Source organism: Diadema antillarum, unplaced genomic scaffold (genome assembly GCF_040938485.1).
Source record: "Diadema antillarum isolate AM-2024a unplaced genomic scaffold, OU_Dant_1.0 scf00000114, whole genome shotgun sequence".
NCBI classification, from domain to species: Eukaryota; Metazoa; Echinodermata; class Echinoidea; order Diadematoida; family Diadematidae; genus Diadema; species Diadema antillarum.
In genome coordinates, this window is record NW_027271003.1 from 3,244,069 (window position 1) to 3,305,016 (window position 60,948).

General features: G+C 37.1%; 1 protein-coding gene across 1 annotated transcript; it reads left to right on the top strand.

Moving 5' to 3' along the window:
- Nucleotides 1–24,530: 24,530 nt before the first annotated feature.
- LOC139719747 (kynurenine/alpha-aminoadipate aminotransferase, mitochondrial-like) lies at nucleotides 24,531–60,700 on the top strand. The gene is made up of 12 exons (XM_071631137.1): nucleotides 24,531–24,597; nucleotides 25,623–25,722; nucleotides 45,279–45,347; nucleotides 46,284–46,416; nucleotides 47,413–47,487; nucleotides 48,139–48,251; nucleotides 49,073–49,232; nucleotides 49,908–49,990; nucleotides 50,433–50,529; nucleotides 50,843–50,969; nucleotides 59,448–59,656; nucleotides 60,641–60,700. The coding sequence occupies exons 1-12, from the start codon at nucleotides 24,531–24,533 to the stop codon at nucleotides 60,698–60,700; spliced, it is 1,293 nt and encodes a 430-aa protein (XP_071487238.1).
- Nucleotides 60,701–60,948: the final 248 nt, after the last annotated feature.

Here is a 60,948-nt window from a genome sequence, read left to right on the forward strand (position 1 = left end):
GCTGTGCGATGAATGGGACAAAAAACAGGAAGTAAACCACCAGAGTAAGAGCAATGAAGGGATTATTGGATTAAATTGGAATTAAGCATGCCCCATTAACACATTCTGTCCATAATCAATGCCAACTTTCAAAGCAGTAGCGCTATCCTTTCAAAAGTTATTAGAGTTGAAAGTGAAGAGTGTGTACAAGGTTTTTCAGAAATGAAAAAGGGACTCTAAAGACACATCTAATCACACTATTCTACCCAAAATGTTCGAGATAAACTGCTAAAAAACACATCTTCCCGCCCGTTTTATGATACCAAATTTTAGCATAATGTAAAAGAAGACCTGCTCTTTCAGAAACTATGAAAAGGTCAAGATCTGCTAGGTTGACCCATTTCACTTATTTTCAGTCCTCACGCAAAATCAGTGTGTGCGACTTTGTGTTCGTTTTGAGGTGCACGGTCACATTTAGTCTTGCGTTGTACCTGCAATTTCTTTATCTTCGCGAATTGGACTGAGCTGTGGTGTAAACCAAAATCACGCTTTCCGCGTATCCGTATTATAACTTCCGGGTAAAAGGTCAGAAAAACTGCACGTCATGCTAAAAAAAACAATAACAAGACACTACGTAAAATGACCACCCCTCGGTGGAAAAGTGAAACGCTGCGGCTTGAATATGAATGAGTGCGCCAACTGGCGTTGAGCGGGTAAACTTTCCAGGTGAGCTGTACTTTCCCGATATGTTTGTGTAAGACCTAGACAGGCGAAGACAAGAAAGATGGAATTTTCTGTGAAGAATAATAAGTACATATAAGATCTGGTGCAGTGCATTAAACTGCACCAATAGTTACACCAAACCATCAACAGGTTTATCATTATTTTGATCTCAAAAAGATCCAGGAATGTTAGATATGTGTTTCATCAGATTTATCACTGCATTCAAACGTAAGGATGACGTTAGGGTGCCCCGACAAGTAACAAATACGGAGCCGCCTTTTTGTCTTTAGATTTAGGAAAAACATGCAATAGTACTAATCGTCATCAGTATTCATTATTGTCTATTGGGAAAACAATGAAGAGATTTTGCATGTTAACATTTTTTTTTTCAAATGATTTTGTCTAATCTATTATGTTTAAATTGTCCGGACGCCCAACAACAGGGCAATAATGTGTCAACTAGAAAGGTGGATGTATTTCCGATCATATCAATATCTTAGACTTTATCGTGATGTTTGCCATCTGATTCTCCTCAGTTAGGCATCGAATTACACTGAAATTACCAAAGTTTGACTTCCATTCTATTACACTTTTTTACACTTTATTGTTAGAAGAGATTGAGTCATGCAAATTGTGAATTTTGAGTAACAAAGCTGTGCATTCGGAATCCTCTTCTTCTGATTAAGTGTGCGCCCTTCTATATTAAACCTGAAGATTCTTGCAGACAGAATCTATGACCCGTTTGGAATAATCTTATTTCAACATCTGTCTTAAGCAACCTACTGATCTAACGTTAGACCTGGCATGTCACTAATTTATTCTTATACCTCGACTATATTACGATTGTAACAAATTGGTTCTTAGACAGCAATAACACTACATGATTATGCTGTCTGGCCATCTGTTTTAAGTGTTGTGTGGAATAAACAATGTAACAAAGGGACAGGTATAAATGTGGAAAAGTAAGACATATTTGAGGCTCGCCTAGGACTAGTTATGTCTAAACTAGGTTTACCCGGGCCTTTAACTTTATTAATAATTGAGTATCTGAATATAAGAACGACCCAAGTCCATGGAAGGCCATTTCGAGTAAACTTAAAAAAACCCTTCATATCTTATTTGTCCAATAATGTTCTATTTAACTGTGATGGGAAGGCAACATTGTATATACAAATTAGAACATATATTATCATGACAATTAATATTTACATTAATTGTGGAGAGGCCATTTTGTGTGATGGACTTGGGTCGTTCTTTGAATCATATGGACTTGGGTCGTTCTTTGAATCATATACATGATATTCTGCTGTAGAGATGAGAGAAGAATGATAGAGGGTGCTATAATATGAATGTAAGAATGACCCAAGTCCTTCATTGTTACATTAAGGTAAGATTTAACTCATTTATTTCAGGCACTTCCGGGGGTAATTAGGATTTATCATTTATACACAAAATGAGTCCATGCATAAGCCAAAATTTCCCATGTCAAACTGAATTTGGCCAAAAATTGGACTTGGGTCGTTCTTATATTCAGGTCTTCAATTGTTAGCTGTAAATGCTGTCATTGTCTATAGACCATCATCCATGCAAATGTTTCACGTATAGTCGCTTGAGTGTATATTCTAGAGAAAATGTTCTTTGTCATCTAAGGATGTGCACAGTTTTTATTTAAATTAATTCTACTATTCTTGGCATTTATAAGTCAAACAAAATAATTTATTGTTTGACTTATGTGACTCCTAAAATAGGTGATTGTTTGTACATAATATCATCAATTTCCTCCAATGTATAATTATGTAAAGTCTATAATTATGGTGTCTATTATTTCCTTCGTGTCGTTCATTACTGATCATTAATTTTCATTAATTTAATTTGTGGAGTCTTATGATAGGGAAGAACATTCAACAATATCCTCTAACGATTGTATAATTGTTAATCTACCTGTAGCTAACTTCAAATCCTCAAAACTATCAGAAGTTTTCGTAAACAATAGATCGAAAGTGACCGAAATATCTTGAAGTTTTCTTCAAAAAAAGAAACACCTCACATTTTCAGTGCCATTATTATAACATTATAATATATATATATATATATATATATATATATATATTACATTAGTTTTTATTCCAATAAACTAGTTAATATAGGGTTTCCCCGGTCAATTTCATACTTCTGTCATTCAAGTTACGAGCATTCGATTTCACGCATTCCACGCTCGCAGCACTGATGCCTCAGTCACATGGACATCCAGGATCACCCTGTACCCAACCCCAGATCTGATCCGGGGTGATCCGGGGAGAGATCCGTGTTGACGCCTTGGACATTCTTGGCCACCCGTATAATGTCCTTGTAGATCAGGGGACATCCAGGAGGCCAACACGGCAACTTTTGGAGGTCAAAAAACATCCGGCGTCATCCAAGGATTGCTGTTATGGCAGAGCAACCAGGGGTGGTCCGTGTGGCTTCCGTGTAGCTGCCGTGTTGATCCGTGTAGAGACCGTGTTTGTCCGTGTAGACGCCGCGCTTTTCCGGCCTTATCCGTGTAGCTGCAGTGTTGACACCGTGTGTACAGTCATACCAACGCTCGTCGACACTCCATCGAGGTCGAAAATATCACGGACCTCATCGGATCTCCCTGGAATTCCCCGGATCCACCCGGATCTACCTGGATTTCCCCAGATCAACGTGTAGATCCTTGAGCATCCGTGTTTATATGTGACTGAGGCATAAATCAGCAATCAATTTCAAAATCCGGTCATTCGAATTCACTACCGGGTCATTCAAAATCACTATCGGAGCATTCAAATTCACTTTCGGAGCATTCATATTCACTATCAGATCATTCAAATTTAAAGGCCCCGTCATACTGCAGCGAATGCCCAACGAATGCCCAACGAATGCCCAACGAATGTCCAACAAATTTGAAAATTTGAAGATATGTTCACATCCGTTGGTAATACTAGAATAGTTCGTAACATGCTTGGCGTTCTTTGTAATCATTAGCTATTCGTAGGGATTCGCAGAGATACGCTGGAGCCGATTTTTTTTTAACATGTCCAAAATCTCTAGCGTATCTCTGCGAATCCCTAGGAATAGCTAATGAATACAAAGAACGTCAAAAATTTTACGAAGTATTGTACTATTAGCAACGGATGCAAACTGTCTTCACATTTTCGACTTCATTGGGCATTCGCTTGGCATTCGTTGGGCATTCGCTGTATTAGTGTTACGGGGCCTTAAGACAGGAGCAAGCATCTCAGCAATGAGCATTTTCAAATTCATGTCAAGCTGGCGACGGAATCTCTTCGGCCATTCAAAGTTGTGAATAGACCACCATGTTCCAAATAACTGCATTCAATCAAAAGAGGTCCTGAATTCAATTTTTTTTTTCATTTAGCTTTGAATATATTGGGATTTATGATGGATATTTACTTTGCATTAAACGTCCACCTGTTCATTGAAAAAAAAAAAAGAACTCTGGCTCCATGAAAAGGAATATACAGTCACATGTCCCTTGGTTAGGACATAAAATGGAGGTGGCATGTGTGAAACAGTCACAACTAATGCATGTAAAAGATCCCACTTCATTTATTCATCGCAAAGAGCAGGGTGTGTTTAATCTGTGAAGTGGCCCACCTCACGTTCAACTGAACCCATGGAAGACCAGCTACTGCAGTTGAATGTCGGCTCTCCAGCCATTTTCTTAGATGGAAAATGAAGCAAACAAACAAACAAACAAACAAACAAACAAACGAATAAACAGACATCAGGCACTGTTAAGGCCTACAGACGAGCATAAAAAGGAAGGTTGGTTGAGACCTCGGGGGAAAAATTGGACTGAAACTGATAATATGAACATTGCATACGTCTTGTTTGTTTTTTAATTGCTATCTTATTGATTTACTTTTGCTTGACCCTATGGGATCATTGTGTGTCAGTTTGTCTTTAAAAAATATATATGATGCATTGTCATTCTTGGTTAGTGTTGGGGAGTTGTCAGCATGCAGTATCATCAGGAAAGATTAGATTGTCGTTGTGTTGCTTGGATGCACTGCTGATTGGCACTTAAAATTCAGAATATTTTATTGAGATGAAAAACAAAGAATACATGAACAGAGAACAATGTCGAATCTTTAAATAATCATAATTACACTTTATGCAAGTCTTCATTGTTTGTGTATGCCCTTTCTCCTTTCTTAAAAAAGTCTACTTAAAAAAAGTTATTCCTCGTTAAATTCATTTTACGAAGTAGGGACTTGATCGCCTAAAAATGAAATTGAACGCGCCAAACAAGCTCATCTTGACTATCAAATGACTATCGCACGAATTTGAATGCACGAGTAGGAAATGCAATTTGGAAAAGTTGGAAAATTGGGAAGTGAACGCCCTAGCGTGAATTTGATTTAACGAAAAATGAAATTGATCCCTCGGATTCTGAATTTGAATGGCAGAATATTTTCGCGTGCGTGCGCTGTGGGAAATTGAATGCAGAATAATGAATTTGATTGACAAAAGTGTGAAATTTACTTGAAAAAAAAAGCACACGCGAAATTTTGAAAGTGCTGATTTTCAGAAATTCCGAACTAATACCGGTCTGACTCTTGTTCGATCTTACCCGCTCACCGCTAGCGGGCGGCAGCCACTTCCGTTTCACCAGCGGCCGTGTAAAATCGGAAGAGTTTACATATTATTACGTAGTATAGCATCTTTGCTTAAATCCTCTCTGTCATCACCCCACAGTTTATGCTGTCTGGAGTTAAGAGCTAATTTGGTGAGTAAAACACTAGTAATGTAACATTTCCACACTCGAATATTGCGGAAATTAACGTTGCTGTTTTTGTATGGCTGTCCGGACCTGTTTTGTGGTCATTTTGTCAACATTTTGTGGCGAAGGGATAAGGTATAAAGTTAAATATAACCACGTACTATATCGCACACACTGGCTCTGTGTCTGTGCCAATTATCTTGGGTATACACCTGCCCGGTTCGTTCATGATTCCAGTGACTCAACGCAACGTTACGTGTGCAGGCCCATTTTCTTTGATAATTGTTTCTTTGTTTATGCTTTTTTTTCTTCTCATCACAGTTATGCCTTATCGACAAAGACATAACATATTGCTAACGTAAAAAGAAAGAAATATCACCTACCTTTCATCCTGAGGTCTGTTGTAGACAATCCATTTGCGACTAAGATTTTTTATGTAATTCGGCGATCAGTCAAAGGATTTCTTCCCCCTTTTATCAGCAAAAATGAAAATAAAAGCAGCCAAAAGAAACATACAGGGTATTGAGAAATAGCGTCAAGCAGGTATACTTCTAATGAATCACGACAACATTCTATAGCATTTATCTATTTTTTATTTAATTTATTATCTAATCCTATTTGATAAAAGGTGTGAGACGTAACACCAAAAATGTATTGACAAAGAATGTCATATTCATGACAGTAATTATCCCGGCTCCATCACAATACATGTAATAAGGCTGTAGCAGTTTTTCCCTATCCATAAATAAGGAGAACTTGATAGTATTCTGGTGCAACATAGTTGTGCACAATATACATAGGCCTGCATAACATACCATGACGGGTATTGGGTAAAGGAGGAAATTGACCTTCCAGTAAAAGAAAAGAACTCTAAAATTCAACTAAATTGGTGAATTTGCAATTACATTTTGTCCTATACCTCTCTCAGGCTCTCTGTTACTCTGCCTTATTTTTCCTTATTGGGAGACGTTTGGCAGCTGAACTGCTGTACTCTGTACTCTAAATGTTGTAAAATTTTATATTTGTGTTGTGGCTAGATGTAATTCATTCATCGATTGAGAAAAGAAAGGTGAAATGTAATAACCTTTATATTTATTGATTTGAGGAATATAGGAATTCAGCTTTGCCCTAGACATTGTTAAACGATATACACTCAGCAAGAAAAAAAGAAAGAAAGTAAATACTTTTGCAAGTTTATCTTTCACATATAATTTTTGGCGACATGTTAGAGGGCGTATTTGTTCTGGTTGAGGTGAGGATTTAGCTTTTAACGGTTTGCGAGATATTCAGAAATCATTCTATGAGATGTCAAAGAGCATGCCATTTTAAGGGGTATCAAAAGTTTATTTGATGAAAATCGGTTTTGAAATGGCTGAGATATCCAAAAACAAGGTGAAACAAGGAGAGCCTAATAAAAGGCGTGGCCTGTCGCCTTTTATTATCATAACCTTTTTTAGTATTATCTCAGCCATTTGAAAATCAATTTTCATCAAACAAACGTAGAATCCTTTTTGAAATAACTTGCTCTTTCATATTTCATACGAGGTTTCTCATTATCTTACTTAGGAATGTTCAAAACATGAATCCCCACCTCAACCAGTATTGCACAGTCCCTTTATCGTACTATATATCATGTGAAAAGTAATTTGATTGGCTATCAACTTGGCAAGTCAATAAAAAGAGAAACAGTTTTGATTTTCTCTTCCAAGGCACAAAAGTGAAAATTGCAAAAATGATCAAGTTGTCATTCATGCGTAAAAGCTCTTTCATGTAACAATGAGAAACAAGACAAAGTTAACACAATAAAGAACATAATATTCAATTGCAAAAATATACCTAAGATCTCTATAATATTTTGGAAGCTCAAACGATCAATTAAGGCTAAAAGTATTGGAGAAAAATGAAGAGCATTTTGTCAAATCCAAATTCAAATGAAATGAGAGAAAAAACATCATTAAGAGATATGGTAGGGTTTTGAATGGATTTCTCAAATTAGGAAAATAGTAAATTATATGTTGTTCTTCACTTTGTCCTAAAGAATTCTTAAATTACTAAACTAAATGAATGAAATGAAAATATTCTGTTCATTAAATCATCTTTGTGCCCTTACTCCCTATGTCATTTGAAGTTTGAGTTGAAAGAAAATTCAGATTTTCCGCCCTCTAGTTTCCCACTTTGATTTTGTTTGAGGTTATAAAGAGATAAAGAGAACGTAAACTCAGTTTTGCTATTTCATTCATGTCTCTCATTGTGTTAAACTGGTCTTTTGTTATCATTGTTATCTTAAAAGGCATTTGCTAATGAAAGACACTATGTAAATTTTTTGCAATTTTCACTTTTGTGCCTTGGAGGACAAAAACAAATGTGTTCACTCATACGTTAAGTTTCCCTTTATATTGACTTACTAGGTTGATAGCCAATTAAATTACCTTTAATATGGTATATAACAAATTGATTTTCATCAAAATGTTCTATGAAAATTTTGAACTCGAAAATGTGCTTACTTTCTATTTTTCCTGAGTGTATACTAACTTCCTGCATGTCCTAACACCAAAGACCACAGTGACTGCGCTGTAGTTTGACTATCATCCCGATAACACAATGCATGCCTTGGTTCGTGTTCTGTTGTGCACCCATTGCTCACATTACATTGAAGTATATTCTCATTATGCATAGCGGGATATGATACGCAGAAATCTGATATTATGAATGTGCATCGTAGTGCAGAAAGACTGTACGTGTTTATCGCCGCAGACATACACGCAAATCCTTGCCATGTGAAATATATGTTTCTGTGTAGGGGATTCCGAGCCCATGATACTGTGGATACTTGAACTTTGCCCAGTGATTAGTGACAAAAAGAAAAAAAATAATGATATCGCTATCTATTATTAGAAGGGGACTTTCATTTCTCATCGTTTGGGCCTGTATAGAGACGATAAAAAGCACGCTGTTGATAACGTGCGACATTACGCATACCCTCTGTTTGCTGAGTTTGTTGTGAAAGAGAAAAAAAATTGACATTCAAAGGCAAATCTAGAATGGCAAGTGCTAAATGTACAGTGTGTTTGATAAACTGCTGAAAGAAAAAAAAAACACGAATGTACAGCAATCAAATGTGGTACTTGGTGGTAGAATCATGTGTATTGTGTTGTGTTATTCCCCGCGACCCCATCATGCCCATGGTTAGTTGCTAGTCTTCGGTTAATCCAATTTCTTCCCTAAACAAAGATAGACGGTATTATTACTCCTATTATTTTGAATTTGCATTATTATCAATATGAACAGTATTATTGCAAAATAGTCTAAGCGCCATTTTTAAACATTTCAAAGTAAGTCCATCATCATATAGAGCAAAATTAAACGTTTCCAGTAATACCTCACTTGATTATAACATAAGTGATCTTCTATAGTTATGATTACAAATTAATATCATGTATTTTCTTATTGTTTTCTATGTTTCTTTAGCAGCTTTAATGACAAAGATCTCAACTAACTCTTCATATACATATACATATACATATACATATACATATGCACATACAATATACATCGGTAATTCTCTAAAAAAATATCCCACTGGTTAGATGCCCCTTCTATTAGTTTCTTCATGTCATTGCTTACAAAGTACAAGACCTACAGTAATTGTACTCTTGAGTACTCATATTCAGGTAAGTATTTTCTTTTTTTTTAAGGCAAACAAAATTTGCTACTATCAAATATCGGACATTTTTTCACAAAAGAAAGTGTGAAATCATTACATTTTTGTCATTTACATTTCAAGAGAAAAATGTACATGTATAATTAAGAAACTGAACAAAAATATATTCTTTGTCATGTATCTCTCAGCTGTGATTGCTTCAAGAGTGTTATGATGAGTACCAAATAAAACATCACTTGGACATTAAAAAAAAATACATTTTTGGGCAACATTGTGTGACAGTTTAGTTTGAAACATTTACAACTTATAGGTGGATAAAAATCTATTGTAATGGCTAAATAATTATAAAAGACAAAAATTTTTGAATACTGTCAACGAAAATGAAGCATCAAGTTCCTTGTGTAAGATTTGCTTACATGAGGGAACTTAATTTAACTGAGGGTGTAATCCATAATAAGCACAAACGTTGAACTACGTTGTATGTGTTGTTATTTTGGTGGCAGGCACATAGTTTTAAAGATTTTGAGAGAAAATTAGGTGAAAAAACAACAAACATGAAAAATATGACCAACAGTATTTTTCAAAGATGGCTTTGGTGTCCCGCGAAATATCATACACCGGTGCACATTGATTGTTTTGTGTGTGTGTGTGTGTGTGTGTGTGTGTGAGTGTGCGTGTGTGTGTGTGTGTTAAGTCAATACTGATTGCACATCAAGGAACTCCAAGTTAAATGATAAGAGTAACTATCATCAAGAGGCCTTGTCTTATAATCTATTTTAGTACAAAATGGTATTTGTAACTGGTCAATTGCTGAAAAGAGATAGTAAGCCCATTAATTACCACGTACAGTGAACTGCAAATCCCTACACAAGAATTTGACACATGACATTAACACGTTGGTAACGTTGATGTGCATACCGATCTTACTATCCTCCTGAAATGTTTAAAACAGCAGAAACACTTAATTTCATGTATGATCTCGAAGACTTGGCATTCACATTCAGATATTGAAAACTCATTGAAGGTTTTGTATTTCATTGTTGCTAGGAAGAATCAGTTAAGATAAGTATTACAGCTGTGGCCTTCTACGAAGCGTAAATCTTTTTTTTTTTTTAATTTGGAGTTGACAGACCGTCAACAATGTACTATATAAACATCTCAATATCATACTTCCATAAATTCTCATGGTACGTGCATCTGAAGAATTGTTGGGTCTACTCGCTGGTTTTCGGGGTATAAAACAACTCATCTTAAGTATTTGTTGTACTCTATATTTGAATATGATAACATATTGCACATAAAATTTGTATAGTACCACAGAGCATAGAAAGTTTGAAATTGAGGTACAATTACGGTATACGAGATTGACGTGCATATAAAGTGATAAACGTGACTAGTGATACACTGAACCATAACATGTAATGTCGTGGAGCCACTTGTATTTCGAGAAATGGCAATTTGGAAGGCTCACAAGAGAATAAAAGTCATTTTATAATGAAAAACATTCAGATTGAGTTTCAAGAAATCTGTATTAAAAAAAAATCAAAACGTGTACACGTAAAGTATACTCTGAACAATTTACAGCACCGTAATCTTCCTCAATGTGGGGCAGTGCCTACCCTCGAGGTTTAAAAAGTGTGTGATTTAATGCTTATATATATATATATATATATATATATATATATATATACATATATACATATATATTGCAGTTCATGAAAGTAATGGGTTCAATTCGTACCACACCAATTCCAAAAATTCCATGATTCCAGTTTGCGTTTTGATATCCGTGTAGGCTGGTTCACGAACCATTATGTATAGAAAATATTTTTTAAGTTGTTTTGTCACACTCTAGGGACCTCTGCAGTCTGACTCTATAATCATTCTTTGACTGTTTTGTTTAAATGTAGGTGTAGGTACTGTAAATGCTTCCCCAGCATTCATGTTTGCTGTTAGGTAGTATGTATCCTTCTGGAATATATCATATAAACATGTTTTCATTTTTTTTTTCCTACCGAATACTTAAGAAAACATATAAGGTCGCTTTATGACTTTTGTATTGTCATTTACACCAGATATGGGTATTCTGCCTACTCAGTCTATCACTGTTGATTATAGCTTGCTGTTGATGCTTTTTTTTAATCTCACTTGCTAATTGTGTTTTCTTCTGCTTTCCAGTGAAAAAAAAAAAAACAACTGGAGCAATGGGCGGATGGGATCTAGACGTAAATGATGCTGAAGTATCTATGGAAGTAAGTTTTGATGGTTTCCAGATAATGTGACAATTAAAATTTTTCTTTCTGAAATATGCGAGCAACATTCAAGCACAGATCAACTATTTTTATAAAAAACAAACAAATAAACAAAACAAACCCCTACCCAACTCCCCAATGCACGACTTGACCTATCCTGGGCCCACATTTTCCATCTATTCCTACATTTTTTTTAAATAACTATAGTTTCAGTATCGTATCAAATTAAAGTTTAGATTTTTCCGTCATTCACGCTCTGCTTGTGACTGCTTTCCTTTACGTTTCCTGGCAGTATTTTGACGTATCATAGAGTGTGCCATTTTATATTTTGCTACGTGTTTCATTTTGCATGATCAAGATCACCATGTCAATGGAAAACAGTTATCATTGGCGGACTTTCACCAAAGATTCGAATTACGTGCGTGCCTTCTGTATGTAAATAGATATTGTAACCGTAAAAAGAAAAAAAAAAAACCTCACACACAAACAAACCGAATGAAATTAAGAAACAACTGCAGTACAATCGTGAATATCTCATGAATTACAACCGCACAAATTGTGTTATTCTCGGTTTGGCTAATACCATCTTATTCGTGTTCTTTTTTACAAAACATTCAACTCCAGGAGGATCAAAATGAGGCGAAAATTGGTCCCTCAGAAGGAGAGGTATGTACAGTAACTACATTGGTAGGTTTGATGATCAATGACTGTGGACGTGCATTAATGGCTGATTCTTCTATCTTATATAAAAATTTTTGAACGTAAGATTTATCGAAAAAAAAAATGGCTCTGCTGAATATGTCACCCTGCACTACCATCAACAAGTTGAATATGGTAAATATCCAAAATAAATTTTGTAAAATATCAAATATCATTTTTGTCATCAACATAACCGAAAGCACGATGAGTTCTTACTTTCGTAGATAAGAAATAAACAAAGGACTCGCCTATAAAATGGTAGAGTAGTTTGTTACGTTAGTTTAACAAAAAAATCATATGAAAACAAAGGGAACGATCCGATACCTGATTATGAGTTGACATGAAAACTCTAGCACTTCGTTGGGCTGGACACATTAATTAATTATTCATTGACTAGTACTGAAAAGTAATTCCTGTCCAAGCACAACCTGTATCAATGTTAAAATAAATTTAAGTTTTTACTGAGACGGTACGATCATTTAAACGTAAATTTATAAAGATTTAATCAACTTATTAGCAAATTACCTATAAAAAGCATTCAACTTTTCTTCTTATTTCTGCTTTATAACGACTAACAAACGTGTTACATAATATAGGAAACGCGTTTCCCCTAAAACACACAACTATTTCTTCAGCTCTTAATAGGGAAACGTGTTTACAAATTTCTGTCTTTTTTCTCAAGTAATTGCATTTTGTGTAAGTACATTTTGCTACTCTCATTATCTATCAGTGAATTGATTTTGTTTCAACTGGAAGTGAATGTTTGAGATGGACCAAATTACATTGCTTTCCACTTTCGTATATGTTTAAGTTGAGGTGAACTAGTGTTGAATAGGTTGTGACTGTAATCTCAAGATGATAAGTTTTCATTTTCGACCTCATACCTTTCATGTGAGATAGTTTTATCGAAGCCGTATCAAAAGTATCCATTTTCACGAAGTAAATGACCAGATTTTTGTCGTTTTTACTGCAGTCTCAATATATCAACTCAGGAGGTGAACAGACCCAAGGATACAAACAGACAAACACGAAGACCATTAACAGGTGTGTTCTCTCATTTAACATTTTGCTTTGACTTCCTAATCATATACAAAATAGCAAAATCTCTAAAAACGGTTTGCGTTGTCTGACCCAGAATGATTTAAGGAAGATTGTATTATACTATCAAAGGACTTGAGAAGACTGAAATTAAATTTTACATAATAATCTCAGAATGACTTAGACAATCTTCCAAACTGATAGCGTGATACCATTCAAATTGTTGTGTTTTGCCTGATTAGTATCATTCGCTTCATAATAAGTGTGAATGATGCAATTAAAAATTTTGATAATTTTTACTTATCAAAATAGATGCACTCTTTCCTTTGGGTCAGCGATCTCCATTCAATAGCTTGAAATGTGTGTGTTAATTGTTAATGATGGATTTCTAGCTGTTATCACGTCCTTAAACTAACAATGACTGATAGATAAATGTATTGAGCTGAGTACAGTAATGTCATAATTTGTGTCACTTTGTTGACATGGTATTTCACAGGCGTATGCATATCGGCTCCGGACATCCTACCATTGGTCTAGCTATTATATCGCAGAGAGGCCGCACCATTCGCAGAAAGGTACAAAGAGTAAGTAGCATTTGACAAGCAGTTGGCCGGAAATTTTGACACATTATTGATAATAACTAAGCAGGCCCATAAAAGTAAATGAATATTGAACAAACTGTGTTCGATGCTACAATATCCAATCATTGCGATTGTTGATTTTCAACACCTTTGCAATCCGGAAAACAACTCTCATTTCATTGCTTAAAAAAAGAAAAAAAAAAGAATTTTACACAAGGAGCAATCGTGTGCATTTGAGTGTGTGCTTACAACAACTCTGACATGTCTGAAGAATAGACATGAAAACCATGAATACCACCTTTTCAGAACTCTGCTGACTTGTCTTCTGGACTCTTGCTCCAAGGCACATGAATGCTTTATCAATGATTCATGATGGATTGCCCTGGGCATTGCTAGTCTGAATTCATGGTAAAGGGTAAAATGCATGGACATGAAAAGAATAATCATATGTTTCAATATGCTTGTATACACTACATCTCAGGATGAATAAAGACTAGCTGTGATAGAGGAATTTCTCATGAATATGTAATAGAGCATTCAAACCCGTGCCATTGTTCAGGACCATTGTCTTAGTGTTAACCACACACTCCCATACACACCAATAGACCCCTGTGCAAAATTAAAGTTTTGTACAGGTACAGCGGGTTGAAAGTAGAGAAAAATCTGAAATTCAGCTTGAAAGTAAATCTTGAATTTAGTCAAACTGATTTATGCTTTCATATTTGAATTACCTGCAACAAAATTGTACATTATTCAGCTATTGCTCATATCAATGTAGTTTTTTGAACTATGAACGATCAAATTTGGGGAATGTTTTTCGTAACGTCTAGTACAAACAATATCAGTATGTAAAGATCATAATTATGTTATACATGTCAAACATTAATCACATTAAGGCGAAATTTCGTTTGTACAAACCAGAGATAACTATTTACATTGTGTGAGCTTTCGCCTACTGTCTGTAGGCTTCATCAGCTTCATCAATTTGTATTGCCACACGTCACGATTCACCATGTGTTTACGCCCCCGTTGGATGTTGATAGCCAATCTTATCCATCGTGTGAATTTATTGCTGTCTTTCGACACAATTTAATTCTTTTCCAGTCAAGAGTGTGGTTTTCCTGAGTCACGTTATCACTTATGGCTGATTTTTTAGGAGTGAGATCAGCCTCCTTCTTCTTGGCCCTTGTGACATTATGTCTTCCCCAGTGATTCTGCCTTGATGTTCTGACTTCCTGACTCCAAATTTTCTGCCGTCTCCCCAATGTAGACTTTGTCACAATCCTTACAAGGTATTTGATACACTACTCCTGTCGAGTCCTCAGGTGATCTTGGAGTGAACCAAACATCTGGTGGTAGACCTGGCCATTGAATTGGAAATAGGTGGTAGTAAGGATAAAACTCAACAGCTCGATAATGTTGTCTGGAGTCAGGTTAGTTTTCCCTTCAGACTTCTATCTTTCAGATTGATAATGTCAATGGATTGATCGACGGGAGTATTGGTACCAGTGACTCTCCTTGTTCAAAGGTCAGCTCACTGATTTCCTCAGCAAATTCTTTGGAATTCTGGACATGATGGTCTGCCTTCCCAACCAAGGGAGCCAAGATGTCGGCCAACGCTCTTGTTGTGTTGTATCTGATTGAACCTTTGTAGTCAACAATAGGGCGGAGAGGGTAGCCTTCCTTGTGGGTCTTGGGAGTGCAATACAGATGTGGGATGTTTTCTTCCGTGGGATACAGATTTTCATACTGTCTTGGTGAGATCTTCTCTTCTTCCTTTAAGGATTTCAGGATGAAGACGAGTTTCTTTTTTGTACTTAAGTGTTGGGTCTGACGGAAGTTTCTCGTATGTTTTCTGATCTTCTAACATATGACTGACGTTCTCCTTGTAATAATCTACGTTAAGTAATACTGTTACCTTCCCGTTATCCGCCGGCAAAATGACGATATCTTTGTTACTAGACAGGTCCTTCAAAGTTTGTCTTTCTTGACTGGTAATTTTGGAGTTTGGAGGATTGACTTTTTTTTTTCTAGTATTCCGATCAATCGTTACGAAGGAGGCAGGCTTGGATTCAAACATTTTGTTGCTAGCTCCGAAGCGACAACAAACTCTTCAACAGGGAGTTTGTTGGGAGCAACGGCAGAATTCAAACCCTTTCCCAACAGTAATGTTTCACCCGAGGAAAGCTTGTGTTTAGAAATGTTGATACCCACCTTTTAAGTTGAGAGTCAGAGAAGTCGATATCCTGCTTAAACTGGCGCCGATGACTATCAATCAAGCGCTGTAACTTGGGCTGTTGTCTCGCTTTGGACTGGGTAAATTCCTTCTCCTGTGACTTCTCCACAAAAACATGTGTCTTGTTGAAGGAATCCTCCGGCGATACAAATTATCTTCAGCGTACATTCCCACTCTCTCGGACTGTAAGACTGCCGACACCCCATCTATGGTGAGTCAACGCCAGTCTGGTGAAGCCTACATAATACAGACAGTAGGCAAAAGCTCACGCAAATAGTTTTCTCTGGTTGTGTACAAACGAAATTTCGCCTCAATTAGAGAATTACCAATCAGATTAACCTTTTCCAAGATTAAGCACATTCTCTTAGAATTAATTTCTAAGCAAAGGCTGATTCAGAGAAAATACATTTCTATAAAAACTTGAGCATATTAAAGATAAATCATCATCTATATCTTTTAACAGGGCAAGCAAATTTTCCTTAGTAGGCGCATTAGTTATATAGTACAACTACCTTTGATCTTCGTGTATAAGAAGCATGTGATACTGCGTGAGGTACCAATCTATACACACCAAAATCAGTTTCACAGAAAATGCAAGAGTAACAACATAAGCAAAACATAGAGCTAATGGAGAGGCGGGACACTGTGATATATAGGTATGTTGCTGCGAGCTTGCAATACTTTCAAGCATTTTACAGTTTCAAAGAATGTGATGTTGGACTGCTCATTTAAACTCGTAAGTGATGTGAAAGTGTGAAGAAAAAAAAAGACAAGGCCTTAAAGTATTAGTATCTCTAACTGGTGAAGGTAAATCGGTATTTATCTTGATAAATCTCTTAATTTCAGCGAAAACACTATCTGGTGGATCGGAAGAAGAAAACACCCATGACGATGATGCTCCTGCTATGTCTGCCTCTGGGATCTTTAGCTTCTAGCACAGTGACACACCACATTAAATTGGAGCAAGGCTCACAAGGCAGCATTCCATTTAGCATCCCCTGGACTCCTGACGACGACGCGTACTCCTTCTACACAATCGGGCTTGAGGTGGAAGACCAGCCTTTCTGCACGTCCACGGTGTCCCTCGCACAGCTCCACAAAGAAGGGTTTAAATTCCCATCCCAATTTAACCGCTTCAGTGTCTACAACGACAAAGTAGACACCAAATTGCAAATCACTATCACTATATTATATGTCTCTCCCGTAGATGCTGGGAAATACATTCTGACACGTAGATCGCAGGGTACTAGAAATGACTCTAGCACGGTGCTCACAAAAGAAGTTGAGGTGTATCGCCCGCACGGTAAAGCTGAATGTACCACAATAATGAATGGCACAGTAGTTCACTGCCGAGCCGCTATCGGCACAGAAAATGTCACTCTGGTCTGTCACCAAGACGGATTCAAACTCCCCCATCAGACAAACAGCTATAATGACGGATATTTCGTTGATAGCTGGTTTCTGAAAGAAAGAAACAAAAGTACGGTTTACTGTTGTTCTCTTGATGACAGCACTGAGATTGACCTGAACCTGAACACTTGCAGGGACTATCCAAAAACACCCACCACGCAAAACGACATAGTAATAGACGAGCCCGATCAAGATCACCAAGGCGGAAAGTCTGATTCCGGTTTTGTCTATGACAAACCCATGATAGTTAGCATCCTGATTGGGTTGTGTGTGTACATCCTAGTCGTTGGCCTTGGTGAGTGAGTTCATGTGCAAACATTGCTCTGCACGGGGGAGAGTAATTATGTGACTGCACATTACAAAACCAAGTAAAAGTTACACCACACATGGTTAACATGGTTAACATAATCAAATTTTAGACTTTTCTCTTTTCTCACAGATCAATTCTTCGTTTGCGGAATTCTTAAGCTTAGGGTTTTGTTGTTGTTTGTTGTATCATTCTAGAACACTAAATTGATCTTTTTTTTTGAGGGGGGGGGGTTCTTACTTGGGCTTTCTCGGATCACAAATCAACAAAAATCAACATGCATTTGGATTTCAGGGGCCCTTGAAATAATTTTTTTACCTACATGAAGAGTTTCATTGCAAAATGTGCTATATCCTTTATTGTCCATCTGAGAAAGTTGCATTGAAAGCATCTGAAATTTAAAGAAAATAATGAGAAAATCTTTGATGTTGTTATCAGGAGGAGTGGAACAGCGATGATGTCCCAGTTAGCTCCAGCGCCCCCACAAATTCAAAATAGCGGCTAACATCACAATTTAGCTTAATTTTCGCCAGAAAATGGATTTTTTTTGGAACCCATGAGGCCTATACATACATCGTGTTAAGTGTCTGTTAAAACTTTACGATGAATTCACAGGGCATTTTACACTGAATGCAAAAAAAAAAAAAAAAAAAAAACGGAAAAGAAAATTCCAAAGAAAATTATAATTAAAAATTATACTTTCTCCCAGATTTGATTCAGAGCAGTTACCATCATACTTGTACTCTGATGCTAAAACTTTTTGAGATAGTAGAGGTGCCCTACTTCTCCCGCGTCCCAGTTCATCCCACTCTGACTTCCCGACTTTCTTTCCTTAATGGGTAATGGGTTAGGATTGTCCATTAGTATTGATTTGTAAGTTATTTAAGAATGAAAGTGAGGCCTAATTTTTTTTCTTTTCTAATTGTTTCTTTTCTGTCGGAATCTGTCCTAAATGAAATATTCACGTTTTGTGACTTTTTGATGTTTTTATCATTCAAGGTCATAATAACAGTCAAAATATTTAAACTCGAAACATTGTTAAACACTGTCGTTGTAGTAGCAGGATTACTTTATTGACGGAGAATTCCAGACCTGTTAAAAGTTAGTGATAAGACAAATTACAGTTCTATAGGCACAAAACAATAAATTTGATCCAACGAGATTAAAGATGAATAAATTTATAGTGTGGTGAAACTTCGCTTATTTTTACATAAGAGTTCTAGAACAATCAATATGAGTATGAGATTATGATATTATCTTAAATTTACGCTATAATTTGCACACATGAAACGATGATCTTGTAATGTCTAGTTTTGTGTTCAAACGCATTCATGGCAATTGTGATAGCCCTACATTTGAATGATAATCCAACCACCTATAATATTATGTTTTACTCTTACATGGCAGGCGAATATAATTTTCGTGAATTTATTTTGCACGAAAGATGGTAATTGTGAGGTCATAACAACATCATCTAAAGACAAATGCATTCTCACAGTTACTGTTTAAGAAATCTTTTGAAATAAATAGAATAGTTTACTGTAATTCCCTAATACTTATCACATTCTGATATGCATCCTGTTATTGTCCTTTCAAGACTTGACCTTTTCTTTTATAGTTCCAGACAAACTTTAAACAGGCATGGAATTCCCTTTTACGGTTTTGTTTCCTTCACTTTCCACGTATTGGAAATATACTGACAATAGAGCTGATCACCAGTTATTTTGCTAATACAAAAGTCTGGTTTCAAATGATATGATTGATGTGTGAAGAAGCACACACAAAGACTTTAGATTCCATTGCGTTCTCTTATTAGGTAGGAATTAATTAAAAAAAATCATACGATGCGTGTCTGAGATGGATTACCCCTCATGAAATGTAATTGAAGTTGTTACATGAGTAAAGTATGAGAAAGTAATTTTATACCTGATTGTAATTATGTAATAATGATATGACAATGATATTGATGACGTTGGCTCTCTCTACTTTATACCATGATCATGTATTAGATTGAGATTATTAGTGTCAATGGAACAAATTATGGTGAAGGGATGGTTATTAGATTTGGAAAAAAAAAACAACCCTGATTAATGTATAAAGAAAGATGACATGGAGGGAGCTGCAAACCCTGCGTAAAAGAACACAGTGTGTCACAGTAAGAAAAACAATGTGAAACACAATGTGAACATAATATTATTGTGAACACAGTGTGAAATCTCTTCACGTTGTTAAATTCGAGCTACACAACTCTGTAAACACGTTGGGACCGATCAATTGACAGAGTAAAACGAATATGACTAAGTGAATTCTTTGCGAAAAACCACCAGAGTGTAAAATCATCCTCACATTGTTAAATTTGAGTGATTTCACATAGTTGACTATGTGAACACATAGTGAACACAAGTGTTAGACACTGTGTTCTTTCCAGCAGGGAATTTTTCCATAATACTTCACTTTCCTGAAAATGCTTGGTAACATTGCTTCAACCTAGACATTCTCCCTAATGTTAGAGGGATTGAATATTTTGTGTTATGTAGTTGAGGACCATTTCACAACTTCAGTTCTCTTGGGTTGTTCAGAATCTTCAAGTGTATTTTCTTGACACCAAAGTGAAAGAGTCAATGATGTGAGGGTGTATACTGTGTAGAATTTGGCAGACATTACCCTTGTGTGATATACTAATTATAATACATGTGGTCAAGCTCTCACCAATTGTTCCCCTGTCTACTCGGGGATCTTTTTCCTAAACCTAAGAGTCCATTTATCTTAAAATTTTCTATGGTTAACATAGGAACATTGGTATTGAGACAAAATGACGCCATCATACATTTGTATATGTGACCGTGCATCACAAAACGAACAAAAAGTCGCACACACTGATTTTGTGTGAGGACTGAAAATAAGTGAAATGGGTCAACTGAGCCGATCTGCACTTTTTCATATTTTCTGAAAGAACAATTTTTTCTTCTACATTATGCTAAAATTTGGGTTCATTAAACGGGAAGGAAAGTGTGTTTTTTTAGAAGTTTATCTCGAACATTTTTTGTTGTTGCAGAATAGTGTTATTAAGTGTGTCTTCAGAGTCCTCTTTTTATTTCTTAAAAACCTTGTACACACTCTTCACTTTCAACTCCTATAACTTTTGAAAGGATGATGCAACTACTTTGAAATTTGACATCAATTAAGGACAGAATGTCATAATAAGGCATGATCAATTTCAATTTAAAGGACAAGTTCACCTTCATATACATAAGGATTGAGAGAATGCAGCAATATTAGTAGAACACATCAGTGAAAGTTTGAGGAAAATTGGACAATCCGTTCAAAAGTTACAAATATTTTAAGTATCTGCGCAGTCACTGCTGGAAGAGAAGACTACTACAGTGTATGATGTCACATGCGTACAACTATATAAGGAAAATAAAAAGAGAATTTCACAAAACTTTACTCTTTGAATAAAGTGCACATTTCTTCGACTTGCTACTGACATATGTTATGGGCAATGTTATTCCCCCTGCCTTCTGAAAGAGAGAAGTCGAGTGTTCTTTTGTTATGCGAGAAATATGGAAATATGTTGAATTTTCTTTATTCTTTCTTTATACTGTTGTACTCATGTGGCATCACAAGCCATAGTAGTCTTTTCATCCAGCCGTGACTGAGCAGAAACTTCAAAAAGTCATAACTTTTTAACGGATTGTCCAATTTTGCTCAAACTCTCACTGATGTGTTCTACTAATATTGCTGCATTCACTCAACTCACATGTCTATGAAGGTGAACTTGTCCTTTAATCTGGTAATCCCTTCATTGTTGTTAGTCCGGTGGTTTACATCCTGGTTTATTTTTTTTTTGTCCCATTCATCGCACAGCCTGCACGGCCTGGTAAAGGTTAAGCGCTTGAATAGACATTATACTTTAGAGCCTCTTTTCTCAGTTCACACATTTTCTGAGTGTGTGCTTTCTTTACAATATTTAACGTTGTACCAATTGTTTTTCTTGCTATACGTCAAACTCGTTGCTTTACTTTTAGTTTGCTAATAAATTGTAGTCCTATGTCACGGCTAGGAATGATGAGGCTATGACAATTATTTGCTGTACACAAGAAACTCCTAGTAATTTCCACATTTCTTTGTATTGGTAAGCATTTCGACATGGACTTCTTACACGACATTCTAAGTAAGATGGAATGAGAGTACATGTATGATGAAGCTTATAACTTGGGTCTTGGGTCTCACGAACACTGGTTGCATGGGCACCATATAGCCAAGATTTCTAGGCTGTAAAACGGCTGTAAATACCTGCAAAGGCTGTAGTGAATATACGCAAAGTAGTGATTTGATGTATTTCAGTTTCTCTTTCATCCTTTTGCCTAGCTTATTTCTCTATCTTTTTTTTTTTGCCTTTGTCAGCATTTCTAGAGCTTATTTGACTTCAGTTTTTGCTCTTCCATCCTGTCACAGGTCTTTCTTTCTTTCTTTTTGGTCACGTTTTATAATCACACATAACTGAAGATATTATCGATTTCGTGACGTTCAATTATGTCGTCACAGTAAGTGATCTTGTTTTTTTTTTAAGTATAACTTCAGTTTGAAAGACTTGCACAAGAAAAGTAAGAATTTAGTGTGAAAAGTTTTTAAATGATCATTTTTTTTCTTCTAAATGAACATCCGTTATAACTATGTAAAAGGACGATGTCAATAGTACAGTTACTAGTGGGTGATGCTTAATTACTTGCTTATAACTGAGCGAAAGAGAAATTAAGCAATATTTTGGCTGGCTATTTTATGATAGGTTTCATATTCGTAATGTACATAATCATTAGAGCAAGGACAGTAACTTGCTTATGTTTTCTTTTTCCTAGAGGCAATGCTAATCTGCGTAGATATTGAAGCTTCACTTTGTTGTTTGTACCGAGCATATATCTTGAATAAATAACAGCTCATCATACTCACTACTGATTGTAAACTTGTGTGTTATTACAAACAGCGTGTCCTCGTCACCAAGTATTTTATCAACCAGGCGAATCCCGATAACGAAATTCCGTAAAAACAGACAGTAGTATTTGACACATAATCAATACACACTAACAGAGTTGCACACGGTTGCTTTATATACACTGTTGGACACCAATTGATAGACGAGAGAGTCGTCTTGTTAGTGTACCCTGTTTGTATGTATACTTACGTCATTTGACTTATACTTTATTATACTTAACTTTTTTTTCTTCAATTGGTATTGAACCATCCGATGCCCGACGATTTAGTAGAGTTAATACTTAGTTTATCTGTGGACGTACAATGTGAAAATATAAATATGAAGAAGGAGAGAGAGAAAGATAGAGAGAGAGAGAGAGAGAGAGAGAGAGAGATGGGGGAGAGATGAAGGGGAAAGAGGACGTTCTAGTCGTGTATTTCGTTATTTTACAAAGTATATTTCCACATAACTGTATAGATGGTTATTTTTTGTTAATGTGGTCGTGACATCATCAAAATTACTTAAAATTATGAGCCATTTGTAGGAAACTGTACAGTGCTCGCTGCAATCAATTAATTTCTGAATTTAGGGCGGAAATCGAGGGAACAACAATGCAAGTGGCATATTATATATATATATATATATATATATATATATATATATATATATATATATACATATTATACATAAAACGAAGAATCAAGAAATAAACTAGTAATGCATTATTTTGTCAATAGAGAACGAGTTAATTGTACTCAAATTTTCTGTCGCCTCAACCTTCTTCAGGAGTCTTGACGGGAAATAACCTTACGGTACCAAAACACAAATTGAACAATAGTTAAATTTGTGTAATAAACTCATTCTCTATTGACAAAATGATGCATTACTAGTTTATTTCTCGAATCTTCTTTATATTGGAGCCATATATGAATTCTCAACATGTTTGTACATAATACTCATAAGATACAAATTGATAGATACATGCATGCATGCATGAATATAGAAATGAATACATGCATTATATCACAGCATAATACGGCGAAATATGTACAGTCTCGTTTAAGCGATACTAAAGTATTCATGTGGTTCGATAGTTCGTTCTTAATACTGATTTTACACTGGTACGATTTAAGTTGGTCGAGATAAACATCTCCGTTCTCCGTATAATTTCACGCCTATAAATTCGGGAACCTACAGTTTTTACAAGCATCATTGCTTTTATGTAGGGCCCATCATATTTCTGACATTTATTTGTGATATCCTCAGATGATAATGACCATTTATATTTGTGTGTAATGTTTGTTTGTCTTTTTTTTCAAACATAAGATATGGTTGTATATACTTTGTACTTTTGTTTTATTGTCAATCATTTTGTAATCCCATCACTGAGAAAGTAGAAATATGAAATAAACTTGAAACTTGAAACTTGAAACTTAATATATGGACGCACACAAGTTAGAGCTGAATGAATGAATAATCCCAGCACCCACTGACTCCCAGTGGCTAGCAGGGAACACGAGGAAAACATTTTGGAGAATAATGTAGTCATGGGGTAATAAAGCAGTCAATCAATGCATATCACATCAATTAGATAGAAGATACCCTGTATCCTTGCCAGAGAAGCTTTTAATCACATGTGGTCTGTGTGCATACCCCATATCATAATCATAAAAACAGGCAAGCACATTTGTTCACACAGGCGCATCACAACGCAACATGCTGTTCTGACAGCAGGGCATTATCGTATTTCAAAATGTTGAATAGTGAAACCTTACGCTTAGATCTAGTTGGCATCAATTTGTCTGAAAGAGACTGAACTAAATTCAGTTCTGAGCCTGTAGCCTATTGTGCACTCTGCCTTTTCATCGCTATTACCCGTCAGTTGGTGATTTCTGATATACGACAAGATGAACTACGACGATTTCTTAAGCGAGTCGGGAAAATTGCGGCGCAAGTCTCCTTTTGCGAAATACAGTAAGTGAAACCCACAGTCACACTCTGTTTAAAATCATTTGGGTGCTCATAGATATTCTCTCGCTCATGCCTCCAAAGGTTAATAATAGTTACTGTTGTCATGTTTGCATGCGTTTCTGAGGGTGTATGCATTTGTGTGTGAAAACACTCGATGGCCCGAATTCACGAGTGGTGGTACAAATGAAACCAGGGTTTAAACCATAGACAAAAACCATGGAGCGCCAAGTGTCGCACAGAATATTCTATTTTCGTTACGAAATTGGTCCTTTCGTCGACAAAATGACCGTTTCGTTAACGATATTATCATTTCATGGACGAAATGTTCATTTAGTTACAAAATGTTGTCATTTCGTTACAAAATAATTACTTCATCGACAAAATGACTAATTTCGTGACGAAATATTTCATGCGACACTTGGCGCTCCATGGTTTTTGTCCATGGTTTCATTTGTACAACCTTCGTGAATTCGGGCCAGTGTCTTCCCCTATGTGCAAAAATGAAATCATGAAAAGTGGGACAGTAAGTTGTTGATAGTTTTCTGGCCACTGGTTTTCACAAAACCATTCTTGAACAGTCAATATGATTATGCAAATTGGTACGTTGACGACTTCACCTCCTTCACACTTGCCATGTACTGTTTGTATAGTACATATTTCCAGGACTAAGCAACATTTTTCTTTAGTTTCCATCCTCAAAACACATAAGTGTGTATTTGCCAATTTAAAGGTATGCTAATACCATGAATACGGAATATCCTAAAGTCAGTATGCCTAATCTATGCTGGCAACAAGTACAAGAAAGGTGAGCATGCCATAAAAACTATAGGCCTGGAACCTGGTCTCTGGAGGATACAAGAGATTCCTGCAAGGATTCCTTCTAATTGATTTGAATTTTTGTGTTTAACTACTGTCATTCTGACAAAACAACATAATGCTATTGCTGTTCATGATATCGCCGTTGTCATGTTTTTCTATATACAAAGCTCACACAAGTTCTGCTGTCTAATTTATATTCATCTTTACAGGTATGTTCGGTAGAGAGACAACGATCCCACTTATCGACCTTTCGCAAGGCTTGCCAAATCCTGACCTCTTTCACCTCGTGGGCGCAAAGTTTCAACTGAGGTTTGTTTGACGACTTGTTATTGATATACAAAAAACTCGTGGATACTATGTGAATCATGTCATTACCAATAGTTTATTGAGTTAATAACGATGTGCACAGATTCTTTAAAATAATTTAACTTTGAAAATCAGTTTTTTAAAGTGTATTCCAATCCAAACACATATGTCACGCAACGTGAAACTGATCCTCCAGACTCTCATGTTATTTAGATATCAAACATCACTTTTTCCGTATAAATACACTTCCCATTATTTCTCTATCCAAACGAAATTCAACACTTTCTTCTAATCTTCTATCTTTCTATCCTAACAAAATATACAAAGTAACATATATATTCCCTCCTAACTATTATATTTCTGTTAACAACAGTATCTTCCATTTCTGTTCACAACCAATATTCTGTTTCTGTTAACATCAATACTCAATCCGGTTTTACTAAATTGCAAACATATACATGTATTGACTTGCGTCTCATAAACCTTTTTTTTTGAAAAAAAAGGTATAAGAAAATGACGACATTTTATTTGTAAGAGGAAGACTGATTTGTAGGCATTTATTTTGAACCATTTATTACTAATGTATTCCCCCTTTCTGTTATAACATATACCACCCCTCTACACACCCATACATCAACCCACACCACATACATATTCACATCCACATGCATCCATACGCCCTTCCTATGACAGACATTCCACACATCACCTGACATTTTCCCGCTCTTTCAATTATCACCCATTGGTCCCTGTAACACTGAAAACATGCCCAAATCACCCAAGCCTACACATCATTTACATATAGTGAATATTTAGTTTTAATCTTTGTTTCTTTATTTGCATGTTTTGTCATGTTCATTTTGCATAATATTTATGTTACAATCCAGATTTACATGTAAAACCCGTGCCAAATTATGTGAAGAATAAACTGGTTACGAGTTAGTTAGCCAGGGGACTCCTTCCAAGTAACACGTGTGTGCTGCCCTGTCTGCTGTTGGTGTGATGAGTGCTAGAGAGCTAAGCGAACCCTAGCCCTTCAGCAACATCCAAGGCATATCAATTCCACCCGTTGCCAAATGCTATGATATGATACATGTAAACTATTATAGTCATTATGTTGGCCAAAAGTTAGAATGATTTTTACACTTTATGCCCTATTTGTTTTTTTGTTTTTCACCAAAATTGAAGCAAAACAAACTGACACAAATGCTTCACAACATTATGGGATTAATGTTTTGATTTGACTTGATTTGATTTATTGGTTCCTGTATTATCATTGTACATGCGCATACAAGTAGATGTATAGGCCCTACAAATGTGGTTGGTGCCAAGCGTATAAGCTGTTAACCAAGTATTTTTTTTTCCTTCATTGCCTTCACAATGTTCGGTAAAGCGTATCCGCAATATAATGGAAAATTATGTAACTATTAAAGTTTAATGTGCTGAATCTTATTCTTCTGTCTTGAATAGTTCTCTTCCCCCTCTCTTCGACAAAGATGGCTAAAAATTTGAACTCTCAAGTGAGGATATGGGAGACTGCCCAGAGCTACGGGAAAATTGATGGGTAGGAGTTTCGTATGCACATAATAATTTGCGATTGCCTATTTTTATATTTTTTTTGATAAGTTGTGATAAGTGATTTAATTATTTCATATTTTTACTATGTAAACTACGCATTTTATATATCCATAATTTGTATCCTTCTGAATATTTCGACTTCGACTTTCAGGATGGATATTGATGTGCGAGGTAGAACATAATGAAGAAATATTTCATGAATGACATGGATGTCTTATAAACAATGATAACCCGTTCAATACATTATAATAAGATAAAAGGCTAATCAAGAGTGCGTAATGACGTAAGGTTATACTGCACACATTGATACGGGCAGGGATCCAGCGGTTTGTTTGTTTGTTTTTTTTTTTAAGTGAAAACATAGTTTTGGTAAGGGTTTGAGAACCCGTCTGGCACCATTTCATTGGTTGCAATATATCGAGAGAGTCTACCGAGAAACTTACCTGCTTGACGCGATTTAATTGCAGGGATGAGGAGTTGATTCGGAGTATTTCGAGATAAAGAATAAAAGTCGGTAGGTCTAAACCGACTTTTATTCCAGAAGGATCCAGACTAACTCGATCTCAGGCAAAACTTGGCCCTATTTCAGACAATTTACACGCAGTTCGTGATCGCCATACTGAAAAGACAATCAAAGACGCTTAATAAACAGCATAACAACGTCAAAGACAGGGCGTCTCTATATTGGCCTAATACGTTTGAGGACCGCGTGCTGTCCATTTGTTTTATACAGGAGTAGCGCGCACTTCCCTGTCTTTTTAGTTAAGCGTCTTTGGTATCAACTCGGACTCTAACTGTGACCAGCCAGAATGCGAAGCGCTACAGGCCGCTCCCATAGTACAACGCTGTGCAATCCAGAGGAGACAACTCGTCCCGCCGTTAAAGCGAGGCCGAGTTGTCCCCGACATGCCCGAGTCCGAATTTAGCCTGACCCCGATCGGGTGAGTTCTGAGACTGCGACTCCGGCGAACCTTTTTGGTTATTATTTCGCATTTTCGTCGTTAACCATCGAATATCTTGTTATTACAGCGTTATTCCACACATTTCCTAGGCATACGTGCACATTTGCAAGTGAAATTTGACAACTTTTGCAGGCGTACCAGAACTATGTTTTGGCTTTAAAGGAAATACCTGACATTGCAATGATAAGAACAGCGTTTGTGACTGCAGTGTACACAACTCATGTCTCTTAGTGATGCTTAAGAAGTTTGATCAGAGAAATATTATGCTTGGTGTTCTAATGCAAAGTTGCACACTGGCACTGGTCTGATAGTCCCTGACCAGTAAAAATCACTGTCGGACAAGTAACTTTTCAGGAATTTACCAGTGAAAAATGGGAAACTTATATAAGTACCTACTGGACCAATGGATAGGTCACCCAGTATCAGAAATTAGTGTACAGTGAAAATTGGAAAAACTAAGTACCTACTGGACCGATGGATAGGTCAGACCAGTTATAATCAGAAATGGGTTTAATAGTGTGCAGCCCCATCTAATGGTATACAAGCCGCCTACTTTATAGTGTTGTCGCATATACTGTATAACGCCGTAGAGGTATTCCTTATCTTTATGTATATTAAAGTGAAAATCATTCGTTAAAGCCAACATACCCTGAGAGCTACGCTTGAATCAGTGATAATCACTATAATGTACAGTAATCAAAATGTAATTATAATCTATTACAGTCTCTCCATACTTCAGAACTAGAATAACTAATAATATAATGGGAAAATATGATACTTTTAGGAATAACAGTTCCTTTTTTTTATATTTTACTCCAACGAAATTGGCATTTTCAATAGATTAATGTCTAAATATTCTTTTCTGTGAAAGGAAATTATGTTTAGAGAGGGAGCATGTTCAGAATTTGAGGATGGCAGTTTGATATGCAGATGAAAGCTGTTCACCGACTGTTATAATCCCCTTTCCACTATAGATTCAGGTTGACAAAGGTTCCTGTTGTTCTTCGTTCCTCTCTAAAGGGTTAAATCTTTCCGAGAGTGGCTGGAAGAACTCACCATTAAACTTCACAAGCCACCAAACAGGACCAGCCCAGACCCAGACCGAGCACTTCAAGTGATTGTCAACGCAAGGGTCTTGTAGAGATTACATTCGGTGCATTCCTTACATGGCTTTCTATACAATTTCAACACTCAATTTAGCCAAAAATTCTTACGTATTGAGCATGTTGAACAAAAAAAAAGAAAAAAAAAGAATGCAGTATTATAATGCAATCATATAAAGTCTGATTGATATTGATTATCAATTTCGAAACTAAGTAACGGTCATTTTCGTAAAAACAAGCCCATTAATCATGGATGTTTTGACTAAATGAATTTAGCGTCAGTCAATATTGCTCCGGCACAATGTAAGACAATAATCTATATACAAAAACACACAAGTAGAAAATGAGGGCTTTAAACTAGGCAAACACTTTGACTGTATATTGCTTTAACAATAGCTATACAAAACAAATATTACCTTAACTGGAGTTTGGGAATATGGATGTACTTGTAGGAGAAATTATCTGGTTGTGTCACTTTCACCTAACTTTTATTCAAATTTCAGAAGGAAAAATACAATCCTGAATACAAATCATCATCTAGGCCTTATTTATGTCATTGTATGTACCTCTTTCCTAGACAACACGCAAGCCTATCAGCTATCGTTGTGCAATACATGTATTGAGGATTGGACGATATTTCTTCTTAACGCACTCTCTTAAAAACCCTAAATGAATAATAGACATATTAAAATTATCATGATTATAATCATAACACCAATAGAGAAATGTCAAATGCCTGCATGAATCAAACGTTAGGACCATTATTTGCTAATATAAAATCTAGGTGTGGCAGAAAAAAAGTGATCAAAATCAATCACAGTGTTTTTGCAGAAATAATTGTCAAATTTTAAATCATCTGATATACATTTATTTAGTGATGTTTATGTGCCTTTAATGTAATTTTGTTATGTTTTCCATTCTATTATGTATTGTCTCATTACATTTTTTTTCCGTAAAGCATCAGATAACAAATTTTTGCTTCGAACTGAAAAAAGAAGAAATGCTCCCTCGAAGCTAATGATTATTGATTTCATATTCCCTGCTTTAATGACAGACTGCAAACCTGCTTCTCAACGAAGGTCAAAGTTTTTTGGTTCCAGAACGAACTTATAGAACGTTTCTTGAAGCAATATGTTTTATATAATTATACAAAAAGTTTCTTTTGATAAATTCCATTTGTTCATTGTATTCACAATCACAGCAGCAGCTATCGTTGTCATAACTGTTCTAGTATCTTTGTCTTCAATCGATTTTTCGTGCCTTTATTACTAATGCCATCCCTATGAATGAACCTAAAATTACATATTGTATATACGCCTCACTTCAACCAGATTAAGTCTTATTTCTAATTGTGTGACTTCTGGCTTATGTAATGAACTTTGAAACAAATCTGGTTCCTCTGCGTATGCCGTTAATAAGTTGAAGAGCCTTTACGAATTACTTAGCAGAGGAAGTGGAAGTTATCGTACATCACAAATGCGTTCTGATAACGTTGAAAGAACTTCTAGGAACTGAAATACCATCAGTCATTTACAGTCACCACTTCGGAATAACACATAAAAACTTGCAAATATATCTCTCTCTTCTAACTGTCAACATCCGGTCTTGCTGCTTTTAGTACTAATAGTTCTTCTACATATGCGTATAACATAATTAATAACACAACACCATTCATTCCGTTTGAACCTTTGAACATTATGTGTTACAACATCGCAAGCTAGTTTCCACCTAACTCCTTAACTAACGCAATAATGATTTATTTCAGTTGCGGGTGATGCAAGGTGACCAAGTTGGAATAAGAATGGAAGAGGATGAACCCAGTATCACGGACATTGGAGAGGTGCTTTCTCAGTGGAATCTAGAAGATAAAGAAAGCTGGTAATAAACAGACAAGAGGTCATGTGTTGCTGTGTGACGAGGAGCAATATTTGAATAGCCGAGATTCCGTATGATTTCAAGTGTTCATATGAGGCCCTCATTTTAATGAAAAATACCTTTCTGCAAGATAACTTTTCTGAGTAGACACTTTCACAATCATGAGTAAAACTAAGAAAGCTTGCATTTAACTAGGTATAACATGATGTCTTTTATCACCATGGCAGGAAATTAAAAAGAATGTGTGTATGTTATTAAAAACATAAGATATTTATCTTTCTTGAATGGACGAAATGATAAATCTGATGACTGTTATAGTATACGATTTCGTGTATACTAATAAAACAAAGAATACAAGCATAAACAATCGAAGTATTTCATTACCAAATTTTTCTTCAATTTCTACGACAACTTTTTTCTAGATTATTTTCTATTTTCATGTAGATTCGTCCGATGATAGGCATTCCATACAAACTGAAGTAGTGTTGTCTTAAGTCACCCGTAACAAAAACAAATACAAACAAACCAAACACCCCAAGGAATAGGTGACGGACGAGTTCTTACATGAAATTATAAATCTGTTTGTATCCACTTTGCACTTCTTTGCTCTTTCTGAAACAACTATAAGGTGAGATAAAAGAAAAATCTAAAAGAAAGCCTTTTGCGTGTAAGCTAACACGTGAAAAGATTAAATGTGACCGTGCACCTCAAAACGAACAATACACTAAAGTCGCACACACTGATTTTGCGTGAGGACTGAAAATAAGTGAAATGGGTCAACCTAGCCGAACTTGACATTTTCATATTTTCTGAAAGAGCGGGTCTTCTTTTACATTATGCTAAAATTTTGTATCATAAAACGGGCAGGAAAGTGTGTTTCTTAGCAGTTTATCTCGAACATTTTTGGTAGAATAGTGTGATTAGGTGTGTCTTTAGAATCCCTTTTTCATTTCTTAAAAACCTTGTCCACACTCTTCGCTTTCAACTCTAATAACTTTTGAAAAGATAGTGCTACTGCTTTGAAAGTTGGTATTAATTATGGACAGAATGTGTTAATGAGGTATGTTTAATTTCAGTTTAATCTGATAATCCCTTCATTGTTGTTACTCTGGTGGTTTACTTCCTGTTTTTTTTTTTTGTCCCATTCATCGCACAGCCAGCACGGTTTGGTAAAGATTAAGCGCTTGAATAGACACTCTACTTCAGAGCCTCTTTTCTCAGTTCACACTTTTCCTGAGTTTGTGCTTTCTTTCCAATATTTAGGTAGGTTAGGAGAGTCCATCTGATTTGAGTTATACATCATTTTAAAGCTTAAAGCCTACTTTTTCAGAATATGGTCTTAGCTAAAAATTCATGTCTGGCGACTTTTTGTTTGTTTTGAGGTGCAGGGTCACAAATTATAACCCACGTTCGTATTGATAAATGTATTGCCTGTAAAACAGGCCAAAGAGACCGAAGTTCTTCTACGTCGTGCCAAACGGCCATACCCCATCACGGGAAACAGTGTTCGTAGAGAAACTTCTCAAGATATACACCTTGGCACAGTGTGTAGTTTGTTTGTTTGCTTTATTTATCCCGACATTGTAAAATACTATGAGTACAGAATAAATTGTAGCTTTCAAGTGCCATCTGCATTTAGTATAGAAAATAGTTTGGTTTTAAGAAAGCAAATCCTCTCTCTGGCTCCGATATGTCGACGATGCATATAATTATCTTATCATCTCGCCACACAACATAAATGAGCTCAATGGCTACCCTAAAACGTCTCAACAGGCAACACTCTAGCGTGTCTTTTGTAATGACGAAATACATGGGATTATGCTTGAAGCGGCACAAAATTATGCTAAATTGCCATGAAAATATGTCAAATCAAGTCAACCAATCGCCGCCAAGCAAGCAAAAAAACAACAAAACAATAAACCAAACCAAACAAAACAGAACAAAAAAGGAAGGTCCTGACATTATTGTTATAATTATCATTTCTTTTTGCTACGAATTACGGTGCCCAATCGATTGACAAAGAAAAATAAACATAAAAACAAATACAGTTAGATTGGGGTGCCCAATCGTATTTTAGTTCCTAATCGCCTTGTGGTGCCATTTGCATTGTGCTGCCCAATCGTCCTCCCATTTTTGCTACAATTTGTGGTGCCCGATAAACTGACAAGCAAACAAAAAAAAACAACAAAAAAACAAAACGAAAAACAGAACAAATAAATGAAGATTAAAAAAAAAATGAAAGGGCCTACATTTCTTTTTCATACAAATTATGGTGCCCAACCAGCTGACAATCCAAGGTCTCTAATTCTATGCTCCCAACTAAACTGAGGCCCTCAATCGGCAAAACCAACGAACGTCTGAAAAAAAAAGTCCTCAAAACTTTTTATTGTCAATTCGGTCAAAAAAAGCTCATAAACTAAAGGACCAACCAAATAGGGGGACCATCTGTCATAACACACCTGGAGATTTCCTTTCTGTGGCAATTATGCTATAATCATGCTAAAAACAGTCAAATTATGCCTATAATTAATGCTATAGGTGATGAAACGTCTAAAAATAACACTGTGCCAGAAAGCATAATTATGCCAACTCTGGCAACATAGCAATGTTCGACCTGCTTCTCTTGGCCACCCACTGCAGTGGTGATCAGTGTGAAAAGTAGGATTTTGCTTCATTGCCATGAAATTATGTTACATTATATCAACCTATTGTGGTGCCCAATTGAATAGCTGACACTACAAACAAAACAACGCACACAAACAAGAGCAAAAAACAAAAAGACACAAAACAAAAACAAAAACATTTCAAAACCATTCAAAACAAAACAAACCAAAAACAAACAAACAAACAGACACACAAACAAACAAACAGACAAGCAGAAACCAAAGGTCTCAACAACTTGCTTTGCTGTAATTTTCGACGAAGCACACAAACAAACGAAAAAAGGTACGACAAGACACAAACACATACAACAAGTAATTTCCTTTTTTAACATGTACAAGAATTATGCTAAATAAGGGACAAATTATACCTGGCATAATGTTAGATGTTGATTCTTCAAAAAATGTGTACGAAAGCATGATTATGCCAACTCTGAGAACATCTTTGCAACCACTCTTAATGACATGAGGTCAATAAACATTCTCTTTTATGCACAATATGAAATGATACGTACATCCTGTATTCTTTACCTGATCGAATAGAAAATGATGATGACGATGGTCATAATGATAATATTAACAAATATAATAATGCTAACAAAAATGATAATAATTGCAATAATGATAATATTAAGAATCTGCAAGGACATTTAAAAACGCAGCAGTGTTGCCGCAAAGAGAATGGAAGCGCACGCAGTGCAGTGCGTGCGTTTCGATAACGGCCCAAACCATTAATGGGAGAGAAGGGCAACACGATTGAATCTATCCAGCCGAATCGATCTCATTCTTTTCCAATTGTTACGGATCACAGTTGAAAACCGCAAGTAGCCTGAATAAAAGAGTCAGGCAGCGAGATTCTTTGGATGTAGAAATATGAATTTAGACATCACATGATTCGTTTACGGAGATTTCCAAATATCTGGGTAAGGCCATGTCGTCTTCCGAATGCGTGGTATCCCCACGCTATACCAGGTTCGTGCACACGACCGCAATTGAAAGAAACAATGGGATACGTGCAAGGCTCAGGTGTTAAAACCGTTTTCTGAAAATAAGAAAAGAGGAACGAGGGTAGCTATGGTGAGGTTTGTCATATCACAGACGAGCAGTGTCGTTGAATATAGGAGATACATTGTACACTGTCATCAAATACAAGTTGTATTTTGTAATTTCAAGGAAATAGTATTAACGCCGTTTAATGTCACGCATTGCGAAATGACTGGCGTATTATTTGACATCATTAAAAAGTCTATGCATTTAGAATTAGATCGTCTCCCCGTTAAGAGTCTTTTTCCAAATTCCAATGTTGATGCATCGAAAGCAAGCTAGCGCTGATGAGAGTTGAAACCATGTGGTTTGTTAAATTACGTGTAATTGCTACTCCATTTTGAATATTACACAGCAGTTTGCAACCCTGTAGGCCCACAAATTTAACAGAAATGAATGAAAAGATCATGCAGAATCATTTTTATTCAATTTACTGTCACGTGTAAGCAACATGATCACTTCCTGTTCTACACGTGGTGGTTCACGTTGGTTCACGTTGTGTGAACATGGTATGCGAGCATTACAGTAACTGCTTCAGAGCGACGAGAGGGTCCCTTTTTTCTGCTGCAGAAAAAAAAAAAAATCATACACTCGTGCATACAACCTCTTTGTGTCCGTGCCAATACAATGTGTGGGGTAGAATCACGAACTATATGTGACCCTGCTTCACAAAACCAACAAAAAGTCGAAAGACATGGATTAGCAGGTAAGAGCATATTCTAAAAGACCAGGCTATAAGCTTTAAAAATGATGTACAACTCAATTCAAATTCTAAATACCGAAAAGAATGCACACGCTCTGGAAAAGTGTAAACTGAGTAAAGAGCTCTGAAGTATAGGGTCTATACGGATATTCAAGCGCTAATCTTTACCAAAACGCGGTAGATGAATGGGATAAAAAATCAACAAAACAAAACAGGATATAAACATGTTACTGGAGAAACAGCAATAAAGGGATTATCAGATTAAGCTGAAATTGAGCATATCCTATCAACAAATTATGTAGATGATTAATGCCAACTTTCAAAGCAGCAGCACGATTCTTTCAAAAGTTATTAGAGTTGACAGTGAAGAGTGTGCAAAGGATTTTAAAGAAATGAAAAGGGACCTCCAAGACATATCTTCGCTCACAAAAGGGTTGTAGAAAAACTGCTGAAAACACACTTTCCCATTCACTTCATGATCCAAAACTTCAGAATGATGTAGAGAAGAATAGCTCTTTCAGAAAATATGAAAAACTTAAGATTGACCTGGTTGACCCCTTTCACCAATTTTTTATTCCTCACGTAAAATCAAGACCGAGGAGCGACTGTTTGTTTGTTTTATGATGCACGGTCACATATACGAATGTTTATAATTGGTATACCTGACAATGATTTGGTAGTGATGACAGAGGGACCCTTTAGGAGAGCAGTGTTAGACCCGATCTGCAGTGGCTATCATTGGTAAATATGATCATTCTATTGTTATTATTATCGTAATCATCTTTATTACCCTAATCAAAATGAGTAATCTGCGTATAATCATACACTAAAACCCATGAAGATATATTACCAATTTTATGTGATAGAGAAATAAGTAGCCCGCTTTGACCCTCTTTTCCCGATTGGCATAGAAAAGCCTGCATGTTGTAAATAAAACCTGTTGTACTTATTCTTAATAATTGAATACAATATCAATATGATGTGCTTATACAGCGATTGTACATATGAACATGGTATACATGTATATATAATATACATGTGTGTGTGTGTTATATACGTAAATACATACATACATACATACATGCATACATACATACAGTCAACCCTGTCTTGGCATCTGCCTGTCTAAAGCGGCCACCTGGCATATTTATTATACGGCCGCCATAAAAGCAATTCCCTCCGCGAGAAAAAGTATGTTAACCCTATAAAGCCCAAGGGGGGGCACATTGTGCCCCCCCTACCAGATTTTCGTTTGCCACTCCTTCGCCCTTGATCCGATTTCAACCAAATTTGGTGACTTTTCCTAAAATCTTATTGCGAACATTTTGATACATAATTTAGCTATATTTGGTGTTGCTGGTTGCCATGGCAACCATAAACTGACAACCATGTCAGTCAGATTTTGCATCTTTTTTTTCTGTTCCCATTTCTTTTAACAGCATTACAGTGTATGAAATGAGTGTTTCTTGGCTGAAATTTGCTGAAGGAGCAAAATTTGAAGTAATTATGGTCCTGGAAAGTTTTTCTTATTATTTCCTATGTTTTTATGTGACAAAGGCATAAAACAATAGATATAATAGAGATAATTGAAAACAATAATATTTTCTACAGATTGCCCTTATATTTTTAGTTATTTTGATTCACCCAAGTTATGCCTCTAATATCATTAGTTTATCATATTATCAATTTGCACTCTCAAAATTCCAGTATTATGCAAATATGAAATGTCATAACTATACATGTACCTATCCCAAACATTTCATCCCAGGTCTCATAATGTATCACTATGTTGATATGAATAGCGCCCCCATGTGGTGACCTTGTGAAATTTCAACCATGGCAAATGATAAAATTCCATTTGCTTATCATTTGTGGCAAATATGAAAATGATTGGTCTATAATAAGACATATAATGGGGATAAAGAAATTATACAGAAAAATCATGTTTTTAGCATATTTCCTATGTATTTCTTTATATTTTGGTAAATAGCGCCCTCCATGGGTGACCTTGTGAAAATTCAAATGTACAGTCATGTAGAGTAGGAGTTACTCTACCCACGTGCCAAATATGACGATGATACATCAAATAATAAAAAAGTTATATAGGGGGGGGGGGGCACAATGTGCCCCCCCCCCCCCTTGGGCCTGCGAGGGGTCAAAATAGCTTGGGCTTAATAGGGTTAAAGAATCTGCATACCTAAAGTGGCCACTTTTTTCGTCCCTTTGGGTGACCGCTATAGTCAGGTTTGACTGTGTGTATAAATGCGTTAAAATAGGCCTACATTAATCCAAGTATATCATAGGCAGAGAGGAAAATAGGAGCAACACCTTCTCGTAATCAAAATTGTGCAATAAAAGAAGGGTAGAATGTTAGATTTGAACAAACCTCACAGGATATGAAATTGATCATGGGAACTTGAAATGAGGGTGTGTGTACTAAATCATAATGCGTACCTGGTAATTGCGCTGTAAGACAGTTTTGATCATTAGGACCTAATTTGTGCAGTGGAATATGCGTGTCCCATTGAATAATAATGTCTATACAATAGTCTGCATCACAGATGTCGGGGTAGAATATACGGATGTATAGAGGTTTGGTGTATGATCTGTTTCACGCTCAGCGACATATGGAGAAGAGAAAACTGGCTGACATTTGACTAAAGATTAATGACGTCATTACTCTTGTAATTACAGTACTCTCGCTGCTGCAACTCGGTATAGAGTAACATTGGCACTGTAACTTCTGGATCTCTCTAACTTTGTTTAGAAGAATCCCTTCAACTCTTCGGCAAAGTTTTGGACCTACCCAGACCTGTAAGTTTGAATTATGTGAATGACAGAAAAGTTCGCTAATTGACTGATCTGTTAATCAACATGAGCAGAGATTTGACTCATATGTGTTGATGTGTTAGACCTGTTGATGCGATGGTGTTAAATACGTACAGGAACAAAGCTATTGTCCTGTGTGCAATGGTATGCATACACTATTCGTCGCTACACATTAGGCGTTTTAACATCAGCCCGATGTTTCGAAATAGCGCGCCATTTTCTGACTTGGGAAATAGGAAAATATCTCGAGCTTGGATGTTTATCGGGCTGATGTGAGAACGCCTATTGTCATACAGGACTACGTAGACGCTGTTATCTTGCGTATATCAAATCAGTTACCCGCCATTTTGTTACTTCACTCTTAAATAACGGGGATTTTTAAAATCTGTTTTGACACCAAGCCGAAGTACAGCTCTCAAAAGTCATTTTAAAGGTAGGCCTATACTGTCTGAATGATATCACATCTCGGCCTTGCCATGGACAAGTATTGGCATCTTACTCTTAATATACTCTTTCTCCCTTGCAAAACCATTTCTTAAATTTCATGTAATTGTCCGATTTTAATCAAACTCAAACTATTTCTACTGGTTTAGCTCCATACATTCACCAACATTACCTTGAATATATAGTGTGGAATTTCTAAATATCAAGGTTCTTGTATTACTATCCGTTTAAAAATGGTTATGAATGACTTTTGGTTTGCATCTATGGTACATACATTGTACATTGGTACAGTGCACTTCTTTTTTTTTCCATCTTCTTCCCCCTCCTTTAACACAAGCGCATAGAGACACTACGGTAGTGATATGCGCTATATAAGCACTGTATTATTGTTATTATTATTATTATTATTATTATTATTATTATTATTATTATCTTTCATTTTCAATGTGTAAGAAAGTCGGGACTTTGAAATGTAGTATGTACGCAAGTTACCCTCTTTTTATTCCTGACTTATGCAATCATAAGGTCTATTAATCTATTTTTATTTTCTGGCTTTTATGTGTATAGTAGTGCTTGTATTATCTCGCATACTTAATAATCATAAAACCTTTACCCTGATAAGCCCAAGCTATTTTAACCCCTTCAAGGCTCAAGGAGGAGGGGTGGGGGTGTGATCTATTATCACTGTCATATTCGGCACACGGGTAGAGCTACTCATACTCTACATGACCTAAACGTTTGAAAGTTCTTAAGGTCACCCAGTGAGGCCGCCTTTTACCAAAATATAAAGAAATACATCTGAAATAAGCTGGTATCATGTTTTGTTTTCATATTTCTGTATGTCAAGTATATCATGTTTTCATTTCATACCAGTCATTTTTATATATGCAAACCCTAGTTGGCCGTAAAGGAGTCTGTGTGCGCGAAGACTACTACACGCACCACGGCACTGCAGCCGCTCAGAGAAGCTACTAGGTACGTGTATTACAAAAACAAAAAACGAAAAAAAATCCTACTTTCGATCTTTTATAGTTCAAAAACTATACATCAGATAACATCAACATTGATATGAGCAATAGCTGAATGCTACTAGGTGTTTCAAAAAACATTTCCCACTTTTGATTCTTAATAATTAAAAAACTATATATCAGATAGCATTGTCATTGATATGAGTGATAGCTGAATAGTGTACAATTTGGTTGAAGGTGGTTTAGATATGAAAGCATAAATCAGTTTCATGAAATCCATGATTAATTTCACAGTTAGGTTCCAGATTTTGCTCTATTTTCAACCCTCTGTACAAAATTTCACTTTGCACAGAGGTCTATGGGTGTTTATGTGAGTGTGTGGTTAACACCCTGACAATGGTCCTGAACAATAGCCAGGGTTTGAATGCTTCATTATTTATTCATGAGAAATTCCACTATCACAACTAGTCTTTATTCAGCCTCTGGCAGTATCTGTGTAAAGTTAAACGCCTGCCGATACTGTCGCTGAGTCGTGACAGTGCTCTCCCTACTTCTGAAAAACGAAATTACAAAGAATACGTTCTGTTCTGTCGTAAACATGGTGACAGGAAGCAAAGAGTATACACTTGTGTATATGGAGCCTTAAATTAATCTACTGTGAAACAAATCGCCCCAATGATAAATGCTGCTGAACTCTTTACCAAAAATGATCTCTTCTTATCGAAAAAGCCAAAAATTTGTCAGACTATTTAATCAGTAGACAGTTGTATCAAAATGAGGAACTTCAGATAATTTATTCTTATTTATGTCCAAAATTTAGTGACATGTGAAGCAAAATTTGAAAACGATTGCCAGCTGGAACGAAATGTGGTGTTTGCAAGCACTTTACCCGTGCATGAATTCAGACTAGCAGTGACCAGGGCAATCCACATGAATTATTGATTATAAGCATTCATGGGCCAGGGAGCGCGAGACTGACGCCTAGTCAACAGGTGGTTCAGGCATGTCTATTGTTTAGGGCCATTGTCAGCACACACTCACATACACATCATTGGTTCCGGCGCAAAGTTCAATTTTTGTACAGAGGGTTAAAATTTGACAAAAATCTGAAACCTTACTTCAAAATCAATCTTAGATTTAATGAAACTGAATTATGCTTTCACGTGCAAATCACCTTCAACCAAATTGTACACTATTCAGCTATTGTTCATATCAATGACAGTTTTATCGGATGAATAGTTTTTGAACTATTAATGATCAAAAGTGGGAAATGTTTTTTGAAACACCTAGGTACAAACGAATGTCATGTCAGCCTAGTTTGCTGGCACAAACCCTAGTTGGTCGTAAAGAGCCTGTGTGCGCCAAGACTACTACACGCACCACTGCATTGCAGCCGCTCGGAGAAGCTACTAGGTGTTACGAAAAAAAAAATCCTACTTTCGATCCTTTTATTGTAACAGATAACATTAACATTGATATGAGCAATAGCTGAATAGTGTACAATTTTGTTGGAGGTAATTTGAAAATGAAAGCATCATTCAGTTTCGTTAAATTCAACATTAATTTTTCAGTTAGGTTTCAGATTTTGCTCTACTTTCAACACTGAATAAAACTTCAACTTTGCACTGGGGGTTATTGGTGTGCATAGGAGTGTGTTGTTGATAGCCAGACAATGGTCCTGGACAATGGCAAGGATTGGAATGCTCTATTACACATTAATGAGGAATTCCACTATCACAGCTAGTCTTTATTCATTCTGAAATGCGGTGTATGCAAGCACAAGGAAACATGTGCTCATTTTATTCATGTGCATGCATGTCACCCTGTCTCATGAATTCAGACTAGCAGTGCTCAGGGCAATCCACATGAATAAGTGATAAAGCATTCATATGCCTTGCAGCAGAGCTCTGAACAGGTGGTAGCCATGTCAATTTTTCAGGGTCATTGTAAGCACACACTCACATACATATCATTGGTTCCTGTGTAAAGTTCAATTTTTTTAACAGAGGGTTAAAATTTGCTCAAAATCTGGATCCTAACATTGAAATAAATCATTGATTTCATGAAACTTATATAGGCTATCATATTCAAGTCACTTCCAACTAAATTGGACACTATTCAGCTATTACTCTTATCAATGACATTTTTATCTGATATATAGTTTGTGAACTATCAAGAATCAAATCGGGGAAATATTTTTGTAACACCTAGTACAACACAGGGCTTATGGAACAGTGCAGGAGTGGTGCATGTAGTAGTCTTGACACAGACTCCTTTACGACCAACAAGGGTTTGTGCATGTAGTAGTCTTGGCACAGTCTCCTTTACGACCAACAAGGGTTTGTGCCTGCACACTAAATGTCAGCCCTCACTATATGTTATGGTTGAAATTTCACAATGTCGACACATGAGGGGGGCCCTGTCCATTGCAACAATCATAAAGACGTATATGAGACCTCAAATATTTGGTTTGGAATAGGTACATGATATTGGTGTCAAATTTTATATGTCCATGAAATTGGAAATTGGAGTTTGCAGATCGATATGTTCAAGAAAATTGTATATAATGATACTACACACAAAATTCGAGTGAAGATACAAATAAAAGGCTAGTCTTTCGAAAATAATATTTTTTCAATTATATTTATTTGTCATGTAAAAATGAAGGAAATAATAACAGTACCATTTCAGGAGAATTCACGACCAAAATATTACTTTACATTCTGGTTGTTCATCAAATTACAGCAAAGAGAACCCCCATTTAATCCATTATATTCTTAACAATAATTGGAACAGAAGAAGCACGCAAAATCTGATGGACATGGTTGTCCGTTTACGGTTGCCATGGCAATCAGCAATATCAGAAGTAGCTAAATCATAAATCAAATACACACTTGTATTTACAAGGAGATTTTAGAAAAAGTCACCAAATTTTGTTGAAATTGGATAAAGGGGGAAGGAGAGGCAGACGAAAATACGGTGGGAGCCACAATGTGCCGCTCCCGTGGGCTTTATAGAGTTACGCATGTTTACTATACCAGTAATGAAGACTGTGGCTAACAAGCCATTAGTCAGATTATTAGCTTGATAAGCTATTCCAATGGGGTTGGAGAAAATGCACATTTTGCGTATCATATGTGTAATCAGCACTGATAATAAGTTATTGATCACTGAATGAGTCTGTTAGGGGAAAAGAAACCACGAAAACTCAATGAAAACATTGAAATACAGTAAGTCATATAGTTAGTGTTAGTGTGATCTTCATTACTGATGTTCTCTGACATCTGGCTGATGATACATTAAAACCGTAATTATGATAACCACAGCGTTACGAGCATCATATCTTGTGTTGATATCATGTTCTAATCATTGGAAACCAACTTTTATGATATTAGGTAACTTTCGTTACAACGTTTTTCTAAGAACGTGTACTCATAAGCATTGCATACTTAATTACAGTATACGTATTTTTGAAGAAATTCTTGAGTGGTCCACAATCTACAAGCATTGCTTTTTAGTGGACCTCTCAGTTCTCTTCTTCCCCTTTAAACACAACTCTGTATTTCCAATATGTATGTATATCTTTATTACTTTGTTGACTATCGTTTATTTGTCATACATTGTAATTATACATTACACATTTACATACACGTACGTGACCCTGCATCACAAAACCAACAAAAAAGTCACCAGACATGAATTTATAGTTAAGAGCATGCAGATTATAAAAAAAAAAACAGACTCTAAGCTTTAAAATGATGTATAACTCAATTCAAAGGAATTCTCCTAACCTATCTAAATACTAGTTATTGGAAAGAAAGGACACACTCTGGAAGGTGTGAACTGAGAAAACAGGCTCTGAAGAGCAGGGTATATTCAAGCGCCTAATCTTTACCAAGCCATGCTAGCTGTGGGATGAATGGGACAACAACAACAACAACAACAACAACAACAACAACAACAACAACAACAGCAACAACAAAGATGTTGATCATCGGAGCAACAACAACACGGAAGATATTATCAGATTAAGCTGAAATTGAGCATGCTTCATTAACACATTCAGTAGATGATCAAAGCTGACTTTCAATTCACCAGCATCATTCCTTTCAAAGTTATTGGAGTTGAAAGTGAGGAGTATGGACAGGGTCTTTAAGAAATGAAAAGAGGGCTTAAAAATAAACCGTTTCTCCCATAAGCATTTTATACTGTTATCAACTTTTCAATAGCTGTTTTGCTTAAATAAGCGACAGGTCCAAATTTTATAACGTCACTAATCATTATCCGATTTTGATCAAACTTTCACTGTTATAAGATTTTGCTCTCTTATCCTCTTGCATTTTGATTTTGAACTTGTTTTTCAGACTGTTGTAGTTATTTTAGGCTGACGTCGACGTACTCTTTGATACTATTGTCGAAGACAAGTCCACTATAATATTGTCTAGTACATATTCATGAAAGAAGACAAAGCAATTTTTTTCCTTTAGTTTAAATCCTCAAAACACAGTTGTGTGTATTATGCAAAGTGAAAGGTATGCTTACATAGAATCTCTAAAAGTCAGTGTGCCTTATTCATTATGATAGCAAGTACTAGGAAAGGTGAGCATGGTAAACAAGATAAGCCTCGAACTCGGTCTCACAAAGAATAGTGAAGATTACTCCCGGGATTTGTTCCGATTGATCTATAGTTATCAAAGACTGCCATTCCGACAAAGACATTATGCTATTGCTGCTCGTGATATCGCAGTTGTCGTTATTCCATTTATTTCATATCCCATTCATTTATCTATATAAAGCTGGCAAAAGTTTTGGTGCCTAATTTGTATTCATCTTTAAAGTTATGTTCAGCAGAGAGACAACAATCCCACTTATCGACCTTTCGCCAGGCTTGCCAAATCCTGACCTATTTCACCTTGCAGGTGCAAAGTTCCAGCTGAGGTTTGTTTCACGACTTGTTATTGATCCAACAAAATACTGTGTGAATAATGTCATTAGCAATAGTCTATTGTGAGCATAACAATGTGCATTAATTCTGTGAAATGATTTAACTTTGAAAATCAACTTTTTTATTTGCATTGCCCAATCCAAACAACGAATACGCAACATGAAACTGAGCCTCTAGACTCTCACGTTATTTAGAAGTCAATGCCAGCATTTCAAGCCGTATCAATTCCACCCGTTACACTTGTTATGATATGTCACGTGTATAAACTATAGTCATTATGTTGACCAAAGTTCGAGGTGATTTTTTCCATTCTATGCCTTACGTAGCTTCTCAGTCAAAACAAAAGTGGCACAAATAATCCACGACATTAAAAAATTAAAGAACTAAGCTCAATGCGCACAACTTTATTCCTCTGTCTAGAATTATTCTCATCCCCTCCCTTTGACAGAGATGGCTCAACAATTGAACTGTCAAGTGATGATATGGAGATTGCTCAAAGTTACGGAAAATTTGATGGGTAGGAATTTCCTTTATCATTTCATTTTGCGTCAGCATATTTTCATTATCATTGTTATTTTAGTTAGTTATCAAAAATTACTTATTTATTTTCAATTTTGTCATGAAGTATATACACACTTTATATATTTACAATTTCTATGTATCTGATTAGTTTCATGAAGAATATCAATGTGCGAGGTAGAACAAAGTAGAGAAAATATTTTCTGAATGATATAATAGATGTCTTATAAACAATAATAACATTACATTGTAGTAAGATAAAAGGCTAATCGAAAGTGCGTAACGATGTAAGGCTATGCACACATTGATACAGGCTGGGATCCAGCGAAAGCTTCTCTCTCTCTCTCTCTCTCTCTCTCTCTCTCTTTTAAGGATATGCCTGAGATTGAAATGATTAGAATAGCGTTTGGGACTGTGTAATATAGGCCTACATAACTCATGTCTTTAATAGTGATGCTTAAGAATTTTGATCACAGAAATATGCTTACTGTTCTGATGGTATGCAAGCCGCCTACTTTATTGTGATGTCGCATATACAGTATAACGAGATATTCCATATCTTTATGAATGGATAAAATCATCCCTTAAAACGCTAAGCTTAAATCAGTGGTAATCATTAATATGTAAAAAATGTAATTAAATCTATCATAGTCTCTCCATACTTCTGAACTAACATAACTAGTAATACAATATGGACAAATATCATAATTTGAGTTCCTCTTTATACTTTAATCCAACGAAATTGGCATTTAAAAAAAAAACAATGTCTAAATATTCTAGGCGAGTGAGAGGAAATTATGTTCATAAAGCTAGCATGTTTAGAATTTGAGGATGGCCGTTTGATATGTAGATGAAAGCTGTTCGCTGACTGTAATTCCCTTTCCACTAGATTCAGGTTGACGAAGGTTCTTGTTGTTCTTCGTTTCTCTCTAAGGGTTAAACCATTCCGAGAGTGGCTGGAAGAACTAACCATCAAACTTCACAGGCCACCAACCAGGACCAGCCCAGACCCAGACAGAGCGCTTCAAGTGATGGTCAACGCAGGGGCCGTGCAGGGGTTACATTCGGTACATTCCTTATATTACTATCAATATTATACACTTCAACACTTAAATCAGCTCAAAATTCTTACGTTTCGAGTATGTTGAATAAGAAGAATGCAGGACTACAAGACAATCATATACATTTTGATTAAAATTGATTATTAGTTTCGGAACTAAATAACTGCCATTTTCGTAAAAGGAAGCCCGTCAATTATGGATGTTTTGACTAAACGAATTTAGCGTCAGTCAATTGTTCCCTCACAATGCAAGAAGACATAGAAACCCACAAGCACAGAATGAGGGCTTTAAACTAGGCACACACTTTGACTGTATATTGCTTTAACGAAAGCTACATACAAAGAATATTACCTTACCTGGAATTTGGAACGGTGGATGTACTTCTGGGAGAGATTATCTGGTTATGTTAATTCCCGCTTCTTTTTTTTTTATAAATTTCACAAGGAAAAATACAATCCTGAAAACAAAATGACCACATTCTATCTAAAGGCCTAAATTATGTCAGTGTATGTAACTCGTGCCGAGACAGCAGTCAAGCCTGAAATATCGTTGTGCAATACATGTATCGAGGATCAGACGATATTTCTTTTTAACGCTCTCTCTTATGATAACTTTAAATGATGAATAGCTATATTAAAATGATCGTGATTATAATGATCGTAACATACTAATAACATTATACAGAAATGTCAAATGCCTCCATAATTTAAACGTTAATACCATTGTTTGCTAATAAACAATCTAGGTGTGACAGAAAAAAATGATCAAAATCAATCGCAGTGTTTTTGCAGAAATATTGTCAAACAATTTTAAATCATCTGATATATCTTTATTTAGAAATGTTTATGTGGCTTTAATGTAATTTTGTTGATTGTGTTTTCCATAATTATGTATTATATCGTCAATTCTTTTTTCGTAAAACATCAGAGAACAGATTCTTGCTTCGAACTATAAAAATATTCCCTCAAAGCTGATGATTCATATTCCCTGCTTTAATAACAGGCTGCGAACCTGCTTCTCAACAAAGGTCAACGCTTTTTGATTCCAGAACGAACCTATCCAACGTTCCTTGAAGCGGTATGTGTTATATAATTGAAAAAAAAAAATTCTTCTAGAGCTTTATAACTTCCATTTGCTCATATATTCACACTGACACCAACAGCTATCATTGTGATAACTGTTTTAGTATCTTCGTCTTCAATCGATTTTTCCTGCCTTTCTTACTATTGCATTTCCTGTGCATGTACTAATAATTGCATCATTATAGACGCCTTACTCCCTCCAAGTTTCGTCGTAATTATTAGTAATTGTGTGACTTCTGGCTGATGTAACGAACTTTGAGACAAATCAGTTTCCTTTGCGCATCCTATTAATAATCTAAAGAGCCTTTACGATTTATTTGGCAGAGGAAGTGGTGGTCATCATAAGTTATCAAAGATTTTCTATTGGTAAAGTATTACGACTTCCTCTCAAATTGGCAGACCATATAAATCATTAACATCCAGTAAATTCTGAATATCACTCTACAAAATTTGAGGATCTCTATTGTTTTTCTTAAGAATAATAATATGCGGTCTATGTCAATTCGGTTGACACTACCACTACCACGGACGCGTATCAGTCACACACGCAACACTTTTGATTTGAAGTGATTTGTTACAACATCTAGAGGTAATTTCTACTATTACTATTGAATTCCTTAAACTAATGTGACATGATTTATTTCAGTTGCGGGTGATGCAAGGTGACCCCATTGGAATAAAGATGGAAGAGGATGGACCAAGTATCACACATCTTGAAGAAGTGCTTTCTCAGTGGAACCCGGACGATAAAGAAAACTGGTAATAAGTAGATGAGAGTCCATGTGTTGCTGCGGGACAAGGAACCAAACTTGAATTGCCGAGTTTCCGTCTTATATTATGACGTGTTCATATTAAGGCACTGAGTTTAATGACGAATACCTTTCCGCAACGGATTAATTTTCTAAGCAGACCCATAGATTAACGATCATAGGTCAAATTCAGAAAACTTGCATTTGAACAAGTAAAACACGATGTCTTTCATCACTATGGCAGGAAATTCAAAGGAATGTAATTCAAGGCTATGTGTATGTTACGGAAAACAAAACATACTGATCTTTCTAAATTTAGAATGGACGAAATGACGAATATGATGACTGTTAAAGTATACTATGTTGTGTATAGTAATGCGTAATACGAAGAAAAAAAAATGCAGATATGAATAATCGAAATGAAACAGTGCCAAATTTCTTTTCAATTTCTCAGGCAACCCTGCTTCTAAACTATACTTTCTTTCTTTTTTTTTAAATTCTTCCAATATTATACACATATATTGGAATTCAGTATATCCTGAAATAGTTGTCTTCAATGTGTATTAAGACCGTAACAAAAACAACAGACCAAACACCTCAAGAAATAGGTGACGGACGAGTTCTTACATGAAATCATAAATCTGTTTGTATCTACTTGGCACTCTAGTACCTACATGTATCTTGCTATTACTCATAGAGAATAGGAGAGCTCATGGCAGACATAGAGCATAAAATGAAAAGATAAAAGAAAGCCTTTTGCATGTAGGCTCACGCTTGAAAAAAAAGTCATAATCCACGTTGATATTGATACAAGTACTGCTTTTAAAACAGGTCAAAAAGACCGAAGTTCTTCTACATTGTGCCAAACGGACATAACCCATCTGGGGAAACAGTGTCCTCAGAAAAACGCCTCAAGATATACGCCTTGGCACAACGATATGATTTCATCATCCTAGAAGACGACTCATACTACTTCCTGCAGTTTGACGAGGTAAACATTTTCGCGTGTATATGCGTGCTTATTTTGTAGTTAGATTGTTTGCTTTATATATCCCGACATTGTAAAATACCATAAATACAGAATGAATTGTAGCTTTAAGGTGGCATCGGCATAATGTCAAAAGTATACTGGTTCTAAGAAACAAACCCTCATTCTGACTCAGATATGTCCACGATGCACATCCATTTCGCCACACAACGCAGATCAACTCAACGGCTACCCTCAAACGTCTCAACAAGCAACACTATAACGTTTCTTTCGCAATGACGATCGAAAGCGATGTTCCCATCCCATCCCTTGAAGTTGCTGTACTATCTCACCAAAACAATCTCCGGCACCCTCTTCCAATGATTATTGTCACGACAGCTCGTTCAATCACATACCAGTGCCGGTACCTTAGCACCACCTCACATAACTGCAGCACCAACATCCAGGTTGATCCGACTTACATCCACTAACACAATTCACAGAGCATTATACACTCACAAGTCATAAAGGCAGGCAACTTTATAAACTCAAACAGCCAGGGGTATGACAAATCCATTTCACAATCAGTGCAGGAAAGTAAACATCGTTGGCCTTTTAATGGCTTTTTTCAAATGTCAGTTTTGATAGTGCATTGTGGATATGAATCTCATCATTTTGGATACTTCCCTTTAATTCCAGCCTCGTCGGCCTTCATTCCTCTCTATGGACAGTGATGGAAGAGTGATCAGATTAGATTCATTCTCCAAGATCATAGGCGCAGGGTTAGTTCAAACCTCTCTTCTTTACACTTACCTCTGTTAGAATCAATAATTTATTATATTTTTACAGAAATGTATAGCAAAAAACAACACACCGTGGTGTTCTAACTTGGTAATGCATATAAGTTATTAGTATATATTAACATATTGTTTTCTGTAATTTCATGACAAAAGATGTTGGGTTTTCTTTTTTTCTAATTGACGACTCTAGAAAACCGAACAAGTTAAATACAATCGAATTTCACATATTCTTCGTATCCATTTTCTTGCCATATTCATATTCGTGTGAACATACTGATTGAGTTATCTATAGTTCAAAATATGGCACATTTATAAGGCGTCTCGGAATCTCGGGATGCCACTCCATCCTCCCTTATTGTTGTTGTTTATTCGTGACAGATACAAAACCAATCCATTTTACTTTACTTCTCTTATTTTTAATCAGCTTTCGGCTTGGCTGGCTGTCTGGTCCGCGCGCCCTAGTTTCCCGCCTTTTCTACGACATTCAGGTCACTTTGCAGCACGCCAATGTTCTGTCACAGGTAATGATAAGAATTCAGATTATTAAACTTGCATACGAACTGAAAAGCTATTGGCTTCCATAATTTTTCCTCACTCAGACGTAGCGTTATCAAGTTTTGTTTTGTTTTGTTTATTTGTTTGTTTGTTTGTTTTTTTTCTAATCGTAAGTTTGCAGGAGTCATGGCATTATTAGAAGCAACGTTAAGCCATTTTGTCACCCGCCTGTTTTCGCAGAATTTGAGGCAAAACTGATATGTCTCAACGTGAAATCATGAGGTTTTATTTAACATGACATAGAAAAGTGATTACCTTTACTATTCTGTCACATTTCAGGTGGTACTGTATCACATGTTTCGACAGTGGGGTGTAGACGGATTTCTAGAAAGAGCAGACAAGATCAAGGAGTTCTACTTACGACGCAGAGATATTTTGACAAAAGCAGTTGCTGATCACCTGACAGGTTTGGAATGTTACAGCTTTATTCTTTTTTCTTTGTGAGCGTGTGCATGTATGTTGTGGTGTATGTGTGCTGGCCTATTTTTTTAAGTAGTTAGGTGCTTGTGATGCGCCTTGAACAAGGCTAATACCAATAAAGAGGTCCGCAGCAAGTTATCGCTCTCAGATCAAGACATGGCTTCCCAATCGTGGTCTTGTGCAACATTGTTGTGATGGTTTGGGTGCGATCTGCCAGGAATGGAGCGGAACATTTTGATTGTCATGATGTGGTGATTGGGTTGAGTCGTGACAAATTGGGACCTTGTCCGGGAAAATGAACAGACAAGCCGTTTTCTTTCGCATGTACCATGCGGATTGTGGTGAGGACTCTCACGTCTGGTTGTACACGTGTGCTGTAAGTACGTAGTGTATAGCGTCGATGGTGTCACAGGCTCATGTCGTATCGGGCCTACCGGTATGTACCTGCTTGCATGTAGGTTCTGTTAGGCCTCATGCGTTTTGGTGAGGACTAGCTAGGACTCTCACGTTTGGCTGTACACGTTTGTTTTTAGTATGTAGACAAGTGTATAGCGTCGATGACAGGCTTATGTATTGGGCCTGCATTGTTTGCATGTTGGTTTTGACAGGCCACATGCGTTTTGGTGAAGATTTTCACGTTTGGTTGTGCACATTTATTGTGTATAACATTTATGCTGCGTAGGCTTTGGCAGTCATTGACTGTGTTTGTAGTTTTTAGACTACATTTTGTGTGAAGGCCTGGTGCAGATTTTGGTGAGGATTCTCACGTTTGGTTGTGCACGTTGACCGTTGTGTATAACATTTATGCTGCGTAGGCTTTGGCAGTCATTGACTGTGTTAGTAGTTGTATAGGCTACATTCTGTGTGAAGGCCTAGTGCAGATTTTGGTGAGGATTCTCACGTTTTGAACGTTTAATTGTCGTTTTTGCATGAAGGTCTTGTGTGGACCGATTTGGGTGAGGATTCTCACGTTCAGTTGTGTGCGTATAGTGCATAGCGTGGGTATTGCGCATTGGGCTCGAACGTGTTTTGTAGTCGCAGACGGTCGGTCTAGCGCGTCGTGTGTAGGGCTAGTGCAGTTTGTGAGTGTGCGTATGCTGGATGTGTATGTGTGGGGGGGGGGGGGGGGGGGGGGGGGCTTGCGTACACATTGGCTACGTGTCACGCCGAATTTTCTGGAAGATTAGCCTCGGTTAAAGGCATTGATATATTTTCCTTGGTTTGCACAATCGTGCTATGTAATCGTTTGTAGTGAGTGTGTATACTCATTCTATGTCCTTAGATCACATGCTAATGTGATGCCGTGGTGTTCTGATTGTATGCCTGATTCGAAGGCTTAGGGATTTTGATGTTTTCTGCTTATCGTAGAAAATTTTTGCCTGTTCTGCGCATGTGACTGGGTTCATGCGTACATGTGTACTCATATGCAGTGCATTTCTTTTGTTAAGGCTTTGTAGTTTTGTGAGGATTTGTGACTTCTTGCAAGTTTTGATTTTGATATTCCCACAATGGCTGATGCCGTGCAGAGCTTTGTTGATGAACCCACTCAGGAAGGTTTTGATAACCTGAGGAAGGCAGAACTGGTGGAAGTTGCTCGAATTTTAGAAATCCCGATCAAAACATCGGTCGAAAAGCAGAGATCAAGGACACAATTTCGGAGTTTTTTACCAATACTGGTATTTGGCCTGCCTCTTTGTCAGAGGATGAAGCAGGGACAGATGATGGTGAAATTATCACACCTTTGGTAACCCCTGCAGAAAGTGAATTGAAGAAAATTGAGATTCAGCTTCGGATGAAGCAGCTGGAAGTCGAGGCAAAGAAAATAGAACTCGAAATCAAGTCAATCGATGCAAAATCAAATGAACCTTCTTCCGGCAGTTCAGCAAAGTCATCAAGATTTGATGCATTAAGGCAATCTCAATTGGTGCCGAAATTTCGTGAAGACCGGGTAGAAGAGTTTTTCCAGCACTTTGAAAAAGTGGCTGTGAGTTTAGAATGGCCCAAGGAAGTGTGGCCGACATTGATACAGAGCTCGCTGGTAGGGAAGGCCCAAGAGGTCTATGCGTCTCTCACTATCCAAGAGTGTTCTGATTATGAGAATTTGAAGAGTTCCGTGTTAAGGGCGTACGAGTTGGTGCCAGAAGCCCACAGGCAACTGTTTCCGAATTATAGGAGAAGGGATGATCAGACATTTGTTGATTTTGTGCAACACAAGCAGACCCATTTTGAACACTGGTTAAGGTCGTCTGGTGTTGATGATTTCCACAAACTGAAAGAGTTGGTATTGTTAGAGGAGGTGAAGAGGTGTGTTCAGCCAGATCAGCGGCAGTACCTGGAGGAAAGGGAAGTAAATGGTGCCAGGAGAGCTGCTGTCCTCCTTGATGAGTATGTGCTTACCCACAAGGGTACTTTCAAACTTTCTTCAAGCAAGAAAGGAGGCCAGGGTGTGCCAAGAAGAGGAGCTGTTGCTCCAAGCATTCCCAAGCCCAATCTTGATCAAAAGCCGAACAAGGCTTGCTTCTATTGCAAGAAGGATGGACATGTGATGTCAGCTTGCTGGAAGTTGAAGAAGAAGCGAGAAAAAGAGGGGATAAGCAACCCCAAAGCATTGCCAGATGCTTTTGCTATCACTCGCACAGAACATCTGCCATCGTTTGAACGGGTGGCAGAGAATTACAAACCTTTCATATCTTCAGGGTATGTTAGTTTGACGCCTGATAGTGAGCAGGTTCAGGTTCACATTTTGAGGGATACAGGAGCATCACAGAGTCTCCTGTGTGCAAATACATTGCCATTTTCGGTTGAATCTTCTGTGGATTCAGAAGTGTTTGTGAGGGGAGTTGAAGGTGGGAGTGTCCGAGTGCCTCTTCATAATATCGAATTGAAGAGCGATCTTGTCAGTGGCTCAGTTGTAGTAGGTATTTTGCCTACATTGCCAGTCGAAGGTGTCACCTTATTGCTCGGCAATGATATCGCTGGAGAGAAGGTTTTGCCTCACTTTCTCCCAAGTAAGACACCCGTGGTTGACGAAGCCACAGAGAAATTGGTTCAGGATATGCCTGATGTGTTTCCCTCATGTGCTGTTACCAGGTCAATGGCTCGTGAACTGAAGAAAGAGGAGCAAGAGGATATCTTGGCTGATACTTTCTTCTCTAGACTTGAAGAGTCTAGCAGCAGTGATGATGCACATATGGACCATGGTCAAATGTCAGAGATTTCTCGTCAGAGTCTGGTTGAATTGCAGGGCAAAGACCCTGAAATAGTGCGTCTTGCACAGTCACTTGTACCTGAGGATGAGGAAGTGAATGAAACAGTGAAGTTTTACAAGAGGGATGGTATCTTGATGAGGAGGTGGCGCCCTCCTGATGCCACAAGTGATGAGGATTTTCGAGATGTTCATCAAGTAGTGGTACCAAAGATGTACCGGAAGGAGATTATATCTCTTGCCCATGAAGCACCATTGGCAGGTCATTTGGGGATCAACAAAACCCAAGAGAAGGTGCTTCGATATTTCTTCTGGCCAGGTTTGCGACATGACGTCGCAGAGTTTTGTCGGTCTTGCTATGTGTGTCAGGTAGTTGGCAAGCCAAACCAGAAGATTCCCCCTGCCCCTTTAAGGCCAATTCCGGCCTTCGAAGAACCGTTTAGTCGGGTCATTGTGGATTGTGTCGGTCCTCTTCCAAGGACAAAGTCGGGTAATCAGTATTTGCTGACGATGATGTGTGCATCTACCCGCTTCCCCGAGGCAATTCCATTACGGACGATTACTGCCAAGAATGTCAGTAAAGCTCTTGTGAAGTTCTTCACAATGGTAGGACTTCCAAAGTGTGTGCAGTCAGACCAAGGGTCTAATTTCACATCCAAAATCTTCCAACAGGTGATGAGTGAGTTAGGTGTAGAATGTAAGAACTCAAGTGCTTACCATCCACAGAGCCAGGGAGCTCTTGAACGCTTTCACCAAACCTTGAAGAATATGATGCGTGTGTACTGCAGTGAGCAGGAGAAAGAGTGGGATGAGGGTATTCCTCTCCTCTTGTTTGCAGTTCGAGAATCGGTCCAGGAATCTCTTGGATTCAGTCCTTTCGAGCTGGTCTTTGGGCACTCAGTTCGTGGTCCCTTGAAGATCTTGCAAGAAAAGATCTTGGTTGAGCCGGAGTCCAACCTATTGGACTATGTGTGTCAGTTCAAGGATAGACTTTCTTGTACTCGTGAATTAGCTGCAGGTCATCTGAAGGCAGCTCAGTCTAACATGAAGAGACTGTTTGATCGGAAGGTGAAAGAAAGGCATTTCGAGCCTGGTTCTAAGGTTCTTGTGTTGCTCCCTCTTCAAGGAGATGCCTTGAAGGCTAGATATGCAGGGCCGTATGTGGTTGAGAAAAGAGTGAGTGATGTCAATTACATCATCCTGACACCTGATAGGAGGAAGAGGAGAAGACTCTGTCATGTCAACATGCTAAAGGAGTATGTTGAAAATGTAGAAGAGGCTAAAGAAAAGCCTGTTGCCACAGTTGGAATCGGTTGTGAAGTGGATGGTGAAGACAGTGAGAGTGATGATGTGGAAATTCCGCAGTTGATGTTGAAGAATTCTGAGGTGTTAGCAAATCTATCTGACACATTATCTCATCTTCCAGGAGTAGAGAGAGCTCAGGTGATGGATGTAGTCCATGAGTATGAACACCTCTTCAGTGATGTACCAGGTCGTACTAGTGTGGTGGTGCATGATGTTGATGTGGGGGACTCCTCCCCTGTCAAGCAACACCCATATCGTGTGAATCCATTGAAAATGGATGTTCTGAGGAAGGAAGTTCAATATATGCTTGAACATGACCTTATTGAGCCCAGTAAGAGTGGATGGAGTTCTCCCTGTGTGTTGGTTCCAAAGCAGGATGGTTCTTTGCGTTTCTGTACGGATTACAGGTTGCTCAATTCGAAAACAAAGTCAGACTCGTACCCTTTGCCCCGCATCGATGATTGTATTGATCGCGTAGGGAATGCCAAATACGTCAGTAAGTTTGACCTTTTGAAGGGGTACTGGCAGGTTCCCCTCAGTGAAAGAGCGAAAGAACTGTCTGCATTCATGACTCCTGATGGATTCTTCCAATACAAAGTGATGCCGTTTGGGATGAAGAACGCGCCCGCTACATTCCAGAGACTCATCAACACCGTCACGTCTGGCTTGGTGGGATGCGAGGCGTATCTCGACGACATCATAGTGTACAGCCATACATGGGAGGACCACCTTCTGAGAGTCAGAGCACTGTTTGACCGCTTGACCAGTGCCAACCTTACGGTGAACTTGAGGAAATGTGAGTTCACCCGAGCAAAAGTCGTGTTCCTGGGTCATATTGTGGGACATGGTTCCGTCAAGCCTGTTGAAGCAAAGGTGGAGACGATCCTGAACTTTCCCCGCCCACAGAGTAAGCGAGAGCTGAGACGATTTCTGGGCATGACTGGCTATTATCGGAAGTTCTGCCATAATTTCGCTGATGCTGCAACACCGCTCACCAACATGTTGCGGAAAGACTCGCAGTTCGACTGGTCGGATGACTGTCAAGGTGCTTTCAACCGGCTGAAGGCAATGCTAGTGAGTTCTCCGGTTCTTGCAGCGCCGAACTTCGACAAGCAGTTCATTCTTATGGTGGACGCGAGTGACACAGGAGGAGGAGGAGCCCTGATGCAGAAGGACGACAATGGAGTTGACCATCCCGTCGCGTACATGTCCAGAAAATTCAACAAACATCAGCGACGGTATTCCACTGTCGAGAAGGAGACGTTAGCGCTCGTCATGGCTCTTCGTCATTTTGACGTGTACCTGAACACTACAAAGTATCCAGTGCTGGTGTACACAGACCACAATCCGCTTGTGTTCCTGTCGCGAATGAGGAACAAAAATGGACGCCTAACCAGATGGGCGCTAGTGCTACAGGAGTACAACCTCGTGATACAGCACGTACGCGGAAAAGACAATGTCATTGCAGACGCTTTGTCCCGTGGATAAGATAGAAGTAAACGTATTTTCCACGGATGGGACAAAAGGACACCAAATGTGCTTATTATCCACAGATAATAAGACTGGATGACTTGGAAGCACGAACAATACCAGACAAAAGAAATGTGTTTCCATGTTATTGTAAGAGAAGGATATTTCTCTTGTCAAAGAAAGAGTGTTCTTGTTTTGAAATGATGACACAAACATTGTGTACACTGTTTTAATTTGTATCCATAATTTGTTCTTGTCTGCATGGGAAAAGACAGCATGTTTTCCAAATTGTCATGATTTTTGCACCAAAACAGGGCAAAATCATTTCCAGTGATATAGCATGAGTTTTGCTATGTTTTATGCTTTATATGCTGAAGAAAGGGGTTTTCAGTAATACAGCATATTTTGATACAGTGTATAATGTAGACATGGTATTAATTGGAACTGCAAATTAAGTTGCATTGCTGTTTGCAGAAAGCACACACAAACACACAAAAGCTGTTGTTGTTTCTTTTCAAATGCTTAATTTGCAAGAGTTGGAATATTTGTGGTATCATAGAGTTGACCAATTATACATGTTTTCCATCGGGTGAAATTATAAGTATGATACTTATAATGTTTGATGATTGTGCAAGGTTCATGAGACCATACAGGTATACAGTCATAACCAGGTAATATTCATGTGATATCTTGTTTCAGAAACAGAGAGAGTATAATAGGTGTTCATAATTGCATTGTTTTGCTATACTCTAGCCCACTGTACATGCATTTATTGTCTTGACGAACAAGGCTTTACAGTACTTGAACAGAAGTGCCAAGAAATTAGAAATGTAGAGATGTTTGTCAGACCAAACAGTTGAGCTGAACGCGTTGTTATGTCAGTTTTCATCAAAGGTCAGATTGCTACAAGCTCACCATGTAAAAATGGTTAATAAGTATAGTGAATGGAAGATTGCTTCTATTATTGGTGACATACACAATAATCACAACAAAAATGTGTGAAGTTCATTATGCAAACTGCATGATTATCAGTGTATGTAGGTTATTCAGTGATATGTGTAGCGGTTTTTCTCAAGCATATGCACATCAAGCTAAGAGAGAAGTTTGATATGTCCATACTTATGGTATATTATTTCATGATACAATTACAGTGTATTTTGTTCTGAACCAGCAGCATTTCTTAGACTTCGACTAGGTGTTGAAATGTTTGGCCATTTGATACTTTTCAGGAAAGCTAAAGAGAATACATGCTTCATGATTTATGACCAAGCAGAAAAAAAAAAGAAGAAAAGAAAACAAGGAATGTTGTGGTTGTAAAGTTTTGCGCGTATACGCACATGCTTGTTCCGAGCAGGTACTGGGTAGTGGGTCTATATTTAGACAGTTAGCCTACGCTCAAGACAGGCTTTGATAAGGCTCATAAGTCTGAGCTTGTTTATGTGAAGAATCCACTTTAGTGTATGAACACACAATTGTGCATTTTTATGTATTGTGTTTCGGAACATGTTTGTAACGACTGTTTGCAGTTTGACTAGAAAGTTCTTCCATAACTTCCCGTCTTAAGGGGGGAGATGTGATGCGCCTTGAACAAGGCTAATACCAATAAAGAGGTCCGCAGCAAGTTATCGCTCTCAGATCAAGACATGGCTTCCCAATCGTGGTCTTTTGCAACATTGTTGTGATGGTTTGGGTGCGATCTGCCAGGAATGGAGCGGAACATTTTGATTGTCATGATGTGGTGATTGGGTTGAGTCGTGACAGTGCTGATAACGTGATAATAAAGTGTGCCTGCCTCAAGACAGACCATTTCCAAATATCACACTTGGCATGTTCGGGCGCACGACAATAACAGCACGAACACATTGCAAAGTGTGTAATAATTAAAAAGATAAGATAGGACATACCGCCTTTCAACTGCAGAGGTGGATATTTTCGCGCGAGTAATTTTTCGAACTTTGCCGGGTAACATGAATTTCGCGTGTTTTTAAGTCCGCGGAATCAGGACGTTGACTACTGGAACATATGATATGCAAAAATATTTGCGTGCTTTTATTTTCGCGGTAGTTTGTGGTTGCGCGAAATGCGCGAAAATATCCACATCGCAAAAATTTCCACTTTTACAGAGTACATACATATTTTCATAAATTGTGTATGTAGGCCTCTGCATTCAATACTTAACAGTTAACTGAATTGACTCCTTTTGTTGTCAGTTCGCAAGTATAAACTGCGTAACACTTGAATGGGATTAATGATGAAAGATTGCTAAACAATAAGCCATGCCTTTACTTCTTTTTGCTTTAAACAAATACAAATGGTCTGCTTCCAAAAATATCTTAATATATCATTTCCCTCTCTTTCCACCTTTTCTTCTATTTTTTTTCAATTTTTTTTTTTCAAATTTCCTCCTATTTATTTTGCCACCCCTCTGTAAATATTCATGAACACGATTCAGACTGTGTTCCTCCATTGTAATTTATGTTTAAGGCCTGGCGAAGTGGACTGTTCCAAGAGCTGGAATGTTCATGTGGATTGAACTGCCTACCATCAAAGACACGGAGAAGTTTCTGATGAAGGCTGTCGTAACTAGGGGCGTGGTTTTCACCCCTGGCAACATCTTCTACATAGACAAATCGGTGCCCTCCTCGTACGTACGGGTTTCCTACTCCAAAGCATCGGAGAGCGATCTAGTTGAGGTGAATAATGCTTTAATTATTTTCAGAGGTAAACATTGCTTTAAAAAAAAGTGCTTCTTTAGAAGCTAAAACATTGGACCAATTACCCCCATAATTTCTACATCCAGAGACTGTTACTGCCAATCTGAAAAATCTACTATCTACAAGGATATTTGTTAACTTAAATTTGTAATTCCAATTTGTGTGCATATCTTTATTAGTTTGTTGATTACTTTTGATTGTCGTACTTTGTAATGTACATAATTATGCTTATGATTGAATTTTTGATTTTCTTTGAGTTATGTTTTGTTGAAAGAAAAATGAGCATGAAATATATGAAATGAAATAAGTGTTTTCTTATTGTACGCAGTTTTAAAAGCATTGCTTCGTGTCATGCGCAAATTTAGAGTTGATTGCATAAGCCTGATCCACAATCCCCCCCCCCCCCCCTATGTCATTTTCCGGGTACATTGTAGACCTGCTAAAACATATTTGTGGTTCAACTCAATTAACTTTCGGCATTATGGATTTGTTATGGCTTATGAAATGCTTGTAACCTCTATTTTTTGAGCGTGTGTCTGTGTCACCAAGCTATAGCAATTGGATTCTCGATCACAAATTTATGCTCGTTATGATCATCCAATTCTTATGACATGCGCCAGTGGCAGATCCGGGGTGGGGGTACACCGGGCGGGCGCCCCTCTTTATTTTTGCTGTTTAAACAAAATGATTAGAAATAAAAAAAAATGGGGGGGGGGGGGCGTGTGCGTCCCTTTTAACTTTGTGAAGGCGCCTCCCTTTTATGCAAATCCTGGATCCGCCCCTGTGCCCATCATCCCTAACACGAGAACCTAATCTTTGACCTGGCCATAGCTGAATGGTCCTAAACCAGCTACAAACGTTTAAGATGTTCTTTGATTTTTTTTTTTGATCGTGCTTACGTCATCCTTATTTCAGTTACGGTCCGTTGATTCTTATGTATTTCTCGTTTTATCGTTGTTCCAGGGAATAAAACGACTTGGAGAAGCTGTGAGGGAAGCATCATACACAGCGAATATCCAATAAGTTGTTCTAGGATAACTCTATTGGTTTCATTGTTTAGGTCTGAGAAAGACAATACAAATAAACAAACAAAATAGGCTGACTATGCAACAAATCCATCTTACTTGCATGAGAGATAATTTTCACTATTTCACCGATCCGGTGAAATTATTGGTGTAAGGACGAGAATACAAAACAAGAAGGAAGAGAAACATGTATGTATGTATGTATGTATGTATGTATGTATAGTCTTACTAGTTTTTACCGTTTTT

Coding starts and splice junctions, on each gene's coding strand:
- LOC139719747 (XM_071631137.1), top strand. CDS start 24,531: ATGAACTACGACGATTTCTTAAGCGAGTCGGGAAAATTGCGGCGCAAG. Junction 24,598..25,622: donor GTCTCCTTTTGCGAAATACA/GTAAGTGAAACC, acceptor TCATCTTTACAG/GTATGTTCGGTAGAGAGACA. Junction 45,348..46,283: donor AGTTACGGAAAATTTGATGG/GTAGGAATTTCC, acceptor TTTCTCTCTAAG/GGTTAAACCATTCCGAGAGT.